The sequence below is a fragment of the Meleagris gallopavo genome, chromosome 7 (assembly GCF_905368555.1).
Source record: "Meleagris gallopavo chromosome 7, MGAL_WU_HG_1.1, whole genome shotgun sequence".
In the NCBI taxonomy this organism is placed as follows: Eukaryota; Metazoa; Chordata; class Aves; order Galliformes; family Phasianidae; genus Meleagris; species Meleagris gallopavo.
Genome location: NC_139410.1, coordinates 15,750,135 through 15,821,126, shown reverse-complemented (window position 1 = coordinate 15,821,126; position 70,992 = coordinate 15,750,135). Strand labels below are relative to the sequence as shown.

Sequence of the window (70,992 nt, the reverse complement as noted above, 5' to 3'; positions counted from 1 at the left end):
TCAGTGTCTTATCAAAAAGTATGAATGAATAATTGAATTCATAATTATTTGAGAAACACATTAAAAGCAAGATTTCCAAGGAAATAAATGGTGCAATAAGAAGAGGTTCAATAAAATCATGGTGATATCCTTTTGTCAATAAGAAGAGGTTCAATAAAATCATGGTGATATCCTTTCATAGCTATACATAATGTCCTTGTCATTAAGAAATGAAAAAAATTATGGGTAAAAGTATGTTGTATTAAAGCATTTGAGCCTTTTGCCAAAAAGGAACCCAAAATCAATCTTGGGTAGATAAATAATGCTGGAATTTTCAGGATCTAATATTACTGTGTTCAACTCTTGTATTTGCTGTACAGAAATATCTGCAGATTTGAAGTGTCACATTCTCTGTTATCAACACTGCTGTTATATACAGCAGTGAACATATATAACCATAACACAAAAATAACTTTCCTAGAATTCAACCCCTGACCCTGACAATAACTCCCTGCCTGGGACCTTTCTCATTCAATGAAGAGAGATTCACCCTATAAAATGCAGTTAGACTAAATGAGCTCCTTAAGGGTTTGGGTTTTGTTCAGGTATCAAAATAAAATATTCCAATTTTGTATAAGCTCAATTAGTAGAGTTTATTAAACCACATTGTCTGTGAAGGTTTACCAAAAACTTCTTTTTTGGTCTCTATTGAACACATGCCTCTTGCAGTCTGCAGATATATCAGAATTCAGTGGTCCTTTGACTGAGAATCCTTAACAAAAAAATAAGTGATGTTATATTTTTAAGCAAATCCGTGGGACAGCAGAAGTCTCAAGCATAAGGCAGGAAATATAATCTGTCCAAATACATTTTGCCTTGGTGACACAGATCCCTTAAAGGCATCTGAAAGTCCACTCCCTCGAATGAGCCACATTTTGGGTGATGTCTGGACACACACTTAGTCAGCCAGTCCTGGGCAGTAGGGCATCTGTAGAGTTGGGAAGTCAGACTTAAATCTTGCTGCTAGGGAATTTTTTCCCATCTCAGCTTTTACTTCTGTGAAATAAATCAAAATGGAGCCAAAGCTCACTCACTGATGAGTGCACTTGCAGATGCCACCGGGCTTTGAATACTTCCCATTCTCCCTCAATACAACAGCTTTTGGCACAATCTTCAGAGAGCAGCAGCTAGGAAACAATACACACTCATTGTTCCCTTGGGTCCTCCCAGCGCATCACCCGTGGAAGGCTCTGACCACCCCTAAACTCAATTTCCTCTAGGGCGTTACTGGCTCAAGAGAAAATCTCAAGGCTTGACCCAGCACACACCATTCCAAAAGGACTGCTGGACATCTTGGCACAAATTTGAGCATTCAGATATTTAATATACACACACACATCTGTGGGTAGCAACTGAGCTTTTTGCTACTTTACCAAGCTACCTTCCAAGACCAAATGCAAAGATGATGGAGAATCACTGTTGCCGTCTTTGAGGGAAGGTAAAAGGAAAGCAAGGCATTCGTGTACATTTGTTATGCATATTTTTGGGGAGTTATACAACTTTACTTTTGCAAGGCAATTTTCTGACTTACACTGACAAACAAACCTGATTTGAAAAATCTTACATCAGCAGGGTTGGCTTGCAGATGTTATTTGCACCATTTATTTATCAAAAATAACTAGAAAATGTTTTTAAAGCATCATTCCAAACCGCACAAATAGGAATGTGACATGGGCTGTCTGTTTTACTTATATGATTTTACTGCTTCATAGTCTGAGCAAACAGAAAGGCTATTTTCCCCAGGGGTTCAGGAGGGCATACTATTTCATTTCTTCAGAAAATTGTTTCTCTGGGTTTCAATCTTTCTAGCTAGATATGACAAAATATAATATCAAGAACACTTATGTTTTTTATCAGCTCTATTTTTAAAGCATAAATAATAGATCAGTATACATTTAAATCAGGTGACCAAGTCTGATTTCCGGAATCAAATAAGCGTTTTGCAATTTTTAAATGATGCTGTACACTTCCACAACAATATCATTATGCCTTTAAAATGCTTTCAAAAGACCAATTTATAAGCATGGAGCAATTTTGAAGATATTTCACTAGCGTTAATAATACCTCACTCAGGTGGCATTCAATTTTCTGAATCCTTGGGTTAATGAGGCAAATAAATCAAAATTAAATTGGCCTTGGAAAAAAAAAAATCTAACAAAATTGCATCTATCACATTATACATCCTGAAGCTCCTTTGCTACCGCTCACAATGGCTAACAATATTCTATCCTCCAGAATCACTGTGCTTACTCATAATGCATCTTCTGAAAGTTCTTAAAGCATCTGAGGTTTTGAAACCAAATAGATCAGGCTTCCACGACTAGATGAGCATAATGCCTTATTATAGAGTACCAGGAGTACTCTCAATAAGTTGCACGTAGCTGAGTACTTTCCATCAAGTATCCCTACATTTCAGCTGCTCGCTATTTGGTCAGCAGTCTAACAGACTCCTTCCTGGAAGTTTTCAACACTGCAAACCTACAACATAAGTCTAAAGATAAACCCTGAAGAAAATATATTCCACAATTGTGCTGTCATTCCCTGATTTTAAAAGGGCATCAGCAACACAAAACCAAATAGTTGATACAAACAAAAACCCTAGCTTTAAAATTAAAATAAACAGAATACTTGCACTCATTGTTAGAATAAGAACAATGAAAAAAATAAATCACATCCACTCCCTTCTCTAAAATATGAAAGGGAATATTTTCCAGATTCTGAGTGGGACTTCACAGTTGGGGAATACCAGTGCTGTCAGTTCTTTAAAAAATAGTAACAATTTAAAAAGGATTACTATTATACAATATTGTTTACAGAGAAGAATAAGAGATGCCTAAGCTGTTACTGGAAGTAATAAATTCAATGTGAGCAAACAAGACTCAACAGATCGCAATGTGCTGCGACATACAGGGGTTGGCACAATTGCTTGTAGACAGCCACTCGCCTGTGCCATGGTTGGAGGAACTCTCTGTGGAAACAAACCCAACCAAAAAGGGGGCTTTGCAGAACAGTTGCATGATCAAGAGCTTGATTAGGACCAATTTACTTAAAAATCTAATGCACGTGTTTTGCTGTTCTTCTTGGAGAAGGAACAACCCTACAGAGTCAAGTTTTCTAACTGCTGTCAGAAGGCCTGTTCCTCCTCCAGAAAATTTTCTAGCAACCTCAGTATAAAGCAGAACCCTTTCCAGCTCCTGAAATACAAATGACAATATTCACAGAGGAGAAGGTTCAGAACACAACTCCAGCAAGGCAACAAAGCTCAGCACCCGGCTGCTGAGGAAGCAGATCTTACAGAACAGGGAGTTCTGCTAGAAGTTATTCCTTCGAGTTTTGCCCGTGACAGACAGTACTGATGCAAAGTCACCACACAATGGTTATTCAGTCACTTGCTCAGAATAACACAGTAATTTAACTCTGATTTTTAGCCTACGGAGCAGAAACCACAACTGCTATCATCTCTCCATTCCTCAGATTTCCAGGGGCTTTTGGCTCTTTGTGGAGGAGTACTGATACAAGTTTTCACAGCGTCTGCCAGGTTGGCACTGCCATTATGCAAATAATTTATAACAACAGGTGAGGAAGAAAGCCTGTTTATGCTCAGGAAACAGATGAAGCATTGATGGAGAAGCTAACTCAGCCCTCAATACAAAGTGATGGGAAGAGACTTAAAAAGCATGTAGACTTGCATTATCATCATGCATGTAACTTTTATGAATATATTGTGTGTGATGGGAACACAGCGCACTAAATGCTTACATGATCGGGCTCTTAGGCCATAAATCAGATCATGAAACAGATCACACCAGAGCACAACAAAAAGGGTTAAAGGTACCCTCAGGAAAAAGTACCATGAAACATCCACTGAACCAGTGTTAATTTAGAAGCCAAGATTCATTTGAAAACATCCACCTGTAAGTCAAAACATGTCCAACAATTAATTTCCACATTTACACTATTTGCAAAATATATTTAACTTAGAAGCATTGCTTTTTTTTCTGAAATAATTGCTTACAAGATGAGAACTAAAGCACAATCTCAAGTGTAGTAAAGGTAATTGCTGCACTTACTGCTCATGTCATGTTGATGTATTACTATGTATCAAAGGTCACAGTTCTGTACTCATACATTATCAAATTTGAAAGAGCAATATTCGATTCTGACCAACCTTTAAACTGCCCAGAATGTGTGTGAAAATGGATGTAGGGCTAACTCAGTTTTTTTTTTTTTTTAAAATGAACCCATGTTTCGGAAGCTGAGGGGTCAATCAGGCAGACTGACAGGGTTAGGTGTCAGTTCTGTGCAGCTAACACTCCCTCGGATTATCAATGAGGGGCAGTACACTGATCACAAGCTAAAGCAGCCATACTAATGAAAATGAAACAGTCTGAAAAAATTAGGTAATACAGCCCTGTGACACAGGGCAGTACCTTGCGGACAATAATGCAAGTATAAGGATATAAATCACCATTTAGATACAGTAAAACCTGCACTACCCACCCTGAAACGTGTCTTTGGAAGCATGGGCAAAAGTCAGCATCTTCACAACTCCACAGTCCCTCCCTGAAGTTGCCACACAATTTTTTACACTGAGTCAAGGCAAGTTATCAGTCCCTCTCCTTCACAGCACACACAGTGCCCTGCAGCCGCATGCCAGCCCAACCTCTGAGGGTAGTTGGCTCTGGATGCCATCAGCCAGGAACTCACAACTGTTAGCAGCACAGATAGATAAATCTGTTCATCAGTTCATCAGAACTTAACCCTGAACAACCTTTCTACCTATGTCCCTCCAGCTGTGAGGTTGCACTAAAGAAGCAGTGATGCAATCATCCTTTTTTTGGTAACATACAAGGGCCTTTTAAAACAAAACATTAAATTCAGTTGATTCAGTACAGCCAGCATAGAATGAACCACTAAAAATTATCGTTGGCTTCAAAGCATCCATTCACTCCTTTGCAGAACAACCTGCCCCTAGCTCCAGCCATCATAAACTGATTCAGGTGAATATCAAGTAGCTTTTTGAAAATTATGTTGTGTTGTTGGTTTTTTTTATCCCTTAAGAAAATACATAAACAGCAAAGTCGATATAACTTTTATCAACTATCTATACACAAGGGCTGCTCCAAAAGTACTGCCTACTATTGTGTTGGCCCATGACAGCAGAGGTGGATGTTGGCAGTATAGCAGTAGAGGTTGAACCTTCCCACCCACATTCCATTCCATTCCATTGCTCTGTAACAGATGGCTGCAGAATGGGCAGTCTGAAAACATGGCCTCTGACATGGAAGCGCATATGGAGGCAAAGGTGTGGAATTGAATTCCTCCACACAGAAAAAATTGCACCCATTATCATTCATCCATGTTTGTGGAGTGTTGATGGAGACCAACCAGTGGATGCGAGCACACCAAGGTGCTGAGTGGTGTTTCAGCAGCGGTAACAGCGGGTCACCTCCACTGGTGCGTTTTCACAAGTGCAGCACGCAGGCTCTTGTACATCACTGGTGAAAATACATAGCACTTTGTAGGTCACTGGTGGTTTTAACAAATAGTGTTATTATGTTCTTCGTATCTGTTGTAGCTTTCATGGAAATAAATTGGGGGCATTACTTTCGGAGCAATCTACATAATTCCATATTTCTAAGAATTTGTCTAACTGGGAAAATATCAGTTTTCAAAAGAGAGGGCAAAAGTTTAAGTGTCTTCTCACAAGCAGAAAAGCTAAGAGCAATACATGCTGTCCAATAGGCAACATTGCATGAAGTTTATCGGACCCTAAGAATTCACTTTGCCATTGGTTTTAATGGAGGTTCAACTGCAGGTGATGCAACTATTCATCAAGACCACTGCTAGGATTCTCCTACATCCTTTTCTCAGGATATTCCTGAATAAAAACACTAGTTACACTGTAAACTACATAGGCACACAAAACCTTTGCAACAGTAAGGCCATTACCATAAAAGAAAAACCAGAAATATACAGGATCTCCTGTTTAAACAAAGTCTGATTTACAAATAATATAGGATATGAGTGCAAATATTCCCTAAGAAATATTCCCCTAACTTTCACATTTCCTCTAAAACACTGTGTAAAACAGTTTTCTTAAAACTCATTTTCTTGTTGTTTTTGTAAAACGTTGTGTGCAGGAGCAATTAAAAAATTAAGCTTCTTCAACTAAGTAGAATTCCTTGGAGCAATGCAAGGAATTAAAGAGCAGACCACTTTAGGATAGCTAAAGGTATAGGAAGGTATTTGTTGCTTGAGAATTCCTCAGATGCAGCATCTCTGTTTTCATTTAGGCAATAAAATAGAGAAAGCAAGAGAAAGAATTATTATTTCAATATAAGTTACAAATCTAGAGTTGAATGCGAGTTCACAAATTGAATAACCTAAATTGCCAGACCTTCAGTATTTGCACCCCCCGTTTTCTCCCATATCCGATTATTTTAGAATTTTTGCTGCATGTATTTCTCTCTGGCAGTTGCAATCTTGCTTTTGCATATAATTCTTCTCACATAACAGTAGGAGAACATGATTTCACAGTGGAAAAGGCTTACAAAATCCTCTTGGAAAAATATCAGTAACTGTACACAGAACACTTAGCAGCACGGTGCTAGGCCTGCCCAGAAGCATGTTTGTTCCCACGGTGACTATGGCAAGAAATAACCAGTATTACAAGAATTGGTCAGGACACTTCCTACCATGTAAAAATTAAGTCCTGATCAAATTGATTTTATGCAACCTTGAAAGGGCTATATTATGATTCAGTGCTTTGGATTTTGCACCGTTGCCAGGTTAGATAATCTATCAAGAATCGTAAGAGTGTTTGCTTTAATCTCAAAACCCCATGGTTTGGGAGCAAATTATTGTATAATCAATATGTTTCATTTTAAAACCCATCTCTCTATCCTGCCCATCATACACCTCTGTAGGTCTTATTCTTGCAGAGGAAAGATTGAATGTGACCTGACAGGACCCTAGAGAGGTTCACAAATCAAAAGCAATGGGGGAGAGAAGTCAAATTCCTTGAGACTCGTGATCTTAAAGAACAACTCAATGCATTTATTTATTTTTAAATGCTAGAGGGCAGCAATTTCCATTGTTAAAAGCTATTACAACTTATTCTTCTTGTTGCATAAACAAATTGCTCACCACAGCATCGCAGAATGGCCAGGGTTGGAAGGGACCTCAAGGACAATGAATATCCAACTCTCCTGCCGCATGCAGAGCCACCAACCTCCTCATTTAATACTAGATCAGGCTCCCCAGGGCCCCGTCCAATCTGGCCTTCACATGTCAAACCATTCCAGTCTACTTGGAACTCCATCTTTTTCCCCTGAAAAATCAGACTTCAGAGCTCTAAACTATTGGCTGAGCAGACAATATCAAGCATGGAACATTTCTGATGGAAGTTCACAACTGTTGTGATGCATTACTGCACAACAAGACCTGGAAGGCAAAGTCCTGTGCCAAACAGCCCAGTAGGGAAAATAATGGGAAGAGTTCGTTGTAATTCCTCATCTTCATCACCCTCTACAGACTGTAAACTGCCAACTCCACCTAAAGACCACAAACTGCAAAATGAGACCACTGCCACAGATTGGTAATTAACACAAACATTTTCATTGTATTGAAACTTCCAGACAAAAACTCTTCCATGAATTATCACACAGGTCCCATCATCTAACACGTTCTTAAGTGCAAGACAAGAAAAGAGACACATGAGATACTGACCAATGAATAATCTTGAATTCTCAATCCCCATTTATAACCTTTGACCACTGCAAAACTTTGTCCAAATTGTTAGGAACCTCCAAACCTTCAGTCTGAGGTTATTGAACTCACTGTCTTCCTAGTTTTTACATACTATAATACTATATTTGTAGGGTTTTCTTTGTCCATTAAATAATATGTACTCTATAAACACATTTATGTGAAACTTCAGCAGCTCACTATGCCAGGAAATTACACCAAATTTCAGAAAGTAATGAAGTGCTGAGGTGCTAATTTTCAACCACGTAACTGAACAAGAAAGAACATCTGAGAGGTACTACACAAGGAAAAAAAAAAATCAGCAAGACATAGAAGGAATTGAGAGTCTAAATTTTGCTTGAGAACATTCAATGCATTGGTAAATTAACATTTAGGAACTTTTTGGCAAATCATATATTCAGTTATTCATTTTTCTAGTGAAATCTCCACAGAAAGGCCATACACCTATGGTCTGTCCTCCTCATTGTGGAAGATCTAACAAAGTCTCACTCCAGAATAATCTTATGTACAAGGTGCTTTTGTATTTTATTTGTTTTTTTAAACTTCCAGTACTGTTGTACTAAAGACTTTATGAAGATTAAGATATTTGAGATTTTAAGTATTGAATAATGAGCAGCTTCATCTATTCTACTCACCCATCCCCACAAACTCACTAGTGTGTGAATATTGCTAAGATCACAAGGCAGAATTACTTGAGGGAAAAACACTTTTTTCCCAACCTTCTGAAGATTAGTAATTTGTTAAAAGTAATTGCTATTAGATTCAGGAGTAAAAAAAGAATTTCTATGTTTTTTATTTAAATAAAAAAGAAAACAGCAACTTCATAATATTTGCCTCTAGTAACAGCTAAAAGGTCTTACCGTACCAAGTTAACATCACCCAATAATTTCGGGATTAGATCTAAAACAAGCAAGTTTATCTGATAACATTTTTTTGTTAACTGCAAAGATGTAACGTTTCTATAAATCTGGGATATATACTGTCACACAGTGCTCCAATACCATCCCTGAAAAAAGAAGCATTCTCAAGGTTTTATCTTCTCTGTCTCAAGGTCTTGTCCAGTCAGACAAAAAACACCCCTCTCTTCCATCCCGAATCAACTGGTGTCACCTCATGGCTCCATTCTTTAAGTCAGATTTACTCATTGGATTTGTTCCAGCACCACAAGCAGTACAATCTTGATCTTGACTTCAAGACAAGCATACGCTCTCCTAATGAATTGTTTTAGATAATATCTAAACCAGCCTGTAAGTGGAAGCAGGTTCCGTACCACCTTTCTTTGCTTTTCCTTGTCAGCTTCCGCTTTTCCTGCTTGTAAACTGAACAGCTTTATTGAAACAAACCACCTTCATAGTAGGATTCGTTCCACTAAATGATCTCCTTCTGTCACAATGTCTAAGGGCAGCCAATCGTATTCTTCTTTAGAGTAAGCACTACAATATAAAGTAGCATTACCTCACTTCTCTGTTCTGAAATGTTTTTAAAGATTGACCAGCTGACTCACTTGGTTATAAACTACACTTATTTGTCTTTCACAGCAGTTCTTACGTAGCCCAGATAATTTTTCTCTAACATACACACACACACACGCACACACACTCTCTATTTGAAAAAAAGGAAATCCCAGAAATTACTCACAAAATATCAGAAACAACAAAAACCCAACATCAATAAGCTTCCCAATTGTTTATTACACCACTTTGAGGTTTTGCTCTCCATCTAACCACAAAAAGAAAGGGGAATTGTATAACATCTCTCACAATTAAGTGAGACATTCACAGGACCAGGCTTTCAAGTATTTCTGAAATAAAATGAGATTCAAGTACCTACTAGAAAGTCAGAACACAATCAAACCTGAAATTATTGTATTTATTTTCCCTTGTTTTCTTCTATCTCCTCTCATCTTTTGTGAGATAGTCTGCAACTCAATTAAGTATCACTAGCAACTTGCAAAATTTCAGATTTTGCTTTACATAATCCTACTTCATGTTTTTGGGAGTCAAAGAGACAACTCAAAATATAAATTTTGTTTCTTTGACACACATTTTGATCCAATTCTTCTTGAACAGCCTTTTTTTCTTTTTTTACTATTGCCTCTATTGCAGTAAATGGAAGTCAAGAAGCACCTGCTGCAGAAACAAAATCCTCTCCTCTCAAGTGTGTCAGGACTGGAGCACACATACTTGGCATGAATAATGTGTAAATGTTTACTGTAAATTGAGGAAAGCCTAGAGTCATATTAGTATCATATATATATATATATATATATATATATCCTCGAGCCTGAATTGACTTGCAAATTAATCTCATGTACCATAAACTTTAAACCCTTGAAAAATTACAAAGATAAAAATAGACCTTTCTCTACAAAAATATGGGTTGACACCAGATCCTCAAGTCCCTTCAAACACAAACCACTCTTATTCTGTGATCTTTAATGGCTTTTCTAAACCCTCTGAAGCAGTTAATGGGAACAACTGCACGGATACAACATTCTAGGAACCACAAAGCAAGTTTGCTGCTAGACATCTTTATTTTCCTTTAACAAAATACACAAAGGCACAAGATTCACTTATATCTTGTCATTATTTTACAGGTATAAATAGTGCTTCGTATTCAAGTACAATCAAGTGCAGAGACTTTCTATATTTTATGTAAACACAAAACAGATCTGTATGTATGTGCCTCTGGTTCATCTGCAATGCAAATACCAAAGGAAATACCATTTTTGAGTGTCATTTAATTGAATTCTGTCAAAAAGTTAAACTATGAATAACATCAACACTACTCTAATGATACTTTCCATATGCTTAAGTCAGATGTCCGATGACACTTCAGTTTGTAAACATCTGTATTTAAGATGTACTCAATTTACTTCAGTAGGGAAACATTAAAAGGTATCTAAGTTCACTAGACCAAATTTACTAGATCAGCTGTGGGCCAGTAGTTGTTCGTTAACACCTAAAGAGATGCCAAGTTATAGGTCACCTTTAATAAAACTTAAAAGTTTAGTTTTTCAAATACGCATAGTGAACTATGTCTATGACTGTTAGACTTCAACCAACTATACATTCTGTGAGTTAACTTAAAGACATGCTTAATTTACAATATCCACTTTTACACAAAGCTTTGACATATTGTGGCAGTTGAGGCAGTTTCAAGCTCAAGCGAGATTTTTAAGTTGTACCGTTTAAAAAAGCTCACCTGAATAGTAACAACAGGCATGAACAAAGCTAAAAACTAGCTACAGAAGGCACTTGAAATACTTTATTCTGCTTTCACTAAAGATTCTTCACTTTGTTCAGTTGAAATAGCAGAATCTGAAACAGAGTCTTCAGTTGTTGAAACATTTTCTGCAGCTTCTTTTTCAGCTTCTTCAACCAGACTATCATTCAACTGCTCAGCATTTGGTGTTTTCTCATCTGTCTCATTCGTCTCAGTGAGCTGAGCCACTTCTTCAGATTCTGTGGAAAGAAAAGAAATCCAATAGCTATTTTCAGAAATAGCAAACAGCTAATATTTCTAAAGTGCATATGAAAATATTTTGCAAGCATATACAGGTTTCAGTACATAAAGTTCTCAACTGCCAAAGGTAAAACCTATCAAGAAAAAAGAAACTGCTGTGGAAAAGAGTTCAGACCCCACTGGAAATACTACATTCATACTCAACAGAGTCTTTCTGGGCTTGTCCATTTCATGTGAGACATTGTTAGAAATAGACATTATGGTAATTCAGTTTCTTTATTCTTGGTAATGGAAGCAATACAAACTGTATAGCTTTTTCAAGTTGAACCTCCATACAGAAACATTCTAAAAGATTCTACTTGGTGGAAACTACTTTAAACGTAAGTAGCCAGGTCCAGTAATTAGAAAATTAGAAAAAAATAGAACAATCTAGTTCAACATCTGAAAAATGTCAATAAAAAACTGAATATTCTTGATCTTGCTACTTGTCTCACCTCTGCTTTTTTTTTTTCTCCAGTCTCAGATACTACAAATGAGTTTATGCCTTTTCTTGCTCCAGCCCCTCCACACTTAAGTTACATTAAATCTCTACTGCAGCTGTTGAAGCTTGAGTGACAAAGAAAGTAGAGGACAGGAGGAAAAGAACTCCATGCCCTCAATTCTCCTGCAGCATAGCCCAACCATTACTTGTCTGCTCGCTCCTGCAGCCCTTAACTGAACAATGCTCAGCATTCTGCAGAGCTGCCTTGTTTTTAACCTACCAAAAAACAGAGGCACTTTCCCTAAAGAAAACAGTTGTTTTACTCACTTTTTCCTTCACTTCATTGTAAAGAAACTTCGCGAAGCTGCTGAAACTCGCAGTTTAAAAAAGAAAACCTTACCTGGAAAGTTAGTACAATAATTAAAGGTCTGACAAAGTTAAGGAACTAAAGAGCAGGTTCTTTAAACAGGAAGCCATAGCAGTCATAGTAAATGGTACTGCTAACTAACTTATAAATATGATAAGTCTTGATTAAATATACACAGTGATTCCATTTTAAATGCACTGATTAGTGGAATTTTAACTTCATACTGAGTGGCTTAAATTATTGTAGGAACAGTAGCTAAGAAAAAGTTCCATAAGTAAACTCGAAGATGACGACAGAAAGGTAGCATTCTTGATGATTAATCATGAATCCCAGATTTAATTGAAGAATGCAGCTACACACAAGCTCTATGATGGTTTAAGGCAAGTTTAAGAACTGTATGGTTGCAACTTTAAAAGCCCTGGTTTTGGCTACATTAGTTCCCTCTTTCCTAACATCTCTGCTTAATGCTTACAAAGCACGTGTACTTCACCCAGAATGAGTTCATCTAACCCTCTTCTTGGAGGGTACTTCATTGTATAACCTGTGATAATCACAGTACTGCATCACATCACTACTAGATGATTCGAATACTGATGTTACAAACAAAAACAATGGAATTTTTAAATTAAGAGAATTGTGAACAAGTCACTGAACTTAAATAAGCTGACCCAGGTCTGCTTCAAAATCACAGAACTCTAGCCATGTTAACCAGATTGCAGACAAAACACAGCAGGCAGAAATTCACATATTTTAAGTGACAAATTGGCTTACAAAGATACACCATATTCACACTGTCCTGTGAAAGCAAAGCATATTTAATAAGGAAGCAAGCCAAATCTCAAGCAGAATTTGTCCACTTATTTATTATTAAAAAACACAGTAAACAGGCCATTCTGACCAACTTATTCCTTAGCTTTGTCCTCTACCAGCTCTATTCCTAATGTTTCTGCTCCATCTGAAACACTTGCCCAAAGCTAAGCTCTACTTTTGGTACAACTCAAGCATAAACACAGAATAGAATTATTTTTTGAGAACAGTATCACTGCGAACGCTTCCACTGAAGTGCAATCCAAGTTTCTGCATCTGCCTTGTAAATAGGAATGCTTTCAAACATACTAACAGTTGCTATATGCCAAGAGCATTAAACAACTGTAAAATATTCAGACAGCCAGGGAACTCCATGCAAACCTGGAGATCACAAGTAAAGTTAACTTCATAAACTCCTGACGATTACAATGACATCTGAAGTTCAAAGGCATCTAACAAACATCAGCACCAGATATTCACTACAAAACACTCATGCTGTCATACTGTAATTTCAACATTCAAAATGTTGTTAAATGATAAGCCTAAATCAAGAACAGAGCACAAGTACCTAACACAGGGAAGGCAGAATTAATCACGAAGATGAAAGTAATTGGTGTGTTTCTACCCCCAATATAAGATCCAAACATGAATACTTCTAGATGTTCATAAGAGACCTGCCTTTGATAGGAAAAATAAAAAAAATTGAGACAGTTCTTTTCTTAAGACCTCAAGTATTTGGTTTCATTCTGGTACTAAAATCTCCCAAGTCACACAGCTGAATAGCAAAACATAATGTTTGTGTCAGTAATCTGCATCAGACTGACAGCTGATGACTTCATATTTCCAGAGGATTACCAAGTCCAAGGTTCAGTGCCAGTAGCACTCCACACAACCGTTCTTCAAATCTCTTATCCATAGGAGTAGCATGTAGCACGCTTCACTGTGTGAGCACAGCAGAAAAAAGATTGAGCTTCATGCTCTATTCATTAGTAAAGTAGCTGATGGTAAAAAGTATTTATAGCACTTCCGCATCTCATTAGCTTGCAGTTTCTTCAAACTATATAGCTATGGTTTAAACAAATTACATATAAGAGTTGGATATCCCTGTGTTGTCAATATTGTGGTGAGTTTGGTTTCTTGATGTTAATGTTTGTTTACAACTAAGTGAAGATATTCTATTCTTGCCACGACAGCATTTATATTACCACAGTGAACAAAAGGCTTCCCCAGAGCTATACCTTCACAACTCAACATTACAATCAAGGAAGATGCTCATTTATTAATACAGCCCAAATGTCAGTAAGCAGAGTTATGCTTCAAATTAGGGTTCTGATGGAAAAAGTGATTTACTGAAAATGATTTTTTTCTCATTCATAAGAGATTACTTTGTGGCAGGACACAGGCAGTTAATGCACAGTGACAAACAGAAAGGGTAGCATATATTTTATCAGCAAGACATGCTTCAGATATTAGTTACGTTAAATATTAACACATGCTCTATTCCTGGCTGCTTACTAATTATCAAAACAGAATGGTTCATACTTTGTAGATGAAACATTCAGAAAAGATTAGGCATTTAAACCACATAGAAACATAAGTCAACACACCAAGTGCTTAGCTCTAATTTCTCCTCCAAAAAGTTTCAGCATATACTTCTTAGCAGGAAAAGATAAGTAGGGAATGACCCCCCACAGTGGTTTAATTTTTGTTGGGTTTTTTGTTGTTGTTGTTTTAAGTTAAAGAAGCACACCAAAATACAAAGACCACAATCAGAAAAAAAAAAAAAAAAGTAATTTTCAGTGTTAAAAGGCAGTTAAAAAATATCACTTCTACAAAAAAAAAAAAAAGCTGTTTACTTGAAAATTCTACTGTCATAAGAAAGCAGTATTTCATAGAATTTTCACTCCCACATTTCAACTGCCTAAAAAACCCACACTATTTCTTACAGCTTTTTTTTTTTTTTAAACAACATCTATAAACTGACTCAGCAGCTCAGACCCATTAAAAGTACAGTTTGATAAACATTACTTCAAAGATAATACTAGCTTAATTAGCACGCCCTCTCTCAAAACCTCTAAAAGGCTGCAGCTGAACATTACTCAGATGTCCTCAAGGCACATATCTCCAAGAATTAAATATCAGTCTGCAGGAGCTTCTCCATTTGATTCATACAAAAGAAGAAAGACTGAGTTTTGAAGACACCATTAACAACCCATGTCTTTTCTACAACAATCTTCTGCCTTTACCAGTAGCCATGAATTTATCAGTCCATCCACTATTCACTGAAAAGATCAGATAATTAGAGGGCAAAGGTGAAATTTGCATGGTTTGGCTTCACACGATTTAGTTCTTGTTTCAATACTATTATCATAAAAGTACATCTAAGTAGTTAAGTACACTTATCTCTGTTGCCATTCTACCATAGCTTTCCATCTCCTCAGTTGTGTGAATAAAACTGTTAGAGACAGCTATATTTACATACTTAAAGCAGATTCTAACCTGCGGCTTCACAGGCAAACACAAGGGGAGAGAAATAAAATACGCTGTCTTAATAAATACTTGAATGTGGAGCTTTTCCATCTATGTCAGAAGGAAATTCTTCCCTCCTGTATGTTGCCCCACAATACATCATCCTTTCAGGTGAGCCGACAGCTGGTTGAGGAACTACACTGAAACTAGCTGAGGAAAGTTGCCCTGTCACAAGCATTGCTTTGACAGGAAAAGAAGCCAAGCAAGTTTTCCCTGCAATGCACCTTTCATCAGACCACACCCACAGAGAGGATAAATCTTCCCTACCAGTCTTAATCAGCATTCCCATTTTCCCATGCCATTTTGTACTTAGTGTTAAAGAGTAAACGAGTAAACAAGTATTCTGTTACAATCTGACAGTTACAGATGATACAGATGATGAACTTCCAGGCTGAATATCAGATCTGCACCATCTTAGATAACTTTTTCCAACATACTCCCTGATTTGAACTAATGCAAAATGCCAGTAAGTAGAGAGATTCTTTGGTTCGAAATTATAATTTCCAAAGTCTTTTAAAACACTGCATCTTCCTGTTGGCTGTACACCAGATGCCTACTGTATCTGCAGACTATAAAACGTCTCAAAAGGAACTATGTTAAATTAAAATTGACAATTTGTCTTTGAACTCCCTGATTTTAAACAAGGGGGTTTTTACTAGATTTTCCTGCCCTGAGGAAAACAGCAAAAGGAACAAAGGCAGAAATTCCAACGCAACTTAATCAAATGACCTGCTGAACACAGTTGAAGTTAACCACTTCGAGATGTATTCTCTCCTTCACTTACTTACAGTGCTGTTTTCCATGTGTTTATCGGTAACAACAGTACAAATAATTTTGCTGTGATATCATTTGTGCTGGACATACTGCATGATATCAAGAAACTTTGGAGTTCAGGACAAAAAACAACAGCATCAACAAGTTAAGCTAGAAGCAGGAACAAAAAGATTGGAAAAATTATAGACTGTACCTCCTGTGAAGCTATTTCTGTAGAAAAAAAATCACCCAGGCAGAGAAATCCCAATGTACAGTAAAGACAAACATACAGACATTACATATCAATAACAGTTGGCACATTCAATAGCTGCATGCATGGCAAAATGGCAATTTCATTGGGCATTAAATAAGAGCAGACTTGGCGAGATTAGCACGTACCTTCTGTCTGCTGACTCCCCTGCGGTTCTCTCTCCCTTGATTCTGGACTCTCTGTTTCCGACTGCAATTCTGGAAGTTGCTTTTTTTCAAAATTGAAGTCTGGTAGCCGTGGAGCCCGAGGTCTCGTTTTTCTTGCAGGATTCAGGAAAAAGCAGTAGGCACATCTAAATGCTGCACAAAAGCACATCCAGTAAATGGCCTCACTGACCAATTTCATGTTTCACCCTACTCCTGCACAATATCTTGACTGCCCAAAATACTATACAGAGAATTAAATGACTATCAACACCTAAGCTTATTCCCATCACATTTATACAAGTGCTCTATTTAGCTTTTTTTTTTTCCTTCCCTTCAGCACGCATTCACTTATTAAATACCTGTTTGCCTTCAGCTCCGCAGCACTTCTGCATGGGTATTTTTGCCCATAATTGTGAAATATTTGACCACAACAAAATAATGCAATTCAGTACCGTGAGTTGTTGCCACATGCTGTTCTATTCTTTCCTACAGAAGACCTAAGCTGGCAGATTACCTTTTTATTAAGATGTCACTGTGCTTGTTTTTCAAGTAAAGGGATGCTGTGGACTCTTAACACATTTCCTCACTATTTGCTCTTAGAGGAGCATTCAGCTCCAGTGATGCTTAGTTAAGAAAAGGCAATTTTCTTCCAAAATACTGTATACCACATAACAGTTAAACACATTTTCACCAAGACACAAGCGGGGAGAAATGGTCATCTCTTGCACACTAGAACTGTGAATACACTTGAGCAAGGATGACATATAGACTAAATATATTCAGACTCAGAGGAAACTTTCATCTTATTCTTTTAAAGTGCTGTATATTTTCTCACAAAATTAAAAGAAACAAGATTAAATAGACTTATCTAGCATTTCCTCATTTTTCAAACATCAGGCTTACACTTGTGGTAAAAAGGAGGCAAAATAAAACATCTGTGTTCAATAACAAGCTGTGTCTGCCTTAAGTTATTGTCAGCCATAAATTCACATATAGCCTCCCAGGGCTTGTTCCCAGTCCTTTTCCAATATCTCCCCAAGATCTTCTTGCCAAAGCAAAATTTTAAGTTCTGGTAAAAGAGGAATACATTAATGTCAGATCATTTCTCAACATAAAACCCTTCTGAGAACCGTTCAAAGTCAGTAGCAATTCTCAGGGATGCATTGGAGGAGGTTTATTTCTACTGAACAGTTTTCTGCACAGAATCCCTGTCCTGGAAGTTGCAGTAAAGTACTTCTTTAAATCTTAAAGTGAATCTTTAGATACAGAGTAGCAAGTCACCATAAAACTGTTCCCATATGAACTGGCACTTCACAGTCTCAGTTGAGTATTTTACCACAGTCAAAATGAAGCATCATGCCTGCTTGCTATGAAACAAGCCAGCTATTACAGTCTACTACAGATGAGTTCTTACCTATATATTCAAACTCCTCCTTCAGAGCCATACCATTGTGAGAACAACATTGCTGACATATAAGGGCATACCTAGAAAATATTAATACTTAATTTCGTACCTTTAAGTAATAATACACTGAAGCAGGAGAAACACTTTACTTTAGACACTAATAGCTTAGATATTTACTCTAAAAAAATAATTTGCACAGTGAAATTGTTACTACTTAAAGCCAACTAAATCTGTATACTTGACAATAATTTTTAAAGTTGGTTTAGAAACAGCTACAACTTAGAGTTCATAGTTGAATAGACTTTTAATGCCAGTATTTTCAGAAAATAACATCAAAACCATTTAAATGTTTGTACCATATTAGTGACCATAGTTAATATGGGAGTTCAGATATGTCTAGACAGTTCTGAAGGCAAAGCATTTATAGTAGTAATAAAGCTGAAATGCTAAGATAACTAAATGGTTGGGTTTCTTGAACAATTTATTCACCTACTTGAGTATTAAGGTTTATTACTTTTATATCATGGCTAATACTATTCAAAGTGGTTACCATTTTCCTTACAGACATCATGAAGCACTAAGCAGCAGCCATTTCATTTTAAAAAATGTGCAATACTTTTAGTCTTGACTCTTCTAATTTTATTTTTTTAATTAAAAAAAAGGGTTAAGTTCCCTAACTCAAGTATTTGCATACTCCCTTAAGCAATGTCTTACCTGTTCTGAGGACCATCACCAACCAAATACTCAATAACTCTATCCATAACTCCTCTTTCTCGAGGAAGAATAGGTCTCGCTAAAGGAGGGCCTGGAGGATGAAGACCTAGGAAGACATGAAATATATCAAATGGATTTTCAACTATATTGTGTATAATCCATCATCTGTGCATGCTAGTGCCATTGAAATTCCACCTACTTAATATAAAATGCATTTTCCTTAATTTACTAGGAGAGCTTTAATTTGTTTTTCAACCCACAACAGGTGAAAGTTCACCTTCTCCTTCACCTTATATTAACTCATTTTACTTTTACACATGAAATACATTGTTAAATTTATTTCTAAAAAATTTAATATATCAATAGTATTTAATGACGACTGAGAATTATAGACTTTTTTTTTTAATAAAAAGTACTGTTCTTTTTTGAGTTTTCTTAACACACTTTCAAATCTGCATATGCAGTTTTTCAAGTTCACGGCAACGTATCTGGGGAAAAAAAATCAATTCCAACAGCAAAAGAATACGTAAGGATGCTATCAAAGAAGCATCCACTGGCTTCTGCAGTCACTATGCAGCAGGAGCCTAACTGAAAATATGTACCACATGTATTCAGTCTACACATTAAATATACCCAGGCATCTGATATTTTGGTAACCTTATATTTGTTGGAAAGCTGGATATTCTCAGACCTGTGTTTAGTCAAAGTAGTCAGAAGATCACCAGTGATATAAAAATATTTCTGTATTCCATGTGTCTAGCTATTACCAAAATAGAACTCCTTTCAAAAGCGAGTAACAACAGTAAGTGCTACCACCTTCATCTCTGTTCACATACAGCAATTACAGCACAGCAGAGGCACACACTTGTCTTCCGACAAACTTTGAAACCCTCTGGTCTGCTCCAACACCATCATCAACTACCAATTTCCATATATGTCACTTACATTCATACTTCTATCTTCCCTTCTAGTCCTAACACAGAAGTTAGGCGTAGTGAACAAATACAATAAAAACTGACCACTCAAATAGCAAGCATTTCAAAGCAAAGACAATCCTGGCCAAAAGCCATTTCACACACACCAGTTAAGTCACAGTACATTCAAAATTTCAACATATTAATCAGATTATACAGCAACATATACTGCCTTCCACTTCTCTGTTAGTTAATAGTAACTATTTTAAAGGAAATACTGCTTTTAATCCACAGTAATTCTATGCAACAAGATGTATGCCTCCCAGAACTGGCATATCACATTGTCATACTTGCAGGCTACAGACAATGCTTCAGTTTGAAAAACTGCTTGATCAATTAGTTTTAGTTAAATCTCTTAATTGTGTGTCCAATCACCAGCCAGCATCCTCATCAGGTTAAATTCAAATAAGTGCTACCAGCTGAAAACATCTGATTTCTCATCTTAAAGGACAGAACCTGAGAACACGTCCTTCAGAGACCACTTACACTACCCAAGATTAACTTTATATCCCAACCCTTCAGATTCTTTTTAAAGGTTACATTAACTGCAGTCTGCTCTACAGCTCAAACACTTTGCAGAGTTGTGAGAATACACACTTCCTATTCCTCCAAAGTACTGCCTCCTAAATTCTGACCTGAAATGACTCTTTACATGAGCAAGGATTCTGCAGGTTATTCAGTCCAGAGTTCATCCACATTAATAAGGAGAGATTCCTTCCAGGGTCTCACACAGTTACCTGAGACAAAGACCATGCTACACCCACTAACCCAAGAGACTAATACCTATACTCGAAAGCTCATTCAGCGGTTGAGAAAACTACTACAGCATTTGGAATCATATTTGGCAGCTCATTAACTAAACTTCTAACACATCACAGAGGAAAAAATACTTACAGCTGAACAATGCTGTAATCTCATGGGTCAACATAGAGCATTAGTTCCAGACAACTTGTCCTGTTGCTATGACTTTGCTCAGTGCCAAGGAGAAAGAAATCAACGTGGGGTAATCTGAAGCCATACAAAACTGAGTATATTTAATTCTTAGGAAAGAAATTCTCAAGGCCCAAAAAGCAACTCATATTCTCTCAGGGAAGAGTTCTGGCTTGTAATTATTCAACATATCCAATAAAAACACTTATGTAAAACACATAGCTTAGAAGGGCTTTCAGTGACCACACATTTAGCTTTTGATTCTCTAGTCTAGTATTTTTCTTGGAAATGTGTTTCACAGATTGGATTAGTTGAACTAATTCAGAAGGACATTTAATTGAAAGACACTAAGGGGGGAAAAAAAAAAAAGAGCAGACTTCAAGCTTCACAGAAGATACATTTATCTTTTCCGTAGCCCTTTTACACATGCCCTAGCTGCCCCTAGCTGAAGTCATTCCTTCCAGTAATACAACTTTCAGCAGACTCCTTCATAAGCACCCACAGAGAAGCAACACGTAGCCTATGGGTATACACAGGCAAAGACAATACAGCAGCTCTTGCCACTTAATAAGCTGATTTAAGATAGGCATTCAGCTTAAACAGCATTAAATGTAACCGACAGCAATTCTCTCTCAAGCCTTTTATCTTTTAACCTCCACAGATGCAAGCAAAGAGAAGATTCACTGCCGAAATGCACTACAATCATTTGTAAACCTGTAGTTCAATAGTAATATATCAGCAACTCCTAAGGTAAAAAAAAATAATAATAATTGTTTCACAAAGTAGGTCTCAAACATTTGGAGCTAAGTCCTTTCACAGTCCTACACTGAGAATGAGATTAATCTTGTCATTAAGGTTGCTTTTCCTAAAAGAAAATGCCTCTCATCAATTCTGGAAAATTGACCTAAATGGTTTGTCCTGATCTACACATAAACAGTAAGATTTGATCAGAATATACTGCAATTTACACGTTTCCAATAAGCACATAGTTTCATTCTTAACACGATTTTTTTGTTTGTTTGTTTTGTTTACAATCATCCTCATTTTCACAAAAGAAATCAGGTGACATAAATCAGCATTCTCAAGATATTCCTGTATTCTGCAAACAAGTAGTACTTAAGACAGAAAAACCTCACAGCAGTTACCAGAATAAATTCACTACTAGGCAGAACCCTACATTTTACAGATTTTTTTTTCAAAGGCTGACCAGAGAAAACTTCAAGCGAAACGCATTTCCTAAGGCTTCACCAAACAAAAAGAAAAAAAAACTTAGTGCTTCTATTAAAAAAAAAAAAGTGAATGGTCAGTGTTTAACATGAGTGCAATGGCAAAGATTTGGAAGACTGATATAAACTGCAATAAAATTAAAACTCTAATTTTTTTTTTCCCTCAATATCTGGTTAGTATTCAAACACTGATTAATATCCAAAAGATCAAATTTTTATATGCCTCATATATCATAACAAAGTTTCCAGTAGTTAAAAAAGGTAAAATTTAAGTAAAACTACCTCGCATTACAACATGCTCCATGGAAAACTTCAATTACCTGCCTACTAATAACTCAAACCAACCATCTTAGTTCTCATGCTGTTATGGACACCAGTAATTAATATGAACATCAAAAGCAATCATTGTAGAAAGACTGGTCATTTTTGCAAAGCTTGGCAAACTCTCAACTACCTGCTGGTTATTAATTTTCAAACATATGGGAGCTCCGTGGTAATACACGTTAAATTGATTCTCCTCTACAAAATATAGTATAATGAAAATGAATTATTAATCTTCTCTACTTTAGAGATAATTAAGGCTATTCACATTTGTTGCAAACCATGCATAAACTGAGAGGCAATGATATTACTCTTACAGATAGTGAATTTACATACTTCCCACTACAGCTGCATGACTAAGATTTTATATGCTTGAAAGGTTTGGGAAAACTCAAGAGAAAACAAGGCTTCCACTCTGACACTGACAGTTACAGTATACAACAGAACACTGCTGCAACAGACTAACACGTTTAAGCAGGAAAAATGCACATGCATACAAAGCATTATCATGAAAATCACATTAAATATTTTAATTAACAGTCTTGGCAACTGTCCTTTTAAACAAGCTAATTTTTCTTTCCTCCTCTAAATCCTTTCTGCAAGCAAGGGCTAACATTCACCCAGCTTATTCATTGTACCCAACTCTTTTTTCCCTAGAAAACTAGCAGACTGCTGATACTCGATTATAAAGCCAGCATCTTAACCAAGAAAGAACATGTGATTTTAAACTAATTAAAGAATTTCCAACAAGCAGGTTTCAGTAAACACTATTTGAACCCAAATGACCACTTCCTTGGTGTGCGAAGCTAATTTACAGTACTTCTAGATAATCAAGAAGTATTAATATCTTGCCATTATAGTTCACTTCAGGGATAAAAACAAATTTAGCAGTTTCATAATAAAGGTAAACAATTACTAAGCAGTAACAAGGCTTAAAGTGCAGTAAACAGATCACTACTCATGAACACTGCACCAAATTACAATGGTGCTGAAAAGTATCTTGGCAAGTTGCATCCCCATGACCACTTGAGGAACCTGAACATCCACAAGAACATGAGTCTGATGAGATGCATCCCAGAATCTTAAGGGAATTAGCTGACGTAGTCACCAAGTCACTTTCAATGATATGGATGGGGTGCCATCCAGAGGGACCTAGATAGGCTTGAGCACTGGGCCCAGGTTCAACAAATCCAAGTGCAAGGTCTTACGCCTGGGCCAAGGCAACCCTCACTGCAAATACAGGCTCAGGGATGAAAGGTTTGAGTGCAGTCCTGCCAAAAAAGACCTGAGGGTAGTGATGGATGGGAAGCTGGACACAAGCCAGCTCGCAGCCCAGAAAGCCAGTTGTACCCTGGGCTGCATCAAAAGAAGTGTGGCCAGCAGGTCATGAGGGCTGATCCTACCCCTCTACTCTGCATTGGTGAGGCATCACCTGGAGTACTGCATCCAGAGGTGGATTCCTCGGTACAGAAGAGACATAGACATGTTGCAGCACATCCAGAAGTGGGCCACAAAAATAATCCACAGAATGGAACACCTTTCCTACAAGGACAGGTTGAAAGGGTTGGGACTATTCAGCCTGGAGAACAGAAGGCTCCAAACTGACCTGAGAAAGACCTTTCAGTATCTGCAGGGGAGCTACAGGAAAGAAGGGGACAGACTCTCTAGGAGGAGACAGAAGAAGGGGAAATGGTTTCAAAGAAGGTAGATTTAGAATGGATATATGGAAAAAGCCTTTTTACAGTGAGGGTGGTAAGGCACTGGAACAGGTCACCTAGAGATGCAGTGGATGCCCCATCCCTGCAGACTTTTAAGGTGAGGCCAGATCAGGCCCTGGGCAATCCAATGTAGCTGTGATGTCCCTGTTCCACTGCAGGGGAGTTGGGCTAGATGGCTTTTAGAGGTCCCTCCCAACTCCAAGGATTCTATGACTACGTTTCTGAAATTGTGATCTCCCCCACTGTCTTGAGATCCAACTTGCCAAACATTCTGCAACAAATGGATACCCTGGATGTGGCCTCTACTGATTCACCTTCAATGAGCAGAACAAAATCTCTCCTTCTCTCAAAATCTCCCAAATTTTAACATCCTTCCTAAACCAAATGGCACATGCTCAATTCAATTAAGTCCATCCCCTCACAGCAGGAAGCCAGAAACAAAAGGAAAAATACTTCCAGAATATGAAACCAAGTTTTAAAGAGCATTCATTTCTACAGGATTTTGACCTGTTGGTAAACTTTTGACTATTGCACCAAACTAACATGCAATTTCAGAAAAAATCCAGATACAACACAGACAATTCTTCCAGCATATTTGGTATTTCATACTTAAAATCTATGAATATAGATTGCCTGAGTATACCTCCTGAAGTAAAAATTTAAATAAATGTCAAGATGCATGGTAAAAAAATATGTGCAGGGTTTGGTCAGAAACATGAATGTGTTCGGAAAGTGTTCTCCTCTACATCTGATTTATATAACTGTAGAGTTCTTCTAAACTAAGAACATAAAAAGGTATGCTATATTGTTGACTACAGAATACTGCAAAGTTTTATTGCCATTTAAACAAAGAAGCCATAACAGTTAAATGAGCTCAGGCAATAGGTTTCAGCATCAAGAGGTGCCAGCTGTAAAGAGTTATGGCTAATTGAATATGGAACTCCCGCTTAATCAGATAACTGCTCTGCAATTTCCAAATGAAATGCCATTTCCATACTGTCTGAAAATGGCCTATTTTATAGGTAACCAGAGAAAACAATATAAACTGTAAATAACAGTAAGCATTCTGTTTACCCATTCCAGGCACTGAAGTAGCTGGGGATCCAGGGCGTCTTGGTAGAATGTTTGACTGCAAGGGTGGCACAACAGTTCTTTCTGGTGGTCCAGTAAGAGCAGCTGCATCCCTCTGCTGATTAGGAGATGGCGTTGCCGAAACAAGCGATTTTGGAGAGCTTTGCTTAGGAGTAGCAGGCGTGGGTGTAGAAGCATTTCTTTGAGCTGCAGTCCTCTGACGAATTTCTGACAAGATATGCACATACTTATTTTAACATCTAACACTATAAGCAAAAAATAAGTACATTAATATCACTAACCTGCTATTTTAATCAGCCAGAAATAACAGAGTCAAATAAAACCAGAAAGGTCTATAGCTAAAGATTGCCAGATGAATGGCTGAGCATATCATAGAATTACAGCCTGTACAGAATGCTGTTTTTAACAGTAATGATCATTAACTGAGTACTTGGGGTAAAAGATTTCCAGAAGAAAATTAGCAGATGCTTACCTTATAATTTTGTACTCTAAAGCAGAAAGTTGGACAGACAAACAGATAAGTTCCAACCAGAAAGCACAGATGGAACCTGTTATTTCTGTTTTACTCTATGATTTAAACATGCTTCCAAGCATTTTGTTTTCCATCGGAATAAAAACTATTAAACTATCCAGGCTAAGTATTCAGTGCTATAAAGAAACTTTCAGATTAGATAATTTCAGATTGTATAAATTAAAATTCTAGAATGACAACAAAACATTACACTGCTAATCTTAAACAGGTAGTACAGTTTTCATCACTGTTTTCAATAACTGTACCACATGTTTGGATTGTCACAAAACAGGAAAAGACTCTACTACATCATTCACATACTTTTACTTCTATCTCAATCTGCGACCAATGAGTTGCTATTATTTCTAAGAAAGATTTTATGTTTCTTCAGCTTCTCTTCTACCAAGACAAAGCTCTCATTAACAAGAATAGGAATATTATCCCAGTAATATACTACGGTTTGGATATTTTATCAAGTCATGAAAATTTTAAGTTCCATTACATTTACATACAAGTTTGTTCACCAAAGCAAAGTAGGACCAATGACAAGGAATAGCAACCACTTAACTATTTCCCATCCTATCTTTATCATGTTACCTCCAAAGAACATTTGAAATACTCTACTGTAAGAAATTAAATTGAAATTAACCCTCACTTCAGGACTCCAGACATTAACATTGTTAACACATGATGGCTTAATCTAAAAACTGTATCTCCAGAATGGCTACACCAGATACTAACCAATAGCCTCCGGAACTAGTTCCTAGCACCCACAATATTTTGACTGAACTTGCTTATCTTTAAAAAATAAAATAAGGCATTTAACATTTGGTTTTGACTTTCAATTCATCTCCCTGAGTTTCAAGATTGGAGAGACTGCTGAGTTTCTGACAGGCTGAAGAGTGTCAGCTCCTAACAAGTAATTAGTAAATTCATTAGTGACTTGATGGCCACAGGGAGATGGGTGTGCTGAAGTCTGAAGGAGCTACCTCTGTACCTGGGAAGTAAAACACTACCATGCTAAGCTTTTTTATGTGCTACGGAGATGGTGAGCGTGTAACATGAGCTTACACTAGCCAAGGAAGAGTTGCCATCACTGGAGCCTCAGGTCAAACAAAAGTTCAGTTGGTCAACAGCCAACACATACTGCTATAAAACTGCAACACGTAGGCTATGTTCTGGCCTACTAATCTGTGCATATATATATATATAGCATTAGTATGCATCAAAAGGAAGAAAATATCAGCCACAGTCAGAAGACTGCAACCAGTCTTATTAAAAAAATCTATCTAGCTCAGTTTCCTAGTAAGCAGAACTCATTATTAGCTTCCCCTTCTACATTATCATGCACATTGCTGCGTTAACTGACACTTCATCTTCCAGTTTAGATCACCTAACAAGTATGAAGATTCTGTATGCTTCTAAGTTGGTGTTAGCAAGTAAAATGCGTCCCCTCGTTTAAACTGTTCTAGATCTGGATAACAGGGTAAATTGGTGAGGTTGCAGAAATTCCTTAAAGGTTTCCTTGGTAACATGTTCCTACTTTTAAAACTAACCCTGTGTCAGAAATTGAATTTTAATTGAGAATTCATCTATGATGAACATCTCGCCAACACTGAGAGATTTTTTGAGAGAGATTTTAATAGCAACATTTCAAATTAACCTGCACTAGAATAACTAGTTTTTACTCATTTATTTACTCATTTGCAGCTTGTAAAATTCTGCCCAAAAAGTATAAATCATCTATAAATAATATATTGCATGTTAATTATGAACCTCTTGTAAACTTTCAGGTTTCCATAATTAAAGTCCTACGAGTTAACTGAAGAAAGCGTTCATTTCATCTCTGTTCTAACAATACATAGCAACTGCTGAAGTAGTTTGAATTGAGTTATGCAGTTTTCAAAGGTTTCTTTTTTCCCCTCTACATAAATGATTCCTTTCCACATGTAAATTATCTGTATGAAGACAGATGAGTAACTTGAAAACGGGTCTTTTATCTTTCAGGTATGCTAAGTTCAAACCCTGCAGTTACTGGCACTGAACAATACTCATACATAAGCAGATAGGTTAAAATGGCTATTCCCAACTGATGGTTCAGTATGATTTCTTGCAGGTTTATTAAGATATTGCCACTGGTGAGACAGTTGTATCTTTCACTTTTAAGAGCAAAAGTATTTTATTTCTCCTTCACTTCAAAACTTGATTTTTGTACACTGTTTTTAAAATATCTACAGCACAACGCCAGCCAAGATACAGTTCACAACCTTGTTGGCTTTAGTGGCAGAGATGAACCAAGAATTTCTTTATCCTTGGTGTCTGTATCCAACCCATAACTTGCAACCATCTGTTATTGCACTGTTTTTAATTCAGGTCATGCAGCGATCTCAATTACAACAGAGCACTGCTAACAGCTGTATCAGCACATTGAAGGGAACAGGTAACAACGGGATATTAGTGTTTTGTTTTTTTTTCCCTACTTACTTTATTTTCTTCATATGGACAGAGTTCTGAATGTTCATTAACTCCACCCCCCAAGCACTTATTAGATAAAATTGCACTTCAGTTTTCAAATTCCCCTCCTTCTGAATTTCCAGGATTTTCTAATAGCAAATATCAAGATTAATTGTAATTTTAAGAGATGAATTGTATTAATTAACAAGTACGTCAAAAATCACGAAAACTTTGAAAAGAACTAAGCAGCATACGATGAAGCTGCTGAATGATCAATGCAGGGTCTCATTTCTTCTCTGTGACAAATTCAAACTTACAGAAATCACAGAAACACCAAGGTTGAAAAAGACCTACAAGATCATCCAGTCCAACCATCCACCTATTACCAAAAGTTCTCACTAAATCACATCCCTCGACACAAAATCCAAACATTCCTTGAACACCTCCAGGGTCAGTGACTCCACCACCTCTCTGGGCAGCCCATTCCAGCACCTGACCACTCTTTCCTAACATCCAGCCTAAATCTCCCCTGGCACAGCTTGAAGCCATTTCCTCTAGTTCTATCACCAGTTCTATCACTCTTCTGAGAGTTAACTACTATACGAAGCTGAATGATAAACATCTTTGAACTAAATAATCTGTTAGATATGTGAGTTTCTATTTCAACTTGCAAGTTAAACACATACCAACCAACCTTCCATCGACTGCCGCGTACAACTTCAAATCCAATCTGATTGGTCATTATCTATCCAGTGCTTAAGATAACGAGTTCTGCTCCCTGACCAGCTTGTCTCCAAACTGAGACAATAGAAGTCTAAGGAAGTATACATGCTTTCTTATCAGCTATTTTATGAATTTCAAATTACTAATTCCACTGTATGCCATATACAAGAAGTTATACCATAACCACAGTAAGGTACCATCCAGTTGTAGTAAGTTAAGTTAGGTTCTGTTCCAAGTAGTGTATTCCTTTGGGCAGATATTTAGTGTGAAAAACAATAAGCTAACACTTTTGATATCTAAAAATTGAATTAATGAATTACTGCATATACAAAAAATGGACTATTGAAAAAATAGGTCTCCTCATTTCAGAAGATAAAGCCAAACAGCACAAATACAAGCGCTGTGCACCTACCAAAAACAGCATTTCTAGAGTGAAAAATGAAAGAAATACAGGCTTGTCTATTTCAAATCCCTCTCCCAAGAATTAAACAAAACTCTGGAGCATATATTAAAAGCATATATTGTTTCTTCCATAGCAAATTATGTACATCAGATTCCGCAGTTCATTTTGAGCATGAACCCCCACAGGTCTGAGTTGGTTAAAACAGCAAATTACTCTTTAGACTATCTCAAAACAATTTTTTTTAAGTAAGCCACCTTCATTAACATTAAACCAGGTGGTCTTTAGTCTGAAAATGCTACTGTTAATACACTACAAGTACAGCATGTTATACTCAACTTTAAGAAAAATCCAAGTATATTTTGCTTGTGACAAATAGTGAAGTCCATTTTTATTACCTACCTAATACCACTTCTGCACTAGCTTTGAGAAATCAACCCATCTGCCATAGAAAAGTAATTTAAGTGCTGCATTATGAAATGTCTGACTAAACAGATAACATAGCATAACTGGAAAATTAAGTCAAGGAACACAGTACAAGATTTCACAGCCATTTAGTATTCATATGAAACAAGGATGTGACACAAGAACTTGATTTTAATGCATCAGTATGTAATGTTGATGCTAACATTGCCTAGTAGAGCATCAGTATTTAATAACAGATCCACTGTATGAAAAAAATAAGGAACATCCACAGGCATAGTCTAATAAACAGTCTATTAACCCTAAATAAAGGTCAATCAATCTACAAATTTTATTACAGAGAGACTTCCAAGAGTGGAAATTGCAATGAAAGATGAGCATCTCTGCTAAAGAGCAGCCATTTTACAGGGCTATTACCTTGTCCAGGTCTCGAGGTTGCAGATGTTCCAGCAGATGGCAGTTCAGCCTCCTGCCAATTAATTATAAATAACATTATCTGAATGTACAACTCCATGGTACCTTTTACATTAAATCACTATCAATAGAAATTCTTACCTTTGCATCTGATCCTGGATCAAACCTTTCAAGAATTAGTTTAGCAGTCTTGTACGTTTCCTTCTCCATCACTTCCTCAAGCTGGAAACAAAAGGTTCTACATATCAGAACAGAATTCTTTCAGCATTTTCTTCACACACACCTATTCACAATCAACATACAGAAGTTACCAAATTGTGAAGCTCTACTCAATGGGTCATGTTCAGATGTAACTCACATAACATCTTCAGATAACTGCAGATTTTGATGCATACAATGGATATGAAATTTTCCTTCCAAAAGTTTAGCAACTCTAACGGGCTACTTGTATTTAACAGCTTTATTGCAAGGAAACACCAAATATTGCTAATTGTTTACATATAATGAGGAGAATAATTACATGCACCAACTTCAATAATGGAATGTGCAAAAATCTATCAGCCATCATTATTGGAAGTTATTAGACATGACAAGCACATGACAGGCAATTCCTTAGATTTATTTCCTCATAGCACTTAATGCTATTAATTTAAGGAAGGTCGTTAGCCAAGTGCTTTACAGAATAAAGTCTCTGTGCCAATTAACTGCTGTCAGCATCGATTTTAGATTATTTATTAGCAGAAGCAATTAGCTTGCTGCAAACGCTGTGAAAACTCACTAACTAGAGAACAGCCATGGAATTTGCTCAAATGACTTTAAAGGCTGGAACTCCATCTTTACAGCAATTCAAACTGCTTTTCAGAAAAAAAAGGGAACATGTTAAGAATTTAAATAAAAAAATTTACTGAGAACTATGCATACTTCAGGGAGTGTAATTAAAGCACTTCATTATTACAGCATTTTATTTACAATGCACTCAAGTGGCTTTATAGCTAATACATGGGCTTAATTAAAAAAGTAATCACTAGTAAAGTATCATTTTAGTGGTTAACAGTCAACATCAGAAGAAGCTTAACTTTAAAACAGATAGCTAAAGTTATGACAAATAGCAAATATACATAGAAATTATAATGCATTTTACAGTATCTTAAGCAGACCTTTTCTCTTAGATATGCTGACTAATGGCCACGTTCAGCTAAAAGTGGTCTTGTTTGTTTATTTGTTAAATTTGCTGTTGGCATAAGCTGCAAAACTGAAAAGGTCAGTGGTCAAAAAATTACATTCCCTCAAAGTCATTTATCACTGCTAAAATAATAAATGGTGCACATTAACATGACTTTTAGGCAAGTATTTCACTAGTGAGAAACTAGCATCTCAGCCTGTGTATACAGACCTTGCACTGCTTTTACCATTAAAGAAACCTCAGAATCACAAATAAACCTCAGAAGATAAATAAATTCCACTCCATTTAACAGATACACGGTACCCATTTAACAGCTCGCTCCTACAAACACTACCAGAAGTTCAAGGCAAGGAATACTACACAAGCTGCTAATTAAGGACTGTTGAAATAAAAAGGGAACAAATAGGGAAGTAAAAGTAACAATAAATTCCCAAAATTTTTATTTCTGCAGGGCTTTGGAGTTAATCTACTAACCTAGAAGTGCCACGCAGTACAACTAAGATCAGAATTAAGATTCTAATAGGAAAAATAAAGCATTAATTTCTCATAAAAGTGCAAACCATGAGGCAATCCTTCACATGACGGGATGATGCTAGCAAGGGAAAGCAGGGAAGCATTAACCATCAGTGTCAATATCCAGTCCCCAGACCAAAAGGAGGAGCCCAAAGTCACTTTACACAAATGACCGTATAATGCATGCATTTGTCTTCATAGCAACACAGGAAAACGAGAAAACCTCAGACTAGATGACTTCTAGGTAAAGAGAGAACAAAATGCTCCACCATCACTTGACATTCTCCTGTCACAAGATTCAGATGTCACAGTCATTCACACATTATGGAATTATGGGATAATTCAACAAGTTATTCTTCATATTTTGAAGTTTATACACAGTTACATAAATCCAGCAAAGCTGAAACTGAATGAGAACTCACATCTGCAATCAAGCTTTTACTTATTTCTTGAAAACTCCTAAAAGCAATTGAGATTTTTTATAAGTACACTCACAAATCCCGTGGCTTCACTTCCAGAACATATTTTCCTGAAATCAGTCAAATTTATATTGGCTGATAATATAAAAAAAAAAGCAGTAAAGAGATCAAAATTTGCTTACTGTTTAAGCAAATTAGTATAATTACTAGAAGCAGATAATGATTTGTGTGTATAAGCTTGGAATACTATGAGTTTGCATGAAGAAGAAACTTGCTTGTGCACTACCACAAACTCATTTATAAATGCAAATCAAACAACTGACTTCAGGATCATTCACTACTTTGAAACAAACCCAGAAAAGCTTTACCTAGTGCTAAACAATGGCTCAAAAACACAACAAATTGCTCTACAGTTCTGCTCTTCTCCCTGATAACCTTCTCTGAAATTCAATTTTTTTCCCCCCTCAGAAACATTTTCCACCTCCTATCAAAACAAAATTCACAGAGTATCAAACTAAAATGCTGAGTAACTGGAATCACAAGTGAATTCTCTGTAAAGGCTAATACCACCCTAATCGTGGATTTCCAAACTAACTCACAGAACTAGCCACATCTTAATAAAGCATCAGTGTTGTGTACCGCTTTCTCTCCTATGGATAATTGCATGCATGGCTTCCTTTCCAACAGACAACCAAAAGAATTCCTGCAAAAACTACACCAGTTGAAAAGTAATACGAGTAATGTATTTTAAGCATCTTGTCAGTGTGATTTAGCAAATAGAAATTTGAAGCATTAGCGCAGTGCAAGCTACTTAATCACCACACTACCTCGTGAGTTCTTAAACTGAATTACTTGGTACGTCAAACTTCACTATGGAGAAGTATTTCTCCACATTTGTGCAAGGCTGAAGATTAATTTCAATATATAGTGTAATATTTGCAAGCACATACAAAAGTAACTTTAAAATAGAAAATAAAGTAATTTAAGCCACAATAGTAACCATTTTGTATGAACGCTGCAACACATCTACAAGAAACGCACCTTGGTCATTCATCAATAGATTTAATTTTTAATCACACTTTTAGTTTCCTATTGTGAATTTGCAGTACTCTAACGTATACTGGGTAGGCACGCTGGGCTCATACAATGGTCAGTAATTACTATGCTATCTTAGCAACTCTGTCCTCAGGCTAAGAATTATCCCATCTTTAAGACCGCTACTCCAGGTAAAGTCTCTGTTAATTCCCACTTCTAGCAGCTTAATACATGTCCTGTGCCCTTGCTTTTAATCTGCTTAACTCTCTGAACTTGCTCATCTAAACACACTCAGGCTTAAGGGTTGACAACTTCATTAACTGATGAAGAACTAAGGCCAAAGAGACAGTCACAGTATCACAAACACAACCATAGTATCCCTTATAATCAATGATGGAAAAAGCTGCATCTTGAAGTACTGTCTTAATTATAGCTAATGCACTCAATTCTTACCCCCATGACAGTACCATAGAGAATCACAGCATGTTTTAGACCACTAAGGAAACAATGCTGTACAGACTCAACCCTGCGCAAAGTATTATACACACTGTGTACTTTGTCTCAGCAGACAATATTAATGGATATTTCAAGATGAAAAATGTCAGATATTTCACTCACGTTACCATCCACGTGATTATGCTACTAAAGACTGAAGTCTTGTGAGAAGAGCTGAAGGGTCCAATTTGGCAGCTCACACGGAAAGCCCTGTTGATTGTGCCATCTAGCAGGTGAGGAGCTTATTCTGTTATTGGCACCCTTTGGAACTTAAGGAGCATTACCAAAGAAAAGATAGACCGCAGGCCAGAAAAGCTCAAGTGCTGTAACACTTCTCAAAAGGCCAACTGTCTTTAAAGTTTCTCCAGCAGTCAGGCAGTTGAACTACAATAAAGTGAAAAACTATAGCTACTGAAGCAGGCTCACAGTGCCTGACAATCCACACTACAAATAAACGGGAAATACATAATTTATGTACTCCAATGTAGTTTGAAGATCACTATGTTAATATCTCTGTAACCATTTCTATTACCAAATACATCGGCTACTTAGAATCCAACAGGAAAAAATTATGATCTTGTCCTTCTCCATTCTCATTACTTTCCATTAACGCTTTTGGTTGGTTGTTTTTTTTCCTTGCTTTCATTGCTTTAACTACAAAGTAGGTATCGCTACAGATACTTGTTGATATAGATAGGACTAAGGAAATTAATCCAAAACCAAAACTAAATCTAAACATTATCAAAAATCACATTATTACGTAATTGTTATAACTCAATTTTAAAATGTTTTTATCTGGAATACAAATTCTAGTCATATCTCATTACCTGCATCTGTTTTCAGCTCATTTCAACACAGTAGGATTCAAGGTTAATTAAATACCTTTAAATTATGACCAAACTTTGAAGAAAATTTTCAGAGTCAAAAATACCAACACCACACAGTCCAATAGGATCCAGTAAGTCTCCTGTTTCCTTGCTAGGAATCAGGCACCCAAAGCTCAGGAGATAATCACAGACTTTATTGCCCTCAGACTGAAAAATAGTAGAGCTGAAGACCTACTTAGAAGTTTGTCTTCAACAATTACAGGTTGGCACTTCTGCTGTCATTTTGACTTTTTTTTTTTTTAACTTTTTTTTTTTTTTTTTACATTATATATTTTGCATATGCAAAGTCAGGACATTTACACCACGTTTCAGACACTATAATTCCAAGCAAAGAAACCTCCCCATTTTTTTTCCTGACTCATCTAGCTAATTTTGTCTCATCTAAAAAAAAATAAAAAAGACAAGGAACCCACACACAAGTTCAGTATTACTATTTCTTCAAGAATATGAAGATTGTGATCACAGATTACCATTTATTTAAATGAAATGAGAGATTTACACTCAAGACTCTGAAGGCTCTTTGGTTCTCCATTGAGCTTCTCCAGAAATTTCCCTTCAAAACAACTCAATAACTGTATAAATTGGAAAGATTAACTAACTTCAGTTATTGTTTTAATAAAATAAGATTAAAACTATAGCTGTCATATTCATTTATTTCATTACTACAAAATTCAAGCTTCTCCAACCCTTTTTATCACCTCTTCAGCCAAAGGACACCTCCATTTAATAGATTCCTTAAAATAAAGATTAGCAGATATAAATTAGCAAATCCTCTTTACTAAAGGACAATGACATAATCAGGTTACAGTTTACCGTACCATTTTTACATTTAAAAAGTACTTCCACAGCCCAGTGGAAGATCAGTGAATTCTGTTTGCCATGTGAAAGCCATATGATCTCAGACTCCTACCTGACACCTTTTTAGTAGCTTTGCTGCAGGTTTTCTTTCCTGTTAATTTAGCTACTAGAGCGAACAACCCAAAAGGCACAAGGTAAACAAGTTGGAAAAAATCATAAACAACAGGGGCACATACTGCAACTTCAGGAGGATGTTTCACAGGTAGGGACTTCATTTCATTTCATTTCATTTGTGATTTCATTGGTGGCTGGTTGGAGGTTTTTGGGTTTTTGTTAAGTTTTGCCCTAAGAGACTTGAGATGAAGCCACAGTTTCCTTATAGAGTGACTAGCCAGAGATGAAACAGCTTTCAGTGTTATGAACTTTGCAAACAGTGCAAGTTATCCAAGACTCAGTAGCTTTTCCATCTAAAATTTGTTTCAAGATCAAGTGTTGATCCATCTGATACAAAGACCTGACATACACCAGTTTCATACATTTAATTCATCCACACAGCTCACAAAAACAGTCTGGAGATAACCAATGGAACTGACACAAGACAGCATACATTTTCAAGAGAAAAGAAGGTAATGGAATGAATACATAGTATAAAATAAGATGGAGAACAGAAAATAAGCAGGGAAGCATTTGAGATACAATCTGTTACTTGATGAAGAAGTGAATCCAGATGCAAGTCATTTTTGCTATTTATAAACAAAAAAACTAAATGACGTATCTATTAAAAATTCAGTTGGACTCCATGATCTCGAATCAGTATATATACTGCTTTATAATCCTAAAGTAACAAATAGTGAGCAATAAGCAGTTTAAAGAACACATTTTCATTTTTTGCTAAATCACTTAGCAGACCTAGCAACAACAGAACAGGAGGTTTAATTTAAACTACAAGGAGAGAAATTATTCTCATACACAAGCAGCCCAGTACTACTGTGTGGCAGGAGTACTAGAAAACACATGAAAATAGGCAGAGGAGGGGGGGAAGCTATTAATGTTGCTCTATCTCTGCTTTTCATCTATGTATCTTCATCAAGCTGAGCTTGTAGAGACAAAAACATTTTAGTGGACCACAACAACTGTTTTTTCTTTAAGTTTTACTTACAATTTTTTTCTTTTGAGATTTTAAATCATCCAGCGCATCATCTAGAAGAAAAACATCATACATCAGTTCCCATATAAGAAAACGCCTGCACCCTCTCAACATTGAATTTGTACGATCAAAGTTTACTGACCACAACAAAACCTACTTCAGTAAACCTTGCAAAAAAAAAAAAAAAGAAAGAGAAAATAAACTATCTTTAACCCTGGAGTTGCTCATAAATTATAGCCCACTTATCATTTTGCAGTTATAAGTATTTTAAAAGTTTTATGTATCATTTCCTCATTAAGGGAACCAATTCTAGCTAGTGCCCTGCTTTGACCTACATTAAAATTGCTACAACAATGGACCAAATGCACTTAATCTCAGCAGTCAAACTACAGAAAAAAATGCTTGAAGTCCAAGTATTAATATATCTGAGTACCGGATTTACTGGCTTCAATATTTCACGTAAGCCTCTTACACATGCTGGTTTCAAATGCCGGATGAATTCTGAGCTTCATATCTGAATTTATTTCACCTTTCCAATACTTTGAGATCACAGAAGAGAAAAAAAGTTTTGTAGGCTCACCAGGTCGTTTTACTACTAAATGTAAGAGACTTTGCTACAAGTAATAAGCGCAGCACTTAACCTCTTATCTCTAGAAGGAACAGAGAGGAAAGGTCAAATGCAGTGGGATTCTCCTTAAGTCAAATGCTTACAGCTTGGCACTCAAGGAAACCTCACTGCAATAAACCATCACATAGTACGGAAGATATTTTCTTGGTATCATCAGTTTTCCACTACATCCTTCATAGCAAGAAAAGCTTAACACACACAAAATCTTGTTTAAAACTCTTCCCCTTCCTCAATATTATTGGACACAAGCAGTTCACTTGTAAGATATCATGGTTTTTATCCATTTGTCAATTTTCCAAAAAAAGTATAAAGCTACAGGAAGCAAGAATATGAAATGTAATACATACTTTTACGAACATACATACATTTGCATTTATCTATATATGTTTATTAGGTATATTAAATACTTCTGAAAACTTATTCCAGGAAATAACTTTAAGGAACACATAACATCTTGAACTTTTCCAGAATGTAGGAACCCACTTTGTTGTATTAAGCCATTCTGTTAAATGTATAAAATACTAGAACCTGGCACATACAAAATTCTAAAGTTGAATGCTGAGAAAAAATAACTATTACCATCACTTACCAGTAAAAGAGATGGAACTTAGAGCAAAATCTATTTAGTGCCAGGCCAGACCAAAGAAAATAAACAATTCCAGGAATGACTTCAAATAAACAAACTAATACACCTCCACCCACCAAATTTGATATTTGTATTAGAACAGCCTCTCGGGTAGTCCCACATACATTAACAGCTTGCACTGTAAGGTGGCATGGGATCAGGCAGCCAAACAAATAGGAGTGTCATTCATTAACAGTTAATTAAGAAACAGAGGCTGCATTTGGTACACAACTGCCTAGAACAACTTTGAGTTGTAGCCACCCACATTGGAATACAGTAAGTTTATAGAGGGAGCATTTGTTTCTTTACCCCCTGCTTTTGACAAGCATCTCATCCTTGCCCCTTCCAAGGTGGACAAATGGCAATTACTGGAAAGCACTCTCAAGAAACCAATATATCTTTTCTTAATTAAGCCTACTGAAAAAGCATTCATATCAGAGAAGTCAATACCTGCAAGATACCTCATTTATTTTCTCCATGCTTTGGGATAGATCAGCCTAAATCTTCCTCAACAGCTGTCTGACTCACCTATCTTAATAACGGATATTCCCTAATCTTCCTACATCACCCATCCTCCCTGTGTTTCACTAGGAATTTTCCTCATCCAGAGCTTGGCCCCCAGAACTTATGTACTTATCCAGTGTAGACTTCCACAGTATTGAACTATCCTTTCTAATGAAACTTGTTATACTAAATCATATCAGAATAAAAGGCTATACTTGAGATACTCATTGCCAGTTCTTTTTCCAATGCATTTTTTCTGCAACTCTTGCACTGTGTATTTTATTTCTTTTCTAAACAGAACACTTGCAATTTTGAGGTAAAACACAAATTGGGTTTGCTCAATCTCTAGTGCAGAAATAATTCTCTTTAGCGCGATCTAACAAGTACTTAAACCTTTTCTACACAGGTAGAAAGGCAATAGACTTCCTCATATTCTAAAAATAATAATAAAGGCTTTTAAATCAACCAGAACAATACACTTAGTTCTTATGGGGCCATGGAATGCAAAAACATTTGTCCTTAGAAATGAATCAACACAGCATCACAAAATATACGAACGATTTTATCTGTAGATAAAAATGTTCCTATGCTTGCATCTAAGATGTAAACGTTAAATTTAAGAAATTCCAAAAGTGACATTTAACTCAAAAAACGTCAACTTAAAAACATCTTGTAGCTCTGCAAGTCATAAAACACTGACGTTTTTCTGCATAAGTGCTCATATGACCGTGAGATATTGCTACAGGCCGGATTCCTTTCAAAGAAAATCTCAGATGAAGTCTAACTACCACAAACAAGTGCCACAGATGCATTTCACATTAGAATGAATTTGCATGTACTTTAGCAGCTATACACAAATATATGTATGAACACCAGCATTTTTATTTTTTAAATTACACGACACCCAATTTTTCTTAGTTCTCAAAAAAAAAAAAGCCATCACACACCTATCTCCTCATACAGTCAGAAGAGCATAAGCATATTTTGGAGAACTTGGTGAGGAGTAAGCAATCTTGACAAATCAATTTAACACCTGCTATACATCTCTTCTACATAAAGATGACAGATTAGAACTGCAAGAATACTTGCAAAATGCAAATATTAAAGAAGTCACTGCTATTATTTTTATTTTTCTGCTTCATTTTATTCTGTTACACTTCCAAATATCCAAAGAGGGGAGAAAGTTACCATCATTTCATAAGCAAAGTGAGAGATTAAACAGTTTCCTTAATGTTCTCTACACAGTTGTGGTAGAAACAACAGCGTAGCTAACGCTACCCATTTTAACATCAAGAGGTTATTGCTGGACGCACCAAATGATTCAAAATATTCCCTTTCTCACAGCAAGCATCATTCCCAACCAACCCCATACACTTAGAAAAATAGAAAAATACTTACTATTCCTTTCTGTCCTTTTGGAAAAGAAAAAAATGAGCAGTGTTCTTATAAACCAGATTCTTTAAAACAGAAAGAAGAGTTATATTAATTAAAATATTGCAGTAATCATTTCTGAAGTCATTTAGCAAAGCAGACAGTTCACATAGAAGACTTAACACATGAGATTTAATTCAGCAAATACAAAGAACAAATCTTCAAACAATATTAATTGAAGCTGAATTACCACATTGCCAACAAGACACCAACATTGGCATAAATAAAATCCAACTGGAATAATATTAAACAAATACTACTATAGGTAAAAAGACTAAGGAAGCAGTAGCAGTAACATCATTGCTTGCTAAAATGCTCAATGAGAATGTTTGGAAACCTCAAGGTATATGAAACTAGCTGAAAACTACCTATTCATTGCTTCTTGTTAGATAAATTTATGAAGCAAGTTAACCAAAAAACAAGTCTACCAGCTAAGTCCTAAAATTAAGACACCAGAGGTTTGTACAAAGAATTCAATACCAATGAAAGGCAAGAGATACAGCTATTGTGCAAATGCTCTCCCAAACAAACATAACTGTCCTGATTCCTATTGATTTTACAGAGCTCTGAATCCAGTCACATTCTGTACAGTTTCAGCTGACTTAATCCAAACAATGCAGCAGCTTTATCTGTGTGCTCAAAATAAGATTACTGATCTATGTCTGTTTTACATACGAAAGGCTTTTCTGCAGTCCTTAATACTTTTCTGATTTAGAATTGTTTATAATTATGATAAAGTAGCAGGGTTTCAGTTGAGCAAAAAAAATCCACATCCTAAAGGCTAGAAACATTTTCTGAATAATAACTAGCATAGGAAAGTAAGCAAAATAATGCAAGATTTTTAAAATATTTCTGAGTAACTCATTAAAACATATTTTGTGTTTATATAATGGCTACTCAATTTCAAATGCTTTTACACAGTTAGAAAACATGAATTGGGTAAGTCAGAAAGGGCAAACTGAATGTGAAAGTAACATATCCAAGGTAAGAGAAACAAGCTTAACTATTCCACTTCTGAAAGTGTACTGTAACAACTTAGGAATACAGACAGCTTTGTTTCTAAACAACATAAAATACATCTTCCCATGAAGAAAGAACACTGTGGTACACAGGCATTACTTCTTTGTTTTTATCTATGCTTAATATAGAAAAGAGTCTTTTCCTACCTAACGTTGTATCCTAAACAAACACATATGGTAGGATTTCATGCAGCAGAAGATTCGGGAAATTTTGAGGTCAAAGTTGGAAAACAGATCTTTTCACATAAACATAGCAAGTTTAAAATGAAAAGCATTTATATGAGAATTAGGGCAAGATGAAATAGTTTTCATTTAATTAGATTCTATTTCAAGAATATCTCCCTAAAACACAGAACATCTCAGATGTATCAATACATATTTAAAATCAATCCTAGCAGTTAACTCTCCCTACCAGTAACGTGCCAAGACTGAGGGAATGACCTAAGGCAGAAACAAGATGGTGACTGACTGCAACTGGAAAAAGCAGACATATTCCAGTTTGATTAGGGCTTTGAAAAAGAAGAAATCTTAGAGCTATTGCTGGGTGGCACCTCCTGACTGAGAGCAAAGACAAGCTGGCAGTTGTTTGTTATTCACATCTGTCAAAAAACCTGAAGTGTAATAGCTTAATAGAAAAAAAATCAGATGAACTGTCACGAATGGTAAAAAAACAAGTCTAGCTGTGAACTTGTAATCTAATTCAAAAATGCCACCATTCCAAAAAAGTGAAGCAAGAATTGGGAAGACAAATTAGGGAAGATCCAAAGTGAAAATTCACACCAGAGCACTAGAAGCCATCACCTTCAGTTGTAAATTTTTCATTTCTACATAAGCCCTCCTATCTCAGTCTCAGTGAAGGTTCCTTTTCTGCACACTTTCACTAGTAGCGTAAGCAAGCTTTGCATGCTAACAACAAAAGCCCTTGTTCTGCACTTCAGAACAAATCATATTGCTGTCAAAGATGAATTTATAAATTAATTCTTTCCAGAAAAGATAGCACTGCCCATCTATCTTTCCACAAGATTCTATAACAACAACACTTGACTACAGTCCACTTAACACAATATAACATGTAGAGGATATCTTCATGTATCTTTTAACACATTATGTTCTGTGTTATCCACACCAATTGATCCTGCAGATCCTTAAATATATACACTTGACTCTTCCTTTCAAGTCTAGAGCTAGAGCACTGGCAAATCAAGTTTCCATATAATTGTGCTGCACAAATATAGACAGCATTCATGATGTTCATCTGAGATAGTGGAATTTCCTACGACATAAAGCAGTAAATGCACTCTGCAATCTGTTTGCTAGAAATGTTGCTCCAAAGACCGAGACCAATTCTCCTTGCTGGGGGCAAAGAGCAAAGAAATGAAAGCATTCTTTGGAAAGGTGAGAACTCAACTTTTTTGTTTTCAAATAGAAGGTCAACGTAGGAAACTAGTCACTCATGAGGACAAACGGCCAATTGTGTAGAAAAAGAGAAGACAATTGTCCCTCCTATCCACATTCAAAGATGTTAGGGTATTTTCTATGTAAACAATCAAGGAACTTACAGGAAAAAAAAAAAAACCAGCTATTTACATAAAATTGATCCTCAAGATATTTAAAATTGACCCTCAATATATTTAGCCCAATAACCTTCCACATAACTTCAGCATTAACACTCAGCTAATATCTAAAATTCAGTTTTTCCATTCAGTCTCAAACTTTTTCCTCCAATTTTATATGGTTCACTGCACATACAGGCAAAGGAACTTGTATCACTTCCATACAGTAGTGTTGCTTTTCCAAAACAGCAGCAAAAACGAAACCCAAGATAGTGTCTATAGTGCTCTTCTCTTTATATTATGCTAACTGGCAGTTGCTCAGGTATCGTTCTCTCTCTAGCTCTGGTATAATTTTGTTAAGTCAAGCAACTTTAGATGCTAACATCTTCTGATGATTAGACTTAATTCAATACTAAATCCAGACCCTAGAGAAACATTTCCACTAAAGAAAGCGTCTGTCTTACTACTTAGATTTACTTTAAAACAAAAAATTCAACAAGTTATAACAACTCAAAAATCATCAAAAACAAACCCAAACCCCTGCCACAAAGTATTCTCCATCTCCTTCTATCAAAGGGACAATCATTAAAAAAAAAAAAAAAAAAAAAGACATTTACTTACATCAGTGGAAATGCAAAAAATGGAAGAGTCATAAAAAATCTTGCTGTCCATTCATCAGGAAGACACCACAAATATACAATTAAGCAGGTGACAAGATAAAGAAGTGAAGAGTAGAAGAGCAGCCGTCCAACCCATAGTTTCTGTAGTCTCTGATTTTTTTCTCTAAATTCTTCTAATGTCTGTATTTCCTGTAAACAAACAGGTTCAACTTTAACGATGAAATGTAACAGTGGCTTTTATTAAGCCACTTTTAAGTGCTTGCTAAAATTAGCCATATCGATGTCATACCCACATTGTAGTTAAGCATATTTTTGATAAATGCCGTTATTTACCAGAGTTAACTTTCATACCATAAATACACCCAGGACTATACTTACGATAAGGGCCACTTGCACTGTATTAGCAGTGACATATCACTACTGGGCAGAACTACTGAAAATTATTACTTTTTTCCTACGTCACTTTTTAGTATGTTTGGGAGAAATTGAACATGCTCCATATCTTATGAATGGCTGTCTCTAGAACCACGGAAGACTCTACCAAATATTTTTTGCATTCTAAAACTTCTATCAGACACGCGGAATTTCAAATGTTTTTAATGCTTTTCTACTAACATGGGAAACTGCTGAAACCTCCCAGTCACTTCACATGTTTTCATCTTCATATTTTCTCACCTTAAGACTAAAATCTTGAAAACCAAAATGATGCATAGCAATCAAGCTATGCTCTGAAGCGTTACCATCTTGATTGCATTTCAAGTGACAACAGAAGTACTTAAATTTAAAGGAAAAAGTATCGACAGCACATTTCAAATGAATTTGTTTCTTCAAGCAATACAGACACGTGTCTCAAATTCCAGCTAAAAACCACAACTGATCAATTAACTGTTTTGTTATTCAGGCTCTACCTTATTTACTACCACTATAGTTACAATTTTTGCACTTGAAACCACACATTGAAGCTTTTCTAGCAAGCCTGATAAACAGAACTTTCCTCAAGTGACATTTCCCATAAAACAGGAGTTTAACTACTAGTTACAATAAAGCTGTGCAGTTATGCCAAGCTCACACTTCAGACCCATTCCAGGCTTTCTACATAGCTGTTTAAACTATAGTTCCTCAGTAATTATTACACAGTGTTTTGGTCTGGTTTAGGTTGTTAGCGTTGGGGTTTGTTTGTTTGTTTCATTCTTTTTTGTTTGTTTATTTTTTTAATGTAGCAATCTATATGAAACTCAGAATCAATGACAACCAAAGGAAATAATCAAAATGATTTAAAATTCCATAGCATTATTCTACTTAAAATAAAAGCATGACCAAACAGGACATACATTTCCAAATAAAAACAAATCACTAAGAGGCAAATACATACCTTATCAATTTTTTCTAATACTTCTACAGTAGAAGGCTTTGCCTGCTTACAAGGGAAGGAACAAAGCCATTAATCTGACTAAAGCAATATGTTGAGGATTAGTATACATTAACAGTTTCCTAACAAAAAGACATGTAATGAATTAATATATCATCTGTTTTATATAAAAGATAATAATCTTTCCTACTTTAATAGTGACAAATAGAAGACACTAACACATCGCTGTCTTACAGTTGTCATGACTGTGGATTGAAGGCTCCACTCCTACACCACAAAAGATGAAAACCTACATGTACAGTAATAATAGGTGCGTGGGTAGGAAGTAAAACAAGAAATGAACTGATGATTGGAAGGAAGAGGTAAAATAAAGAAAATATAGACAAGAAGCCTCAATCTAAGAACTTTTAACCTTTTTACCAATACTCATTGCACACAAAGACAGGCTCTAAATAAATCATAAGCAACTGCAAGTAAGCATTCTCATTTGCAGTAAAATTCCCCTTAGGAACAACTTGGAATCTATCTTCCAACAATCTCCCCTAATTTCTGATAAGTAGGAAGGTACTAATTATCCTCCCAAACTCACTGGACCACAAACTTGAAGACTAAGGCCAATACAAAAACCACTGTAGACTTGGAAAGTCTTCCCCCCATCACTCCCATCCCTCAAGCAGGGCTGGCAATTCTAACTACACTCTCACCTTTTAATGATTTTATTTTATTTATTTATTTTTAACTTTAAAAACATAAGTTGTAAACCCAGACTCAATAACTCACATCTGCTAATAGAAAGAATAGTCAAGAGCACAGTCAAAAGCTTCATGATTTTTGCAAACTCGGTATGTTATTAAATTAAACATAACCCAATAAAAATAGTTAGGAAGAAAGATCTGCACATGTAGCTACCAAATTATTTTTTTTAAAGCAGATACAGAACAATATTTGGAACGTATCCACTTGGACTGAGAATAGCTACTAAAGTTATAGATATTACTGTATCTATCATGATAGAATACCACAAAACTCTTTGGAGTTAAAGCAGTAATTTTGTAACTCAACCAAACCCTCCAGGTCTGGCACTGCAAAGGAAATAAAGCTTCAGCTGTAACTTTCAACCAGCACTGAAGTCAACAAAGAGGATTAAGAATCACGTCCTGCAAACTTCAATCTTCCAAGCTAACAAAGGATTGTGACATTGTTAAAATATTTTACTTACCCTCCATCTCGAAATTAATCCACCCATCTTCTACACTGGACAAATGCTGGTAGAGCTATTAATCTTCTACAAGAATTCACAGCTAGAAGTAAAGCATTAAGCACATAAGACCAATCTAACAGCATTCTACAAGAGTGATAACATACTTCAATATCTAAATATGTCAATGTAGTGGATAAGATCACTGCATAGTTATCTACCTATATGTTACTGTAACACCAAGTCTCTGCTTCATAGGTCTCTTTATCAGCCTGAATGTGAACAACCTTATTTATACTTTGTAAGTATTTAAACAGAGGGGGACCCTCAAAAATAGACACAAAATAACCACTTACAAGCCAAAATCCTCCAGCACAAAAAAAAAAAAACCACCCTTATTATTAAGCAGGATAATTTACAAAACTGAATTCCAATTAATTTCTCTGTTGCTCATAAGCTCAACTCTTCATGTTCCTTTTTACTTAGTTGACACTCCCAACATTCACAACTAACATCCTATTATTCATAAGAAAGAGGTTTTTCTTCCTTAAATTTCCTTCCATTTCACACCCATCAGCAGGAACTTTTCATATAGCATTATTATTCCTCCTCTGTAAGATCAGTTTTAGGTTCAAAGCAAGCTACAGAGATTTCACATGCTCTTGCAAAGCACTACACTGGCAGGTGCTCCCTGAACACAACTCAGGGCAGTCACCAGCACATTAAATGGCCCTAAAAGCAACACCAGGCATGCAAAAGTAATTCAGCCTACACAAATCCAGAACCCATGAACAGCACTAATGTAATAAGCTGGGCCTAGGTTCCTGAAATAGAAGTGCCGCAGCCTTCCATCAGAAAGTAGATGGACTTGAAACCTTAGAATGACAGAATGATTTTCTCTCCACTCTGGACTGAAGCAATAGAACAAAACAAAAACAAAGCACTACCCAGCTAGGCAGGAGTAAGTGATTAGTAGTTTGTTAATTAAGTTACTTTTAGCCAAACATTGAAAGATAAAGAAATCTCATCTCAATTCAAAGTTGTTCCCAAATTGTCTGAGGCTGTCAGAATGCGTTAACACAACATAGGATACACACTGCTCACTATCGCTACTGTATTACAGCCTCCTCTTCACCTTGTAAGAGAGCCAAGGACTTCAGAACCCAGAACCATAGCCCTATGATTTTGAAAATCCATCCTTGAAGATAAGCAAATCTGTATTTGAAACACAGCCAAAGTGAAGCTAGAACAGATGGACACATGAGCTCTGCTGTTGCCAAATCACTAGCACAGAGCGGATGAGCTACAGAAAAAGCACTGCTACCCCTTGGCGTTCTGCATAAATCCTCCAATCACTATTACAGTAGCTCACCTCAGAAAAACAACTTTTCTACTTTTCAACATTCCATACTACTGTCCTGTAGTACTAAAAATTTTACACCATTTTTATTTTACCAGGTACACATAGATAGATATTGACACACACCAAGTAGATCTGAGACGACTTGCTTCACAAGTACTTCCACACTGAGATAGCATCATTATTGCAAAACAGAATGAACGCTGTTATCTAGCCAATTAGGAAGCTTGTAAACCTAGCATGTGGTTCCCAAATCCAGTTTACTTCAATTATATTGTCACTGGTGCTAGGAGCACAGGTAGCTTTTTTAGGTTCGCATGGCCTTTTGGAGCCATTTTCCTTCACACCACAGCTGCAGAACCTCTGACACAGAAAATGTAGAGGGCCCTGCGTGCAAAGATTGCTCACGAACCATTGGTGTTGCAGACCTCTGTCAACAACATGTTCATAGTGGTACCTATCATATGTCTTTCAAACTATCTGGAAAGCATCTGGAAGGGAAACAGGTTTGACAACTGTCATCACATGTATAATTTTATATGAATCACAAGAGCGACAGGCTTTATGGATACTGCCAGTGACTCAGTATTACCAAAACTCTTCTCCAAAGAGGATTAGGGCCACTGAATTCACATTTACAATTTAGTCACTTAATCCTTAGTTACCAGATGGAGAATTTTCTGTGTTTACTATGGATCACTTCAGACACTTTCCTTCCTCCTCCCTCAGAAAATGGACTTCTTCAGCACAGAGCTGTTTTTCTCACTCATTATGCACTGCTATGACAGGACACAATTCCACACACATTACCACTGATTTAATGTACAAATAAGATAGATGAACACTAGCCTTTAAAAAAAAAAAACAATACAAGAGTTGTGAAAACTACATACTACATAGAAGGTCACAAAAACACAATTACTGTTTTCTATTGCCTAAATCACAAAAAAAAAAAAAAAAAAAACCACACCATGGTAGCATCTCCTCTACCCAAAAAAGAGGCAGCTTAATTAGGAAAAAGCAAATATGCCACAGAAGGATAGCTAGAGCAGGAAGGAAAGGCTTTTCTTTTGAAAGAGAGTGGATTGTGCACAATTACAGAAGTCACCAATCTACTCATCCAGGGGAAGAAAATGGTTTGATGATCTCATTACATCTCACCAAGCTACACAGTCAGGCAGACTGCCTCCCATAGCTAGCAGCACAGGTAGCACTCTGTTTCAGAGCTAACGCAGGGCCCAAACAACACCAGGTACCCTCAGGGCTCCCCTTAGAAAGGGCCCAAAAGCATGCAGAATGTCATCACCGCTTTCAGATTTCTTCAAGCTAAGTTCAAAGATGTTTTATGATTAAAAAGCTCTCTAGAAATTAAAATCCCCAATGTTAAGAACTAACACACTGAAATTGATGACTAAATAACATCAAATCAAATCATACTGAAAGGAAGGAAGGCTCAGAAAGTCGCAGTCAGGACTCTGCATACAGACACACAGGCATAGCACCCCCGAAGGGAAGGGGAGTGCCATTTAAATCAGGTATTCTGCAAGCCTACTAATTTGCTCCTGCGTAGACTCCATCAGGTGCTCACCATCACACCCAGGGATGGAAGTGCCACCTCCAAACCGCGTGTCCGGGTCTGCTCGCTCTGTTTCCACCCACAGCCCAGGCTCCCGCTGGCCTCAGACACCCATAACAGCAGCAGAAGCTCCGAACGCCTCAGACAGGTGAACGTAAACCGCGAGCATCACCTGCCACGCACCGCTCCCCACCCCGGTACCTCCGTTAGAGGCAGACGCTGACTTTTGTTAGCTACCAGCTTCGCTGCCATCTGCTTGGAAGCATCCCGAGGTGCCGCGCTTCTCCCAAGCCGCAAAGAAGCGCGGCTCGCCAATAGGACACGGAGCGCGGGGCGGCGGCCCAGGAGCCCTGCGCGCCCCATAGCGCGCCCGGGGCCGGACAGCGCGTGCCGAGCGGCAGTTCCCTCCCGGTCCCCCGCCCGCCGCCACGAGGAAGCCCCGCACGCTCCTCCCGCCCGCGGTTCCTCTTCCGAGCCTGCGTCGCCGCGCTCCCCGGGGGGCCGCCGGCTGTCAACGGGCGAGGGGAGGGCGGGGGCCGCGCCGGCGGCTCCGGTTTCGGCGCGCGGGAAGTGCCGGGCGCCCCGTCCGCCCCTCGGGCCGGCAAGTCCGCGCGCGTGGAGCCGGGCCAGGCGCTCCTCCCCGCCTCACGTACCTGCCGCGCGCCGGGCCGCGCATCCCGCCGCCGCCCGCCGAAGGAGGGGCCGGGCCGCCCCGGCGGCGCTCCCATCAGCCCCCGCGCGGCCCCGCCAGCCAATCAGCGCCGTCCCGCCGCGGGGCGCGCAGCGGCGGGGGAGGGGAGCGGCCGCGGTGTGGTGGTTTCGTTCTGCGCTCGGCTTTCCGGGCTGGCGCGGCCGGTGCGGAGGAGCTGGAGGAGCGCAGGGCGCTGCCGTGTGTGCAGTCGCTGCTCCTCAGTTCCCCCGCGTAGGAGTTTTTACGGCTGCGGCTGTGCGGAGCTGAGAAAGAAAGGTGGTAGTTCCTTCAAGGTGGAAATTCGTATGCAGAAAGTGCGCACCTTCAGCTGACCCCCGCACTGCCGAGCCGCTGCGTCTAACCGCGTAGCACAACCTGGCCACTGTTTTTTTTTCTCGTTTGGATGAGTTGACCTTGGGAGGCGGGGAACGCCTGCGCAGCCCCTTTTCGCGCCGCTGCAGGGGGATCAGGGAGAGAGCGGGAAGCGTGAGAGTAGGAAAGCTCGTGGGTCGGGTTAACAGACAGCTTAGTAAGTGTAGGAATGAAAGAGAAGTGGTGCAAAGGAGATCACCCACCGCCTCCAACAAGCAGACCGATGCCCAGCCAGTCTGCAAGCGACGTCTACATGGAGGACAAAGTCTCTTGCTGTCTGCTAGCCCAGCTCTATTGGCGAGCGTGCCGTTCTCTGGTACAGAGCATCCCTTGGGCCAGTTCGGGTCAGCTACCCCGTGTGTGCTCTCCTATCTTCTTGCCCACCACAGTCCTCTCACTGAGGGGGCAAAGTGAGAAAAAGCCGTGCAAGTGCTGCTCAGCAATAGCCAAAACACTGGTGTGTTATCAACGCTTTTGTAGCCAAAAAATCCCAAACACGGCAATATGGGCGCTGCTGGGACAAAAGCTAACTCCGTCCCACCCAGACACAGTACATTAATCTTAAATGTTACGGAAAATAAACAAGGCTGGAGAAAGACATGCAAGATATCGAAGTTACTTTTCAGATAACTGATCAGCTTTGTGCTTTAAGTAGTGGAGCTGCTGCATCTGGTCATCTGCCAGGCATCCATTCTTAGTTTTGACATTAGGAAATTAATTCTTTTTGCTTCTGCCAGTATTCACAATGAATCCTACCACTCAACATTATTAGTTACAATATCAGCCAACCAACACTGTGAATGACAGTCTAGAAAGAGTTTCAGAACAAAAACATAGCAGTCAGTGCAGAGCCGCTGGATGCACTGAAGTTGCTTTGCTACTAGCTGCAGAGGTCACAGCTGTAAGCTGCACATCCAGCTTTGTTTTCCTCACTATGAGACCCTTCCTTTCCAAAAGGAAAAAGGTTGGGTATCTTCTCTTCAGCTTGTTCTCCTAGCCACATCTGCTTATATCCTTGTAACTATCACTATTCTGCTGACGTAACATCTTTGGGGTTTTTTTTCTTTGCTTTCTGATAAACACAGCTGCAGTCTACTTCTCATTTTCATATTTCACTGTGGTGTGTTGCTGGAAAGAAGCTGATTTAAATCTTAAGCTAAAATATTTAAGCATTTTTATGTCTTTTTCCAAGGTGTAGCAAAGCATCCACTTTAAATAAACCTAGATGACGATGATACCATGTGTTGGAGTGTTTGTTTTGTTTGTTGTATTGGTTTGTTTGTTTTTATAATGCTACAGCCAACAGTATCATCTCCAAGAAGCCTCTCCACCTTTTATATCGCCATAAACTTTTTAAAGTCACAAGTACCAACCCTGACACAGGGCTGAACCAGAATCATGAGGGACATCCCAGACTGTACTTTGTCCTTGGGCACCGTCATGAAAGCTGTATCTTGGAGCAGGCCTCCTCCATTAAGTTCTAATCACTGCTATGCAATCATTAATCTATTTAACTGGTAACTTTAAGAAGGTGTTGATAGCCATCATTATTGAACCTTTCACACAGAGAAGTCTCTCAGCTATGTGACATGACATGACAGTATGCAGTGATCTGTTTGCTTCAGAGTATAACTAGCCCAAATCCACCTAAAAGAAGAAAATGTGCCCATGTTTCTGGTGAACATAATAAATCTGAGTATAGAACCATAATTTCAAATCAGTTAAACTAAAACTTTTATTGATTTGGTTCAAAACTGCCCCCTGCAGAATATTAAAACTCTAAATCTATTCCTTTTAAAATCCTGGGATTGGTGTTTGACATGATTGTGTACGATCTAGCAGCAGAGAACATCCCCAGAATTTTCCCCAGCATCATAGAGAGTATTCAGCACTTTTAGCCCCTCCCTTCCCAGAATACTAAGCAATCAGTAATAAACTTCTTTTAAATGTTTTCACCTCACACCGTTTCTTGCCTTTGGGAAGCGATAACACTTGTAGCACACACTGCTCAGCATTAAATGCAGTCTAGTAATCTGATTTATTTTCTAAATAAATATATGGTCCTATACATTCTTAGGAAAATGTTATTTGGTTAGAAGTAGTTCAAGTTTGCTAGCTTGTGTTTACTTGAGGTTTTTAATTAGGCACCCAAAGTATGCTCAGCATCCTCTTAAAGCAGACCCTAAACAAGACTAAGCAGACTAAGTGAGGCCATCTAGTTTAATTCATTTAGATGCTGAAACTGAAACACCATCTACATTGCAATTTGAGATGTCACTGCAGCAAAAGTGTGTATGCAGATAGCTTTAAGATCGCTGACCCTACTAATTCATACCACTATTGACTACGGTCTGCATCTGCTGCCATCTCATCAGTACTCTCACTGTGTTGTCATTGAAAGAGTTTGAGAATTACATGCCACTGTATGTCTCATTGCTCTGAGCAAATAGCAGAGTGCTATGACACAGCTCCTCAGTTTCACTTAGCTAATCCTGTGTTCACTGCTGTACGCCACAACAGCACAGCTTCTCTTCAGATCACTTCCTCGTGTGCTGTAGGCACTTCAGTAATTAAAGTGAGCCTGAGCTGCCAGGAACACTGTCCAGGCACTGGCCACTCAGCTCTGCCTTCTACCTGCACAGCTACCCTACAAGGCTGAGTGAGTGAAGCTGTCGGGGCTGGTTTGCTGCAACTTCCTCATATGCCATCCCCAGCAGAACATGCCCAGCTGGCTATGATGGCAGAAGCCAAATTGAATCAAGCCAGCATTGGATCAGATTTCTTGGGGCCCAGACTCTGCTTCCTGGGCATCCTGAACAGCATAGGTGCGTGTGGCATTTCATAAACAAACACACAGTAATTAATGGGAATCTGTGAATGTCTTATCAAATTTCACTTCAGAAAAAAATAATTTATTAGACATAGCTACATGGAAACATTTTAATTTTTACCAATTCAAGAAAACTATTATTATTTTGCTTCTTATTGTTCTGAAGTAAACAAGTAATCATTTGAAAGATTTAAGTAAAATATATAAAAGAAAACACCTTTGTGGCTCTTGGTTGGCACCCTAGATTATGAATTTTTCCATCATGTTTTAAAAAAGAATGGCGATGTCATCTTCATTTGACTACTGTAAGTCTCTGACAGCATGTTTGGAAACGTAGTAAAAATTTGGATTATTTTTGTGGCGCAATGAATCAGGAAAGTACTTTCTCATAAAACATTGAAATGTGTGTGTTTATTCCGTCACTAGCATCTAACGAACAAACAGAAGGAGCCAAGCATGAAACTGACACATGAGAAGCAGAAAAATGGTTTTGCCTATATTTGTGATAAGTTGTGCTTCCAATCCTGTATGGATAACTTTCACAGCAGTTATGATACATGTAGAAGTGCATACCCTTCCCTGATGGGCTTAACTTCAAGTATCTGACTTTTTAATGTTCATAATGAGTAATATATGTTTATAGTTAGAAAAAAGACTGTGTAAACCGTAACTCTATGTTTTGTAAAAAGAAAAAAACACTAAATCAATTTTCCCCAGTCTCCCAGTTAAAGCCTGATTATTCTCACTGCAATTATTTGAGCTGTACTAATATCTAAGTCAGCTATATTATTTTTGCTTCATGGAGCAGTTTACTCTTTACACAAATTAGGGTTCTGATTCAGCGGGATTCCTCCTCTTCAATAAACATGTAAGGATATCCTTAAATTTTATTAACATGCATGTCCTTGAAGCTAAATAAAATAAAGAATGCTATCCAATAGCCTTTTAAATATGGCTGTGCCTACTGGGCAAAGTGGGAACTAACACAACAAAATGAGGGCCAAATTATGAAATAATTTGAGTGAAACTCCTGTGGCCTTAAGATTTTTATAGAAGAATAATGGAATTTGGAACTAAGTGAATGAGATTCAAGGGGTGAATGGGAATGTGCTGCTCTTTCAGCAGTAAGCCTCCCTTCCAGGACACTGTGTGCATGTGTATGGAGCACAAACAAGTGCAGGAGCAGTGCACCATTTCCATTCAACCTGACTGCATTTTAATGCTCACCGATTAGTCAAGCTGGAGGAGACAGGCAATGAGAAGGAAAGTTCTAATTAGTACATATATTTTGCTTTTGATAACTTCTCAAAATAGTAGATAGAATATTACCTACATTAAAGGCATTTTGTACATACTAGTGATTGTTAAAAAAGCTTACTGTAATGAAGTATTAAATTTGTATAAAAAATTATTTTCAGCAAAGTACTGCGTACTGGATCTGCTAATAGCCTTTGTTCTGCTTGGAAACCAAACGGAACCATGTAGTCCCAGAATGCCAAAAATAGGACAATAAATATTTTTGGCACTGTTTCAAAGGTGCGTATTACCAGACATAGACATGTAAAAGTAATGGCAAGTCATACAAAGATTATGAAACAAATAAAATCACAGTTCATAATTCGTATAATCATGTTAAATAGCAGGCTTATAAAAGAATTCATATAATAAAATCCACATGTAAAACTATCTGTAATTTCATTCGGATAAAGATGACAAATATTAGAAGTTCCTCTTGAAAGCAAATGACTATCTTGCAAGCAGAAGGACAAAGAACAGTTATTTTGTGTTCATATTAAATTATATAACCTCTGTTAGTCCTTTCACACACACTATTTTCAAATAACTTTCAAAAAAACAAATTTTAAAGCATTCAGAATTTCAGAACGTACCTCAGCTACTATTCTTTGCCAAAGCTATTACAGTTTTAAGTCTTAGATAAGATCTGAGTTTACAATGCCTTCAACATGCAAAACTCCCAGTGAAATCAACATAACTTTCTTTTATTACAACATACCACCAAAAGTCTGAAAGAAAGCTTGAATTATTTGTATTAAGATGTCAAATGTGTTTGTTTTCTTAATACAAGGCAATTTCTTTAAATATATGTAGAAGATGAAAAAAGAAAAAGGAATATTCTGTGTAGTAACAAATAACTCCAGTGACTCCAAATCATAGGATTCAAGGTCATTCCAAGGCTGTTTTGATGACACAGAAGTGTTTAGATTATATTAATATATCTCGAGTTTTCAAAACACGTTTAGGAACTTGCATTTTGGAGTATTTAATTTTGTTTCTACTTCAAACTGTTTGGGTGCTCTTCATGTTCTGCTCAAATACCGACACAGTCACCTGGTGGGTAGGATGGTGGAAAGTAAGGGCAAGGCGTAAAAAGTCAAAGGTAGAGTCCAGAGGGGATGTTGGAAGAAAAAAAGTGTGAAATAAGGTTTACATTCTTTAAGTAACATAAACCAGAATAAAATATATTAGAAGATGAACTTGGTTTGTTTTTCATCACAGGCAGCACATCAAGTTGAGTCCTCCTGAGAAGAAGAGTTTACTAGAATACTCAGATATAAAGAAAATAGTACATTGTGAAGTCTAGGAGGTTTGCTTTAGGGCAAAATACATATTTTTGTTGTGTCTGAGTTACTTTAAATCATTTTTTCAGTAGTAGATCAATTATTTCATGGCAGAATATCACAAAAACCTGCTGTAATGCTTTGTGCGCTTCTTTACAATGGACTGTCTTATTTTACACATTCGTTTAGTTATCTTTAAAACAGATAGGTGCTGAACTTGAACATCTTAATCTAATATACAATGGAAACATTCTTACCATGCTAGTTCTCTCTCTCTTAGGAGACTGTCCTTTAAAATACAACGTCTTATTTTCACAAAAGATCTGACTCCATAGTGCACAGAGAAAATCACTGAAAAAATATACATATTTGAGGGGGAAAAAAGCGATACTATCTTATTCGTGGCCCATCTGTTTGTTTCCTGTAAGTTGTAAACGCTTTGGTGTTGTCTCTGTTCTGCACTTGAATACTTCATGGCTAGCAAATTGGGTCCTGAAAACCTCCACAGTACAAATATATGCCTCCTATTCAGTAACATACTGACTTATATTGATCTAATAAACATCTTTACAGATCATAATCTTCCCTATTTGGCTTGCTTGCTTACTTTCCAATTTACTTCCCGAAGAAAACTTTCAGTGGGTTCAGCTGAAATACTGCAGTGGATCTCATTTTTAGAAAGTATTAAGCGTCTAAACTTTGGAAATCAAGTCTCTTAAATGTTTTAGAGGCATCTAAATTGGAGGAGCCCATCCATACTCAATGGGCATTGTTTTAGCCTTCACCTATGTGCATCTTCTGATATTTTTCCAGTATATCTAGGAAAGTAATTTCTGACATATGCAAATTTCCCCATCCCTCCCCTCTTTCTTTCTTTCTTTTTTTTTTTTTTTTTTTGTTGTTGTTGTTGTAATATAACTTAAAATTAACAGTAAAAATAAATCATTACATTATTGCTGGGAAAAGTGCAGGCACCACACATTTCTAACAATCTATAAATGAATTCCTACAAACTTGTTTATTGGATAAGTCTGGTCATAAATTGGCCAGGACACGGAACTTTATATGAAAAGAGCAGAACATTGAACAAAAACGTTATAAGTCCATAGTATTAGATTTAAAGAAAAGCAACCACAAACTCCTAAACATGTATCCTAAAACTCACAATCTCTAGAATGAAAGGAAAAGATCACATCATATAACTGTCTTAGTCATGCAATTCGTTTATTTAACTTGTTTTTCAGTTAAACAAAATCCAAATATCTCTGGGGAAGACAATGCTAATAACAAACATAACCACATAAGCTTTGTATATGAAATTCAATTTTAGCTTTAGTAGGGCCTGTCAAATTGAAAATTGTAGTAAAAAGCCAATAAACTTTAATCAAATTCTATCACACAGAGAGATTGGGCATTTTGGTTTTACTCAGGTTGCTACAGAATTTCTGGTTTGATCTCGAGTCCTATTATACTAGTATATTCCTTTGATATGTTCCTTAGATTTGGAAGGAATCCACTCTGTTTTTTAACAAGGAAATTTCATATTAATAGAAGAAACTCTGCTTAACCAGCGCATCTGAAAATACCAATGGCTGTTCCCCTCTTGTTTTTCTGGTGAAGTTAAGAGTTTTCCTGAGTGTTATCCTTTCCCTACTGACAGAACTGCCACCAACTCCCAGTCACCAACGGTCACCAATAAGAACGTGACTGTCCTATTAGGGGAATATCCACCTGTAGGCCACTGATCTTAAATTTCACCAGAAATTTCCAAAATTTCATGAATTCTTCCTCCTTTAACATTGCTTACAAAAGTATGCATATTGACATCTATCAATTCATTGCTTTACATGTGAAATAATTCCTTGCATCTTCATACTGTGCTCAACTATTTGTATTGTGCTGATATCACCTTTCATCCTGCAGTATTCTTACTCTCGAACTTGCAAGTTCTCTATTCCTTCAGCAAATTCAGGGCCTAATCCTTCATCATTATCTAAATAGAACGTTAGTTGGTTGCTTTCCGAAAACACTACCGGGTTCTGCACAGCTGTGGGTATCCTGAGGAGAAATACAATGAAAAAGCTTGTTTTCTATGCCTACCTCCTCCTATGCATCTGTGACACATATCTCATAGATTACTTGGCAATTTTAATCTATTTTTTTCTACTATTTCCCATCACAACTCTTGCAGACAAGTGAAGTTACAAGGAAGTGTATAGGTAGTTCTATATTTACCATTACTTCTGTGTTATCTGAGCTGTGTATATGTCCAGGGTATTGTTCTGTTCTCTAATTTTATAACACATGCACCTTCAAAAGTGACAGCTTGTGTTGGGTGCCACACTGGAGAAATCCCACAGATTCTGACTTCTGCAGAAGATCAGACTATGCAAAGACTTTCAATGCTCAAGGCAATTAGAAGTGAAAATGTTGTTAAGCATGTCAAATTACAGTGGGCACATCTGCTCAAAGATGTTCTTGGGTGTTCAAGTGTTTCCTCACAGCCTTATTGCTTTACAAAAAAGGCTTTTTAGCTATTAAGTTTCAAGATATTACATATAGGTTCATAGTTTGAGCTCAATTCTGTCTTCAGATGAACACAACTTGCTCTTTGATTTAAGCAGTATTTTCTGTGAGGATATCTAGCTACCCTGTGCTATAAGACCAAGCTCCTGTCTCAACTGAAATCATGGGAAAAAGCCTTCATATGCTTCAAAAGTGTGCAAGCAAGGCAAAAGGTAGCAGAACCTGATTCTTTAATCTGGATCTCAGACAGGAGAAAAGGCGCTGTACTGATGCTCACAACAGTTGAGTCACTTGCAGCATAGACATAAAATACTTCCATTTGCGAAGGGGATTGCATCTGGTCTGCTTCCAGAGCTATCTGAGGAAGGTACTGGCTTTCTGCACACAGAGTCACACTTATCTCGATTCCAGAAGCGGGTATGATGTGAAGAGCTGAAAACTGGGATCACTGTAGTTTTAAATTCTTTGTGCTTTTGAAAGAAGAATTCAAAGATCCACCCAGCTGCATACAATTAAGAGCAGCAGCTCAGCATAATAGGGTGAGGAACTTTTAATAGGTGTTTATAGGTTGAAATCATCAGCCTCTCTTTTAAATAAAAGAAGCAGCAGAAAAAGTAGTACCAGTAGAAGAGCTAAAAGATAACTCTGAATTCAGAATGCCCTTTGAAGGGGAAGGTCTATAGTTCTTGAAGCTTCAGAAGGCCAGAATACCTGCAGACCACCTCTGTGTTCCACTGTTGCTAATAAGGAGAGTGAGAAGCTACTTTTCAAAAACTTGCAAAAAAAAAAAATCAAGTTGCATTAGCATTTTTTAGCTGCTCAGAAGGTTAAAAACATTCCAACAAAAGGGTCTAGATCGAGTTATGTGAGGCAAAAACAAGTATTTCTCCATAAAAACGGTTATGCCTGCATAAAGAGAAATACTTGCTAGGTTAAGGTGGGAATTTAGGGAATAGTATTTTTTGCCTTTTTTTTTTTTTGCTTTTTTTTTTTTTTAAGACAGGAAATACTGTTTAGGCATTTTATATAGGGGGTTCTGCATCTGTGAAGGGATAATTTGCTCTAAAATATGTGGGCAACCAGCCTAAATTCTCTAATTGAGCAGTTTGCTTATAACCTCAGGCCATTAGGTGAATGTAAACTATTACAAGCTTAGTAAGAAAATAGTCCCATTAGGATTTTTGTATTTGTATGTGGTTGTGGGTTAGTGTGACTGTTTCCAGAATGATGGATTAATGAAAAGGTCTTTTTTTCTGAGTTTGCAAATATCTGCTTCGAAATATCCATGCTTGAATGAAGCCGTAGAGTTCTCTTTCTATCAAAAAGTACCAGGTCAAGGCTTAACTGCAGGTTCTAGTGCAAGTTACCTGGGATAGCTTTATAAAAAATCAATACTCCTCCAGAAATATATAAATCAAGTTGGGCTCCATATTTCAAAAACTCTTTAATTTTGAATGCCAGCTATTAACGCAATCAAAATGTCCTTCTGATGAGAAAGCTATGTTCTTTCTGATGGCATACTGTGACCTCGTGCTTCATGCATACAGTTCAACTGCTGACGTTAGGATGTCACACAGGCTGCTTGTAGTCTCACCTTGCAGTGAGGAAGGAGACAACTTTTTATGCAGCTTCTTCTATACTGCAGCTACGAAGTCCCACACTTGTCTCTGCACAGTTCATCTCTCTGTGGATGAGTCTATTGCATTTTACATTGATGGCTGCTGTAAGAGACTAAGATATAAGACAGTAAGATACTAACAGAAAAAATAGCTTTAGTTCAAAGTCATAGGAATAAATGACTTAAGTACACATGAGAAGTCAGCCCTAATTCCCTGATAATTTCCAGTACCCAGCTGCCCTCACACAAAACCTGACAATCAAGTGCTGTGAGTAACTCTTGTGTCTATGAAGTGAGATAAGTCCTGCCATAGCTCCGGTGCAAAAGAAAGTAAAGAAAACACACATCTGCCAATGGCACTGAAATCACAGAGGAGAAACGAAAGCATGGGGGTAGGCAGTTCTCCACGTGAACTGAAGGAGAAGCACAAGAACAGCACAGCATCCTTTGGGTGCTGGAGAATATTCGCCTAACAGAAGATATACTGTATCTGAAGTCTATCACTTGTCATGTAAATTGATGTGTAATTTTGTGAGTGTAATAGAGATGGGAAGAATTAAAGTAGAGAAACAGATATTTTACTTGCAGGATAATTAAAACTGAACCAAAGCTTAAAAAAAAAAAAACCTATGTGCTGAAATAAGGAATGTCATTGCAATACACAGTCAGATTGCTTAGGAGATTCACAGAAATAACCTCAATATAAGCTTAATATAGAAATAAGGATCTGTGTAGAGAGGGTTTATTAAAAACAGAACCATCACATAGTTTGTTCTGCTTCTTTTGCAGTCTCAAAACTGTGTAAGTTGTTCCTGTTTGCCCATTATATTAGTAATGTAAGAGACTTTGTTCTATAATTAAGAGTGATAAATAGGAGATCTGTTTTGAGGATGCAACAAATTTAACATCGCTGCGAATCCAATAAGTAAAGCACAAACAAGAATATTACTACACAATAAGCAGGTTTTGGAAGTGCAGTGAGAAAAGAGCTCAGTGTACCAGAGTAGGTTGTATCCAGATCTGATATAGATGGGAAAGAAAACCAGTAAAAAGTGTTTAAAAAAATAACATTTTTCTCACAAAAGCCATTAGAGAGAGAAGGTGAACATTTCAGTGTTTTTTTTGGAAAACTTAATCATGACATCACAAGCACATCTGCTTCAAACTTCCCTCCTCACACACAAATGCTTCCCCAGTCAGTCTCACATCGTCATCCTTCCTGTCCTACGCTGTCTGCGCAGTGACTGGCAACTTGTGAAACCCAGAGAAGCAGACCAACGAAAAACCCTTTATCTGCAGTCTGCCTGGCACTGTCTCAAACAGTCACAAGATAAAAGCATTGCCATGACAACAAGCTAACGGCTGGTTGGAGGAGGGAACCCTCAGGAAACAGAGCGGCCTTGCTTTGGCCAAAACTCCCTGTTCAAACAGATGTTGATTGCAGAGTTTTGACTGTGGAGCTGTTGACAGTGAACTTGCTGATTGTGAATGCAGCAAATCTAGTGGGCATAAAAAGATGTCTGAGAGAAGCTCAGGGAGACTCCAGAACCTTAGGACTACTGGATGAACACTGTCACAGACATAGGGCTGGTCCTGTGGCTGGACCAACACTGGAACACAAACTGGTGGTTTCTTCCTCCATCCATCCCTATTCCCCTCCCCACCCTGTTTTGTTTTTTTTTTTTTTTCCTTCATAAAGCTGCTAAGTAACATAAAGTTTATTTCAACTTCTTATAAAGTTGTATGGTTCATCTGCACAGCTTGGATAGATAGAATTGTAAGAGCGCCAACACTTTTAAGATAATTGTAGCACAGAGATTCTCATCAAAATTGATGATTGTCTTTAGACTCTGGTATCATTTTCACTGTAATCTAACAGAGGGAATTTGTGAAACTGGTCATCCCTCCCTCCCTTTATGGGCGGAGGTGATTACACAGGGACTTGTGACATTGAGAGAAGCCAGGTCCCAGTCACATGGCCTGAAGCCACAATTACAGGCACAGGCAGTGGAAGGTAAGTCCATTCAAATCCTCTTTCAAGATGTGTAGATGCAGTGCAGCAAGCACATATGCCCTGAGGGGGCAAAGAATCTTCACTGCAGGTGGGACATCCATGAGAATTTGCTACTCTGCCCTTGAAAATTTCCACTCAGGAAATACAAGGCTTATTTATTGGGAAAATCGGAAATAAAAAAAAACATACCTGATTCAAGAACAACCCTTCTGCTAGTTGTAAGTTGTTCACCTACAGCAACTAGAAACTTCAGGATAGTTTTATTGTATATATGCTTGCTTGCTTTTTACTTCGAGAAAAGAAACAGCCTGTCTTTTATGGATATGATGGCTTAACTCAGTGCTGATATTTCCAGATATCAATCAAAGCCAGATACACAGCATTCCATGTGAACAGTGTAAGCCTGGATGCCAGGGACAATGGACAATAAGGTCTTCTAAGAGGTGTTAGGAACCATAGCTATAAGGAGTGCTGTTCACACACTGAAAATGAAGATTAGAACCCATGTGCAGATGGTTTGAAGGCTTTAACTGTAAATTCAGGTGCTTTGCAGTAGTCATGAATTAACTTGCAGTTGTTCATTCTTGTTTCTTATTCCGACATCAGATTCCCACTAAGCTTTGTATTTGGCTCCATTTTAGGCTCCAGTTTATGCCACAGACGAATGGCACTGATGATGTAGGTTGTCTCTCCAGAAGAAATGAAAAACCAGTGCTGAACATGGAACATAACTGAACACTGAGCCCTGACTGTAAAAACAGATGAAGCTGTTACTAACTCCATCAAACCCTCCTAAGTTTCCTGCCACACAGAGCTAGGGCAGGTACAAACTTCTTGCGAGAAGGCTGCTGTTCTGATGAACCTGAGATCCTCCTTCTCAGGGCTATGAGTACTCAACATATCCAGTAGCTACTGTTAAATTCCCTGGTCTCTGCCTCGTCCCACCTAGTGTCCATCCTTTAAAAAGATGCTCTAGGGCAATATGGAAGCAACTCAGTTTCCATATACATGATGCAAAGGTTTCTCTTACTCAAATACACAGACACTGCCTCTCCTATACATCACCTTGCCCTACACAGCCTGGCTGTCTCTCAAGTCAGCTGTGAGACACTGCAGCCCTCAAAGTATGGGGCAGGAGGAGAGTTCTGCTCATGTCAGTCCTTGTATAAATCCTCCCTGGCAGCATTCACACCCTCCTTTCTTTGCTCTCTGACTGTCCTTCTAGGAAGGTTTCCAAAACATGGAATTAGAAATAAACAACGCAAAACGTATCCAGCCACTGTATGTGTATCAGATTTCCTAAGCAGATACCCAAAAATCTTCTAAGTCACATTAATTACACAATTTCTCAAAGAACTATAACCAAATAGCCTTGGAAAGAAAATATTAAAGAATAACATCATAACATTTTGTCATGAAAGTAAATGGTTAGTTACTATTTTAGAAGTTCAATGAAGGAACTTCAGATGCTGAACACTTAAAACTAAACCACTTTTCACTGGAAAGATATCAAGTTAATTGTCTTCAAGAAAATTACTTTGATATGCCCCATAGCATTTCTCAGACAAGACACAGCTCAGGACAACCTAAAAGCAAAATAGCTGTCAGCTGTTAATTTTCCTGTGTAAGAAAGATTTGGCAAAACAATGATGTGGAAAGAAAGAAGATATCACGAGCAAATGATTTTTTAATGACTCCTCCATTGTATTTCTACAGAACTCCAACATATCTTTCCCCTTCCCAGCTTTTCCATAACCTGCTGCACAGAGCCTGGGAGTGAGCCTCATCCCTGATGCCTGCAGAACAGGGCTCTGTGGTGCTGCTGGCTCAGCTTTCTGCAAGGATCACGCTGCCTCACAGCAACAGTGAGTGCTCTTTGTGGCGTGTCCCATCTGCTGCTGCCCATCTGCAGCCATGTTCTACCCTTAATCTCTTCTCAGACCTTTTGACTTGAAATCTTAGTGTAATTGTAGCTTTAAACTGTTCTTTGAGATTATCTTGGGAGTACAATGAATTCACAAGAGATTTGATTTTAAAAGTGCAGCCTGGATATAAACCTTACCTACTATGTAGTCGTACCGTGGATACAGGAACTGTATCTAGCTTAAACCCAGGGAAGAAAGCCCCAGGATCAAAGCCAGACTTTGTAGACATATTTAATTATGTATTACTGGTAAAGCAATAAAAGCTTACAATATGGGCTCTATTCACAAAAAGGACATTGTTTTGTCATGTTCTTCTTGTAAATTCCTTAAGCATGACTCAAAGTGTCATTTTACATGAGATTCATAAAGACAAATGTCAGTTCTACATGGGTGTACCAATGTGTTACAGAATTTAATCAAAAGCAAATGTGTATGTTGAAATCCTATGTGTCATTAAGAGCATTTTTGCCCATAAATTGGAACTGCTATTATGGTCAACAGACTGAACTCCTATGCAATAAAGCCAAACTAGGCCTTCTGCATTTCCTGAAAAAGTATAGCAAACCATATATAAATGCCATTATTAAACAAAATGTTCTCTGAGGGAACTATTATCTCAGGGAAGTACTTCAGGAAGAATCTCCATACTTTGCATTCCTGCTTCCGTTTCAAGCATTATCAGAGAAGAGGTCTTGAACAACGCGTGGAGCTATAGCATCTCTTCAGAGAGTTTGGTCTTGTTTTTATGAGAAACAGAAAGCTGAGGTACCTGGAGGGTCAGGAATTTCTGCTGGACGACTTCAGAGGCACATTACTGGGAAAAAGCAGAATGCCAGCGAAACAAACTAGATAGAAGCCGAGGTGCTGGAAATCAGAACACCAACAGCACTCTGAATATTAATTTTCATATCTTTTTATTGCATTGCTACAATAGTTAACAGAAAACTCACTTCTTAATTGTAACTTTGAGCATTAAAAATGTCAATAAACCAGAATCCTTACAGATGAGAGTTACAGTTATGGCCAAAGAGGAGCTCACAGGAAATACAAATGCTGAGATAATCCTTAATGTGGCATAGTTAATCTCCCATCCTTTTATGGCTATGTACCAAAGCACACAAAGCTGTACATCACTTAATTTCAGTTAGTGAAGAAAGCCCCATAAAATAGAATTTACTGATAGAGGGATAACAGTGAGTAAATAACATTCAGAGGAACATTACAAGGAAGAAATAAGCAGCTGAAAGATAAAACAACTCAGTCTGCAAAGATTTCAAAGGGTAGTTGGAAAAGCTGCCTTCCTTGCGCAGCCAGGAAGCAGACTGATAATACACGTTCAGAAAGCAAAGGCAATCACTCAGTACTGCTGTTTTGTTAAATACTTCTCCAAACATATGTATGCATTTCACAGGCGTGGGCAGCAAGCAGTGCCTCCGCAGACACTAATGTTTGCCTGCCATGAAAGAGATGTCTAGTAAGGTCAGTTTTAAAAGATTGAATAATAATGAGCTCTATTTGATTCTTTCAGTACAGAACACATTCAGAGCTTGATTCTTAATTCTGATATACATCTTGGTTGATTCCAGTATAAAATCTTTCATTGCAAAACTGGTTGAAAGACACATTCTTGGTTTTCATTTGCTATTTCTGTCCAGGCCTCTTAACTTCCCCTGGGAATGTGACAGATAAGTTCTCTTCTCTACCAGCTTTCCCACACACAGGTAAGTCCTGCTAGAGCAGAATACCTATCTCCCAGGAAAATGCCATTTGGCCTCTCCGAAGGAAAATTATCACCTGTTTGGATGCTGCTGACAATGGCTCTGAGTCAATGGACTTGTGTGTATTTAGGGACAGATATGCCCATGTCTGCATAGAGCGCTGTACTTTAATTTCTCATTTAATTTCTCATTACTAAATACAAATCACATGATCAATCTTTTTACTCTTTCTTTTTCCCCGAAGCCTGAGTTAGAGTTCAGTCCAGGTAAATGTAAATTATCCCACAGAAAATTACATATAGCAACTACTAAGAGAGATCAGATGACAACGTGTGATGAAAGTTTCAATTAGACAGCATCTGTACTTTAAATATCAGCCATTACAGGACTAAAGGCCAGTGAACACTGCCTTCAGTGGTGTCTTGGAAGAGCAAAACAATTCTTTTTTTCCAATTTTCTAGAAAATACTTCCAACTCCAATTTCATCACATTTGCCACCAACGTATCCATGTGAGCCTTTACAAACATTAAGTTGTTTTCCTTTCCTTGAACTTGAATGAAGCAGCAAAATAGTATGATCTATAAATGACATCTTCAATTAGATGTTGCACGAAGAGTATATATCTTCTGATCCATGCACACACCTCATCCCTTTCTATTTAACGTTAGGATTATTTGAAAAAAGGTTAGGATTATTAACAGGGGAAGGCTTGTCCTACTTGGATTTAAATGATTAGGGGTTCGTTTCTGTTTTGTTGTCTTCAGTTATTTACTCAGTGTCTGTTGCTGTTTTTTCATTCTTTGAATAACTGTTTCTACCTTATCACTTTTACAGCATTGCTCAGAGAATTTCTAATCTTCCAGAGTTTGTTCTTCAGCTATACCCGAGGTCTCTCTACATCTAAGGCTACAAACAGCACCTTAATAGGAAGTGATGCCTTTCTACCAACTCACATGCCTTGTTGGATCAACTGCACAAAGCAGAAAGAGATGCTGTTCAAGAAAAAATTGTCCTACTTATTCTATTGAAATCATTGAAGGAAAGACACATCACCATGTACACATTTAATACAAAGTGTAATAAAAGAAAAAATAATCCTGAAACACACTGTAGACATGGAGACAGATCTGCATATGGGAGAAAGGGCTGTTGGCTTTCTGAAAAGCATAAGGAAGGATGATTTACCTAGCAACTTGATGGGATAACCAAGTTCTGAATTTCCTAGTGATGTTTCTTATTCTTTAACCACCCACTTGTTTTTGATTTTTCCATTCTGTGTGGTTACTCTGTGTGCTGTAGGAGCCTTACACAAAGTGCAGTGTCTTCAGAACGATTTCTCCCCAGTGAACAGCCCTGTCCCCCGACCAGAAAGGCAATCCCCAAATCTGGAGCTGCTCTGGGCCCAACAGGCAGTCCAGCCAGGCCAGCAGCACACAGCTGGTGCTCTAATCCTCAGCCTTGGAGACATGAGCTCACATCAGGGCAGCTCTAGCACCTGGTGCCTCTACACCTTTAAGTGGGGAAATGTCTTCAGAAGCTACTAATGGAAAAGAGGGGCTTGGTGCAGAAATCCGGAAAATTACTTTTTCAACAGCAAGGGAAAAAAAATCATTCTTTTAAGTAGAATTCGAAGCAGCAGGCTGCATCCATGACATTTTTGAGACTACATCAAGGCAAAGCATGGTGACCAGTGGTCTTGACTGATCCAGGAAGGTAGTTCTATCCATCCTTCAGAGATATTAGCTAATGAGGAGTTCAGCTAGTCCCTGGGGCAAGGGGCAGCAGCAAAAAGGATGATGTGGTCCCTTGCAGTGCGGTGTTGCTATGTCTCCATCCCCCAGAGCAGCTGACAACACACAAATTGGATACTTCAATGACATATTGCATTTAATATAAATTTCAGGAAATGCAAATTCTAGTCAGAACACTAGATTATCACTTGGACTTAATTTAACAGCCAGATTTCATAGAGATAAAATAATGAAAGTACAGCAAATCAGAAACATGCAACAATGGAGCAACTGAGTATATCCTATCCCACGGTAACCAAAAAAGAAAACAAACAATTGCATCCTCACGACAAGATCAATTTGATAGGGTCAGTGTAAGCTCTACATAAGAGAATGACATACTTAAGCAATAAAATCCAAGACAGACCAGGCAATACCTAGGCTGGAATAAATGTAAAATAGTTCCATTACCATAAAAGGACCCATACTACTATGAGCCATAAAATATTACTAAGACATCTCTCCACAAAAGCAAAAAAAAATACTGCAAATCAGCATTCTTGCAGCAACTCGAAACCAGGTTGTTCTGCACCATCCACAAGCCTGGAACCAAATGTGTGTTTGATATGCTTCAGCGAGGGCAGAGTGCTATTTCAACCTCCAAGATACTTTTCATTACCATGTTTTTTCAGCAATACCTGATGTCTATCCACATATCTAAGGCTACAAACAACATCATGTAGGGAAGCAAAGTGTTCGTATTATCTCACAACACACACACACCCCAGTGCAGTAGCATCTATTTATTAAAGCTTTACCATGCCAAACCCTGAAGGCTTACTTTGTACTGCTCCTTCAAGAGCACTCCTTCCCAAACCAGCTCTGATCCAACTCTCCTGCACACTCCAGGACTGGGACCTCTGCTTCCTCTACACCAATGGAAAACCCAGAGAATGCAGTGTTTCCAGGAGTAACCAAGTTGTACAGTAACCAACCAGCAAGAAATGCAGGGTGTTTTAAGACACACTTGCAATAGTTTCCAAGCACATCTCTTCTGGGTATCATAAATTTCTCTCATTTACTGTACAGGTAATCCCATGAACTCTCAGCTGGGGTTCTCAGCATCACCCCACAGTAAATGAGAGAAGTTTATAACACAAAAGAAGGGGGCAGGGGAGCAGCCATACATGTATTCTTGAAGCATGCAAACCTGGTTGGAAGAAGCTGTAAACTAGTTTTCAACCTGCTTTAATATTGGTTTAATAGTCAGAAGAAAAAGCTTTATTATTTAAGCAAAGTTTAATATGAAGTTTATATTAAAGCTCTGTTTAAATAACAACTTTTTCTTCTGGTTGTTAAAACCATTTGAAAGATGACTGAGAAATGTTTTCACGCTCCTGCCTCAGCCTCTCACCTGCAAGTGTCACAGATGCCTTCGCAGCAACACAGCAACCATTAGGGCACAGCTGAAAAATATCAGGTGGAATGAAAAACACATCAGAGAACTCCACAACATGCAGTAGCATGCACCACTGACAACATAGTTACTTCCCTACAAATTTTTATGTTGGTTTAGCTGTGTTGATTTTGAGGCCATCTCTGGCTTACTTTGAGTTGCATGGCTGGACTGGCAGAAAAACAAAGTTCCTTTTCCAAGGAGATAAAGACTCACACAGGGAGCAGCATGTTGTACTGATGACATCGTAATGTAGCCCCTTTGTTTCACTAAGAAAATAGTTCACTTCAGTAAACAAATATAATGCTTTCAATAAGAGAGCTGGAAAGAGAGCCACAGAAGCTGAGTGATGTGTGGAGGCCTCTCCTCTCATCTGCCCACCAGCACAAGTCATGGGTTGTGCCACCATGCACAAGGAGCACAAGCTGGCAGTGCTGGGATTTGGCAGCTACATCCTGCAAATTACAGCAGTTTCCTACTTCTGACAGCTCTTGATCAGGCTCATAGGCTGAAAGCCTTTCACAGCTCGTGTCCAGGAAGTTGTCAACCAGGTTCATTCATCCAGAATGAATCCAGGTGTGCTCTGGGATTAGCCAGCAAAGGGAAGCACAACACAAAGTGGGGGACAAACCAAATGAATCTCAACACGTGCCCACATCCCATGTAGAAATCAGGGCTCTAAATGACTGCCAGGCTGTATCCCACTGAAGTTCTTCGTCACCATGGCCAGGCATCCAGCCTACCACACAAAGGACCATGGAGCCAAGTTGTGTCCCAAATCCTTGTTTATCCCCACACAGTGTCAGCTCGTGAATTCCATCTAACACTTAAGTAATGCTGAGGCATTTCTTTCCGCACTGATATATGTCTACTAACTCTGTTTCAGGGATAATGAGGCAAAGGAGTGATTTGATTTCATTTCCAGTCACAGCATCAATGAAATCAGCACTTGAACATCCCAGTCCCAGCAGTTCTGTTCTGCAGCCAGCTGAAATATGCATAGAAAGCACACATCGAGGATGGCCAAAAATTAATCAAGAACTAATGGAAATTCCATACCTTTGGAAAAGGATATGGGCTCGAATGACTTGACCTGTCTAGTTTGTCAGACAAGATGGCAACTCAATTATGTCATGTCACTCTACGGGACACAACAAGAACCATTGCAGAATACTTCATCCAGCAGAAAATCACAATCCAAAAAGCACAGACAATTTCCAACATACGTCTAAAATGCAATCGAATGGAGGCGCTCTCGAGCTAGCTTTGAGTTCCTCGGGCTCGCAGGTAGTTGGCAGCCCACCCAGGGCAGCAGGGTACTCATCATTGTATGACTGCTCCATCCATAGATGGTGTATGTGCCGAAGTTTTTTGGATGGCTCCAGCTCCACACCCAGTGCTTCTGTTCCAGCTACACCCCCGATTTATTTAAAGGTCACCAGAGTGTGACTGCGCAAGATGCAAAAAGGGCAGCACTCTGGGCCCTGGCTCAAAGGAGGCTGAGAGTGGGAGGATGCTGTTTGTGTTTGCATTCATGCCATGTAGCTCTAATGAGTCACTCTGATTGTCCAGAGTGAGAGACACATTGCAACATGTTGTCTCAGCTCATTACAGGACCAGTTATAATGAGCCTTTAAAAGGCTATAATCACAGGGTTGCTAATGGACTTGGGTGATGTTTTCCCTGACAGATCTTTCTGTAGGTCAAGTGCTGATGCTGTTGGCAAGCCAAGTACAGATCTAAACACTTTTTCTATAATGAATAGCTAGGAGCAGGGCATTGCCTGAGCTGGCTGCAGTCACCTGCTTTTCCAGTGAACCCTTGTTTTCCTTACATGAGGAAGGGCAGTCATAATAGATTCAGAAGAAAACATTTTATTTAGTTGGAATGGTTGGAACGTTAACATGTTATGCAGTGTGCAAAAGGAGGAATGGTCCTCTGTCCCAAACACAGCACATGATTCAAACATAATCAAAATGCATAGAGCTTTTTGTGGTTTATTTCCTACATTTCCCTTCAGTATTTCTGCAGCCACCATGCAGCATCCCAGCCAGGCAGCGGGACACAACTCATGAAGCTTCCCTCCAGCACCTCCAAGCCCCCTTGATGGCAACATGCTTCACTTCGATCCCTGATCTGAGGCAGAGCAAGGGGGCATGCAGAAGAGCAACAAAAAAAAAAAGCCCCATTTAGTGTTGCACAAGAAGCTCACAGCAAACTTCACCTGCACTGCTCCCCCAGCAGCTTGCCACAGTTGCTATATTTGTTTGTCTGCATTATTTTTGACTATTTGTGAAAGCAGCTGTTCACAAATCTGTCAAACCTAACTGAAGTAACAGTTTACCTTGTTTTCCTCTAATTGAGAGATTTTCAACTTGTGGTCAAAGGTACTTTTCCTGATGGGCACAGCCATGAAACAGATATTTTACAAAGGCTCTTCCTCTAGCTGTGTCCAGTTGCTGCCTTACAACTCCAACAAGGAGCTACAAAGGGTCTTTTGGAAAGAAGTAGTGATGTTCCAAATCCACAAGGAATCTTCCTCAAGATATGTGCAATAACTTGCGTGAGAACAGAGCAACTAAACAAATGTACTGATATTTCTCAAAGATAGGGGAGAAAAACTTTAAACATTATTACCCAAAATGAATCATCTGTAACCATTTTCACACATACAAATACAATAATTTGGAAAAGCTTGCTGATGTTTGCACACTGCTTTGCAAGAGAAAAAGAACATTTTATTCTTCAATAAGCTGACAACAGACTGAGTAAAAGGTTATTTGTGCGCTTTATCTCCCACATGTCAGGTAGAATTTTTGACTTGACTACTTCTCTGGAGTACAGGGAGATGAAGACCAAAAGAGATAGACTTAAAGATAAGTTTTGCCCTAGATTTGGCTCCCAGAAATTCATGATCTGCCCCAGAACAAGTTGTGGAACTGTAGGCATACTCAGCTACTCAAGCAGAGCATCCTGCATTCAAGAATTCTACAACCATCTATGAAAACTTGCATGGAATTTCAGATTTACAGATTACACAGACCTATCACAAAATGTAAGTAATGATCTGTAAGTTGATATGTGAACTGAGATTAAGTTAATGAAAGCTAAATGGAACTGTAAATTAAATAAGGATCATTTCTGGCTAAACAAATGGCTAGCTTCACAACATGGTAGACAAGTATCTACATGGTGTGTTAGTAAACACTGCAACACATTACAGCACCTGACATGCTTCT

General features: G+C 37.8%; 1 protein-coding gene across 4 annotated transcripts; it reads right to left on the bottom strand.

The window, feature by feature from the left end:
• Positions 1-10,323: 10,323 nt before the first annotated feature.
• On the bottom strand, positions 10,324-49,088 carry LNPK (lunapark, ER junction formation factor). 4 transcript variants are annotated; one of them, XM_085227819.1, is made up of 14 exons: positions 48,947-49,088; positions 45,379-45,460; positions 44,163-44,207; positions 42,792-42,979; positions 39,566-39,624; positions 36,423-36,463; positions 30,075-30,155; positions 29,937-29,988; positions 24,991-25,215; positions 18,748-18,853; positions 18,043-18,113; positions 16,611-16,781; positions 12,083-12,155; positions 11,137-11,273 (listed from the first exon to the last, which is right to left on the bottom strand). In XM_085227819.1, exons 2-13 carry the CDS (start codon positions 45,403-45,405, stop codon positions 12,091-12,093), a joined length of 1,131 nt encoding a protein of 376 aa, XP_085083945.1. In that variant the 5' UTR covers positions 45,406-45,460; positions 48,947-49,088; the 3' UTR covers positions 11,137-11,273; positions 12,083-12,090. The 4 variants fall into 4 exon arrangements, with proteins under 4 accessions (XP_085083943.1, XP_085083944.1, XP_085083946.1 ...); XM_085227817.1 differs by lacking the exon at positions 12,083-12,155 and having other exon boundaries at positions 10,324-11,273; positions 48,947-49,087; XM_085227818.1 differs by lacking the exon at positions 12,083-12,155 and having other exon boundaries at positions 10,324-11,273; positions 44,163-44,204; positions 48,947-49,087.
• Positions 49,089-70,992: the final 21,904 nt, after the last annotated feature.

Excerpts from the sequence above, each read along its gene's own strand:
- LNPK (XM_085227820.1), bottom strand. The coding sequence starts at position 49,021 with ATGGGAGCGCCGCCGGGGCGGCCCGGCCCCTCCTTCGGCGGGCGGCGG. Across the intron at positions 39,625-42,791 it reads TTTTTTGCATTTCCACTGAT|AATCTGGTTTATAAGAACAC; the intron begins GTAAGTAAATGT and ends TCTGTTTTAAAG. Across the intron at positions 16,782-18,042 it reads GGAGGAGTTTGAATATATAG|CATTTAGATGTGCCTACTGC; the intron begins GTAAGAACTCAT and ends GCTTTTGTGCAG.